Source organism: Ovis canadensis, chromosome 2 (genome assembly GCF_042477335.2).
Source record: "Ovis canadensis isolate MfBH-ARS-UI-01 breed Bighorn chromosome 2, ARS-UI_OviCan_v2, whole genome shotgun sequence".
Lineage (NCBI taxonomy): Eukaryota > Metazoa > Chordata > Mammalia > Artiodactyla > Bovidae > Ovis > Ovis canadensis.
Genome location: NC_091246.1, coordinates 240637894 through 240705272, shown reverse-complemented (window position 1 = coordinate 240705272; position 67379 = coordinate 240637894). Strand labels below are relative to the sequence as shown.

At 43.5% G+C, this 67379-nt stretch overlaps 1 protein-coding gene across 1 annotated transcript; it reads left to right on the top strand.

The window, feature by feature from the left end:
* The first annotated feature begins 27389 nt into the window (after positions 1-27389).
* ZBTB8B (zinc finger and BTB domain containing 8B) lies at positions 27390-50727 on the top strand. Its single transcript, XM_069574764.1, has 4 exons — positions 27390-27429; positions 34508-35573; positions 46260-46438; positions 49637-50727. Exons 2-4 carry the CDS (start codon positions 34595-34597, stop codon positions 49952-49954), a joined length of 1476 nt encoding a protein of 491 aa, XP_069430865.1. The 5' UTR covers positions 27390-27429; positions 34508-34594; the 3' UTR covers positions 49955-50727.
* The last annotated feature ends 16652 nt before the right edge of the window (positions 50728-67379 follow it).

The window sequence follows — 67379 nt, the reverse complement described above, 5'->3', positions numbered from 1 at the left end:
TCTTCCCCCAGATATTCGAGTGCCTAGAACGGTGCCTGGAGTGGAATATTGGTAGGGCAAGTGAAATAGAACATGTAAGGAGAGTAGGGACAAAGACAAGTCTAATTGGGAGCGAGCTGGAGTGGCTAAAAAGAAAATTGAAAAAAGAAGATGGAGATGAGGTTGTAAAGATCATTAACTCCTTTACTCCTGAGAACCTTGGATGAACAGCTAAAAATTCAAACCTAATCCATGGATAGAGGAGAGTTACCAGAGCTTTAAAGATTTAGTTTTATTAAGTGTTTTAAAACATTTTTTTGACACACCATGCAGCATGTGGGACCTTAATTCCCCAGGGATCAAATGGGCATCCTCTGCAGTGGAAGCATGGAGTATTAACTACTAGACCACCAGGGGTGTCCCCACCAGAGGTTTTAGAATAAGGAAATGACTTGTGCCGTGAAGGCAAAGTGATTTGGTGACCACACAGTAATGGTGCTATTAATTAATCATCTTACACAGTGTACCTTGTGTTATCTTCCCAATTGTCCTATGAGGTAGGAAATATTTTTGATCTCTATTTTGTAGTGGAAGAAGATGAGATTCAGAGAGATGGAGAGAGATTAATGTTTTCCCAGGTCATACAGCTGGGAAATGGCAGAACTCTGATTTGAACTCAAGGCTTTATGATAAAACCAAGTTTCTGACCATAGCATATTCCTTCACTTTGTCCAGGTTCATGTCCTGCCTCCCCACCCAGCCACGAGCTGCAGACAGACGAGGACTGTGTCCTCCACTCTCACCCTCCCACCCCCAGGCCTAGCACAGCACTCGCGCGTGAGGCCCTCAGTGTGTGTGGACCGAGTGGGACCTTCTTGGATCTCTTTGGTCTTCCCCATCTGTCCTTCCCTGCACCCTGAGCCCTGGCTCCCTTGAATGACATCAAGGAGATCTGGATTCAAATCCCAGCCCAGCCACTTCCCAGCAACATGGCCTTGGGTGAGTTAACTTTCCCTCGCTTGAGTGCCTTCATCATTAGAATGGGGATACAACTTCTGGTTGTTGTGAGAATTAAGTAAAAGAAGTAAAATACAGGGAATCCCCTGGCAGTCCAGTGATTAGGACTCTGTGCTATCAGTACTGTAGGGCTCTGTTCAACCCCTCATTGGGGAACTAAGTTCCCACAAGCCTTGGGGCTTGGCTAAAAAAACCAAACAAACCCATAAAAACAAAACAAAAAAGCCCCTAACATATCATATGAAAGCCCTTAATATGGCAATTATTATTGTCTTAGTCCTTCACCCTTGTCCTAGGCACTGTTAGAGGACTCATAAGCATCTGTTGAACTAAATGGTATGTTAAAGATCACGACATTGAGAGCTAGGAGACGTAGATTTTAATCTTGGGTTATGGGCATTGGTCGCTTTTTCTTTTTGGCATTGTTTTTTCACCAGTCTAGGGACATCTGAGTTTTCTTCTAATTCTAAGGTGAAGTATGAATGCATCATTTCACCCTGTCCCTGACCCTCAGAACCTCCTTTGACCCACATCTCCTCTCCTGCATTGCTGGATCCTTCTTAGTGGATGATTCTTGTCCCAGGAGCCTCCCAGCTTTGGTTCCCACGGAGCCCTAACACCCAGCTGCCACCAGATGGTGCTGTGGACTCATTCAAGTGAAGTTGGCTTCCCGTCTCCAGCAGGGCTAACGGGAGTGGTACTAGGATGCCCTTCTGGTTGGTTCCTCTAGACAGTCTGGGCTTCCCCAGTGGAAGGCAGCCAGGCCCAGGATGATCCTTGGAAGTGAAGTTTCCAAAGCCTGCCCTGGTTCTGCTCTGGAAATCCAGCACAGAGCTGGCTGCAGGACTAGCTGCGTAAATTGTGGGACGCAGTACAAAATGAAAATGCCTAAGCTGTTGGTGGAGTTCCTTGGTGGCTCAGACGGTAAAGCAGCTGCCTACAATGCGGGAGACCTGGATTCAATCCCTGGATTGGGAAGATCTCCTGGAGAAGGAAATGGCACCCCACTCCAGTATTCTTGCTTGGAAAATCCCATGGATGGAGGAACCTGGTAGGCTACAGTCCATGGGGTCACAAAGAGTCGGACACGACTGAGCGACTTTACTTTCACTTCACTTCCAAGCTGCTGGTGGAAGGATCACAGGGCATGTCTAAAAGCCAGCAGGAAGTTTCTGATTCAGCCTTCTAGCGCTGAGTATGCTGGTTGTTGAACACAGCCATGGTTGTTGTTTAATCACCAGGTCATGTCTGGCTGTTTGCGACCCCATGGACTGTAGCCTGCCAGGTTCCTCTGTCCATGAGATTTCCCAGGCAAGAATCCTGGAGTGGGTTGCCATTTCATTCTCCAGGGGATCTTCCCAACCCAGAGGCTGAACCTTCATCTGCATTGGTAGGAGGATTCTTTACCGCTGAGCCCAAACACAACCATTACAAAGATGTAAATTATAGAAACTTAAGATTAAATAAATGATATAGAAAATAAAATGTTATAAAAACAAAGGCAATAAATGCCCCAAACTCATATTTTTATACATTTTGCTATCATCTATGTCTTTGCTGTATATATGTGGAGAAAATGCCAAGTAATGGTGTGTGACTTACTGTGATCTCTTCCTAACTCTGCATTACGTGATGTCACACTGGTAGTTTAAAATCAACGAAGGTGGGAGCGTTTGCATCATCAAATCTACAGACATTGCAAGCTATGTGCCCTGCCCCTAAGCCAGTTGTTAAACTTTTCCTGGTACCCCTCTGGTCCTAGTTATACTCCTAACAAGTTGTGTTGTGTGATCTTGGGCAGAACCCTGTTCCTTCCAGCCTCTGGTAAGTCTAGGCACCACTTTATAATTCACAAAAGGAGACGTCCCTGGTGGTCCAGTGGTTAAGAATCTGCCTGCCAGTGCAGGAGACAAGGGTTTGATCCCTGGTCTGTGAAGATTCCACATGCCTTGGGGCAGCTATGCCCATGTGCCACAACTATTGAGCCTGTGCTCTTGAGCCCTGGAACTACAGCTACTGACCCTTGCACCACAGCTACTGGAACCTGGTTCTCTAGAGCCCACACTCTGCAACAAGAGCAGCAACCACAATGAAAAGCCTGCCTACTGCAACTAGAGATTAGCCCCCACTTGTTCACAGCTAGAGAAAGCCCCTGCTCAGCAACCAAGACCCAAGCAACCAAAAATAAATCCATAAAATTAATTTTTAGAAAGTAAATTAAGAGAAAAAACAAAACAGGGCCAATGTTTCTGCGAAAGGGTTGATTGACGACTTTGTCTACCAGGGTGGCTGTCACCAAGGCTTCCAGAAGGTGGCGCTGTGGACTGACTCAGGGAAGCAAGCTGTATTACCTGCGCCTCTTTCTTGTGTTTAAAAACACTACAGTAATAATATATTCCAGCTGCTTTCAGCACTGTTCTTGGGACTTGGTACATCATAAACTTGCTCCATGGCTGTATCTGAGAGTGGGCAGACGAAAGAGCTAGCCCACTCTACTTCTGTAGAAGGACACAGCAGTGGGAGGTGAGAACTAGTGTTTTCTCCCTACTGTGACTGTAACAGACATTGAGGGTTTTTCCCCAAATGGAGACCGGGGTTGGACGCTGAAGGAGTTCAGGAAATGTCAGCCTCAAATATGTTGCCTTGGAATATTGATTATTTTGCACTGAAGGCACTTGAAAAATGACAGATTCAGGAAACAGCTTTTTCTCTGAACTTCATTTGCTTAAGGACAAATCCTCCTAAAGGAACTCAGTTATCATAAATCCCAGGGAAGAGACTAGAAGTCGACCCCACTCCCAGACAAACTGTCCCAAAGTGTCATATCTATTGTATCATATATTCTTCTGAGGGCCCATTCATCTTTTCCCCCAAATCATTTACTCTCTCCCCTAAGTGTCTCCTTATTAAGTGAGCGTATAATATTTTAAAGTTTTGGTTTTTTTGTTTTTGGCTGTGCTGGGTCATCGTTGCTGCCAGGCTTTTCTCTAGTTGCGGCGACTGGGGGCTACTCTCCAGGTGTGGCGCACGGGCTTCTCGTTGCAGGGGCTTCTTCTGCGGAGCACTGGCTCTAGGGTGTGTGCGCTTCCGAAGTTGAGGCGCGTGGGCTCAGCAGTTGCAGCTGCCAGGCTCTAGAGCACGGGTTCAGTAGTTGTGGCACACAGGTTTACTTGCTCCACGGCATGTGGGATCTTCCCTGATCAGCAATTGAACCAGTGTCTCTCCTGCATTGACAGGTGGATTCTTTACCACTGAGCCACTGGGAAAACCCTAAGTCAGTGTATAATCTTTTAACTCCCACCCCTCCTCTTTTTTTGGTATTTACTGTTTTTTTTTTCCTACTATGTCCCATGTACCCAATATTAAAAATGAATAAATTTGTATACCTTTTCTCCTGTTAATCCACCTGTTATCAGTTTATTTCATAGACCTAGCTATGGAACCTGGGAGGTAGAGGGAGTCTTTTCCTCTCTACAGTGTGGATGGCCCAAACATTAACAGTCTATGAACCCCATTTGCTGCCAAACATATATCCCTGTGTCCCAAACTGGGACTTGCTCCCCAAGGAGTAGAAAGCAGTTGTTATTCCTGTAATTAAAAACACTCTTAACCCTGCAGGAAAGGCACCCCAATGCCTTGATGTCCCCCCTCTAGCTTTTTCTCAATCCCTTCTTGAAAATCTGTGATCTGTGACTGGATGGTGAAGGTAATCTCCATATTCAATTACAAAGAGACAGAAGTGGGGAAAAGAGAGAAGACGAAAATGTATGTTAAAATGTTAACTATGTACACTGAGGAAGGAAGATCAAGTAGAGGCTATAATCTTCACCTCCTTGATTAATTTATTAATATTATTATTTTTGGCTATGCCGTGCTGTACGTGGAATCTTAGTTCTCTGGCCAGGAACGGAACACGCGGCCCCTGCCTTGGAAGCGCAGAGTCTTAACCACTGAGCCACCAGGGAAGTCCCTCTTTGACTTATTCAAAAGTTGATCTTTATGATTTTCCTTCTTTATTCCAGGTCCCTTCTGCCTTCGGTCAGTAGGATAGTCAAGTTCTGTGCCCACAGAACAGACAGATTCTCTTGTATAGAATTGCAGCGGTCTTGCAGTAACTTTGATCACAGGGTTTGCAGTAGGAATAGGATTCTTAGGGAATACAGGTGAGTCTGTCCCTAGGCCTCTGGCCCCTGTCGTGTGGTAACAACTTATTTCCCCTTGAGAGCCAGAGTTCTGAACCCTGCACAATACCTTGATTTCTTTTTCTGCTTGTCCGTTCAGCAGCATGAGGTACTCAAAATGGCTGAGTCAGGACTTCCCTGGTGGTCTAGTGGTTAAGAAATCCACCTTTCAATGCGGGGAGCGTGGGTTCGATCCCTGGTGGAGATCACACCCCACATGGTGCAGGGCAACGAGCCCACACGCCACTACTGAGCATATGCGCCTCAACTAGAGAGAAGCCCAGAAGCTGCAACTAAGACCTGACGCAGCCAAAAATTAAATAAATAAATATTTAAAAAATTATTTAAAAATGGCTGAGTGGCAGTTTCAACTTCCAGTTTGGTGGAAAAAATTGTCTCACTTGGTGGAGGATTCCCCTCCTTGGACTCTAGAAGCTTTTAACATACCTTGCTTCCCTGCAGTCAAGAAACAGATCATTTTTTAAAAAATAATTATATTTATTTACTGTTGACTGTGCTGGGTCTTCGTTGCTGCTTGGGCTCTTCTCTAGTTGTGGTGAGAGGGGACTGCTCGCTGGTTGCGGTGGGAAGACGTCTCACTACGGTGCCTTCTCTTGCTGCAGAACACGGGCTCTGGGGGGGTGTGAGCTTGCGTAGTTGCAGCACGTGGGCTCAGTAGTTGCATCTCCCCGGCTCCGGAGCGCAGGCTCAGTAGTTGTGGCACATAAGCTCAGTTGCTCCTCAGTGTATGGGATCTTCCTGGATCAGGTATTGAACTCGTGTCCCCTGCGTTGGCAGGGGGGATTCTTTACCACTGAGCCACCAGGGAAGCCCAAGAAACAGATACTTTTTGAGTGAGTAACAGATTTCATTGTTAGAAGAAGCCACTCCTGCATCCAGCCCCTTGGTTCTCGAACTCTGTGACTGGCTACAGGAGAGACAGTACCCTGGTTCGGAGGATTACTCTATCTTGCAGATGGTACCCTACCTCCCAAAGTGTTATCTAACAGTTGGTACTTTATCTGGGCCTTTAATAGGCCTTTCTACCATTCTAGACTGGCTAATGGTGCACATAGCAAGGCCAGTGAATCCTGTCTCATTTCTTTTCTTGTGAAGTGAGTTCCATGGTCAGAAACAATACTGTATGGGATATCAAGACTGTGCATTTAGTCCACAGGTGGAGGTTCTGGCAGAGGCGTTGGAGGCAAGGAAAGCAGATCCATATCCAGAATAAGTGCCTCTTCTAGTGAGACAAAGTCCTGCCTCCATCACAGAGTCCTCTGTAATCAATCCGCCCAAGTAGTTGGCTGCTCCCCTTAAGGTGTGATACCAGTTCAAGGGTCCAGGTGGCGCTAGTGGTAAAGAACCCGCCTGCCAATGCTGGAGATAGAAGAGATGCGGTTTTGATCCCTGGGTCGGGAAGATGCCCTGGAGAAGGAAATGGCAACCCACTCCAGTATTCTTGCCTGGAGAATCCCATGGACAGAGGAGCCTGGCGGGCTACAGTCCATGGGGTGGCAAAGAGTCGGACATGACTGAAGCGACTTACCATGCATGCATGCAAGGGTCCAGTGCTGTTAGCTGCTTTGCACAAGTGAAATGAAGTTGCTCAGTCATGTCCGACTCTTTGTGGCCCCATGGACTGTAGCCTACCAGACTTCTCCATCCATGGGATTTTCCAGGCAAGAATACTGGAGCGGGTTGCCATTTCCTTCTCCAGGGGATCTTCCCGACCCAGGGATTGAACCTGGGTCTCCCGCATTGCAAGCAGACACTTTACCCTCTGAGCCACCAGGGAAGCCCTTAACTGGGTATCAATCCTGTTGGTTGTCTGACCCCCCTTGGTGAGGAATATTCCTATTCTTGAGCCCATGGCTAATCTCCACCCCTGTCATCATGGTCCTTTGTGTGTGAACCCACTGAACAAGAGCTGGACTGGCTGGGGGAAAAGGTCATCGGTTAACATCCAGTTAACACCCACAGAGCATCCTATTTTCTGGCTAATAAAAACTTCCCCTCAGTGGGGGCCCATGGTGAGCATTCATATGGCATACTCCTGTCTTATGATGTTGGATATTTGTAGAAATCTATCTTTTGCAAACTTCTTTCTCATGAACTTCTAATTTTTAAAACTTAGAGCTCCTCATATCATTAGTCCATGAGCTGGTACAGATCCTGAGCTCAGGTCTTCTCTGCCTACAGGCAAAGTGGACGGTGAGACATACTTCTTATAGTTCTACCTGGGGAGAGATTTTCTTCTCCACTAGACTTTGGGGCCACATAACCATTTCTATAAAACCATTTCTTGCTCTTTCACAATCTGCCAACCTCTAATAGTTTTTCCCATATAGGGAGCCTTGTTGCAATCACACCCACAGCTGTGAACATATGGTCTGGGCCTATTTCAGCAGGTCTATCCTTGTTCCTCTGTCGCCAGCTTTTGTTCCCAAGACTCTCATTTTGTTCTCTTCAGTAGCCATCGCCTGGGATTCAGTATCGATCCTGATTTCAGGCCATCTCTCCTTCAAGTTGTGGTTGTTGTTCAGCTGCTAAGTTGTGTCTGACTCTTTGAGACCCCATGAGCTGCAGCACGCCAGGCTTCCCTGTCCTTCACTATCTCCCAGAGTTTGCTCAAATTCATGTGCCTTGTCAATGATGCTATCTAACCATCTCATCCTGTGCAGCCATCCTCTCCTTTTGCCTTCAATCTTTCCCAGCATCAGGGTCTTTTCCAGTGAGTCGACTCTTTGCATCAGGTGGCCAAAGTATTGGAGCTTCAGCTGCAGCATCAGTCCTTCTAATGAACATTCAGGGTTGATTTCCTTTAGGATTGATTGGTTTGATCTCCTTGCTGTCTAAGGGACTTTCAAGGGTATTGTCCAGTACCACGATTCAAAAGCATCAGTTCTTTGGTGCTCAGCCTTCTTTATGGTCCAATGTCTCCTTCGAGACAAAGTAGAAGCAACCACATGCTCTACGCCATGTTCTGCCACCAGGACATTTCCTTCCTCTGCCCTCCAGGGTCATCTTGAATGGTGTGCTCCAGCCGCAGCAGCCCGCATTTCTGGCTGACACCTGCATGTTTTACAGAGCCGCACATACAGCAGTTCTACATTTTTCCTTCTCAGTCTCCTGGGTTGAAGCTATCGTAACAATGTGGCAGGGATGGGTACGCTTGGAGGAGGACAACCTACACACTGCCCCTTCAGGTCTGTTTGGGCCAGGTGTTACATGGACCATTTCCCCTGAAGAATTGCAGGCATAAGAATTAATCAGAGAACATCCAGTTCACCATGGGCAGCTCAGGTCACAAGGTCATCTGGAGCCCTGTGGTCAGGTGTGCAGTCTATCAGAGCCCATTAAAACTCCAGGAGCTAGCTCACAAAAGAGAAATACTCTTTTATGAATAAAGCATGTTGTTTAGTCGCTCAGCTGATGGCAGTGTCCAGGCAAGAATACTAGAGTGGGTTACCATTTCCTTCTCCAGGGGATCTTCCTGACCCAGGGATTGAACCCGCGTCTCCTGAATTGCCAGTGGGTTTTTCTTTATTTTACTGCTGAACCACTAGGGTAGCCCAAAGGAAACATGGCTTTACCCCCTAAACCCCAAGGATCTGGCTACAGAGTTTCCTCTATCATTGTTTGCAATAGGCTCCATAGAGCATCCTAATTTACCTGGCACTTTGAGCTGTGGATCTGTTTGGTCATCAGGATGCAAAGGCTGATCTACTTACACTGCAGCCTGGATCAGCTGGAGAGGCCTCTCTTACTTGGCTTTCTCTGTACCTTCCTCAAAGCTGGAAACTGATAGACGGGTAGGAATAGTTTACCAGTCACGTTGTGTGTTGCTGTTCAGTTGCCTGGTCGTGTCTGACTCTTTGCTACCCCGTGGACTGCAGCACGCCAGGCTTTCCTGTCTCACCATCTCCCGGAGTTTGCCCGAGTTCGTATCCATTGCATCAGTAATGCCATCCAGCCATTTCATCCTCTGATGCCCTCTTCTCCTTCTACCTTCCATTTTTCCTAGCATGAGGGACTTTTCCAATGAGTCAGCTGTTTGCATCAGGTGATCAAAATACTGGAGTTTCAGTTTCAGCATCAGTCCTTCCAGTGAATGAATATTCGGGGTTGATTTCCTTTAAGATTGACTGATCTGATCTCGCTGTCCAAGGGACTCTCAAGAGTCTTCTCCAACACCACAGTTGGAAGGCATCAATTCATTGGTGCTCTGTCCTCTTTACGGTCCAGTTCTCACAGCCATACATGACCACTGGGAAGACCATAACCCTGACTATTAAGACCTTTGTCGGCACGAATCATGATGTATGTTTCCTCCCAAATCCAAAGAGACCTGTCAGGTGCTGGGCTCCTTCTGTGAGGAAGGAAGTCTAAAGTGCAGCAACCTTGCCCTTTGCTTTGGAGTAAGTGTCCTGATGTGTTCAGGCATATGCTCTAGGATTTTAACGTAGTGTCAGGCTATTATATTTTCACTGGATTCTTCTCACCCTTTGGCACCTGCTGTTTTCCATGTTTTGTGTTCTGCCCATATAGGGCCTCCAGCGTGACTGCCTGTGGGATGAAGTGACAGATACGTGGATCGACTCTTGGAAGTCTTAACCACTGGACTGCCAGGAAAGTCCGTCTGGTTACATTTGAAGGTAGAAGGGAGAAAGTCTTCGGCTTCAGGAGGTGCCTTATCTTTGGCAGCAGCGGGTTCTCTGGCATTGTCAATAGTGAGTGTGGGGTTGTAGGCATCAGCCTAAGAGTGAAAGCAGCTTCCTGGGTTCCAGAGACTTCCATCTTTTGCCACTAACTTCCAGCATTTCCAATATCTTTGTGACCAATCCATGCATTAAATTCCTCTCTGCTTGAAATATGTAGGGTAGTTTCTGTTTTCCAACTGGTACTGATTCACACATTTCCATAAGCCCACACTCTTGTGCAGCACAGGGGACTTATAGGTGTCTAGAAATAAGTGTGGCCAGTGTCTGGGCACAAGTTCTTTGGATCAGGCAGGAAAAAGACTCGCAGTATGCTCTTATGGTGTTTTTGTTGTATCTTTCCTTAAGGATCCTAGATTTTCTTTTTTCTTAGTGGTCAGAACATTTGTAAATTGATTTGGATATGGGGATTGGATGAAAGATTAAATTTGTTTATTATGTCAATAGAAGCCTTTGTTCATTGGACACAGAAGTATTTTTTCTTGTTATTGTTATAAAAACTAAATGGGGGAAAAGCCTAAATGGGAACTGTTTATGATTAGTAAATTACTTTCAAAGACTTCTGTGGGTCAAACCACTGTGATTTCATGCCTGTTCTGCTCCTTATTGGTAATCCTTCCCATTTGGTATTTGATGGATAACTGCTACCACCTGACTCCACCACCCCAGAATCCTCCCATCTTCCCTGAGATGAGAGTCTATTTCAATTTAGACCAAACTCCACCATTCCTGACTTACAGAGGATGGTCAGAAGAGTACTTTTTAATGATTTGGGCACTTCCCTCATCAATTGTCCTTCAGCTTTGTTAAAGGAGGTAAAATGTGGATCTTTTCAAAGAAGATAATATAGGCTTGGTCAGCAAGATGCATATGTATAGATTCAACAAATCATCCTGCCTCTTGAAATCTTTGAATTTCTTCCTCTGGTTTATGCCAAGAGATTTCGACTGTCATACAAATTAATGATGGGGCAGTATTGTATCCACATTTGCATAAACCAACACTTCAAGTTGCTAGAATAACAGCTGCCAGCTGTCAGAGGGAGCATACTGAATGCAGACTCTCCAGTAAGCACACTGAGATCGATACATTCATTTTGATCTGAGATTATATTCAGGCTTTCCTTAAGGACCCTCCAAATCCACCTCCACAAATAGTCTCCTGCTTTTTCATTATATAAAGTAGCAAATTGCTGCACCTTTTTCTTTCAGCAGACCTCCTCTTGCCTATTTTATTTTATTTTTTTTTGGTCTGCTTTTTATCCTGTAAGATACGCTAGTTTTGGGCTTCAGTTCTGGCCAGCGGGCAACAAGGGCCTTAAGTTTTCTACAGCAATGAGGGTTCAGTCTTACCGATTAAGAGAGGATCAGAATCTTCAGACAAGGGAGGAGAGAACACTTCCTTGTGGCTTGGTAGGCGACCCTCTACATTCTTGCTAAGAAATTTAGTGCAGTCTTACTACTTAGATTAAATGTATTAGAAGAACCTCTCTTAATTGACCTACACTTAACTGATTTGCTTGATTAACTATACTGTCCATGACCACTTTTTCCTCCACGCTTTTAAACAAAGTTGAGGTGCCAGCATTGCTCATCATTAGAGAAATGCAAATCAAAACCACAATGAGGTATCATCTCACACCAGTCAGAATGGCCATCATCAAAAAGTCTACAAAAAATAAATGCTGGAGAGGGTATAGGTAAAAGGGAACCCTCTTACACTGTTGGTGGGAATGCAAACTGATGCAACAACTATGGAGAATAGTACGGAGATTCTTTAAAAAGCTAGGAATAGAACTACCATATGATCCAGCTATCCCACTGGTACATCCCATGGGCATGTACCCTGAGGAAACCATAATTGAAAAAGACATGTATAATCCAATGTTCATTGCAGCACTATTTACAATAGCTAGGACATGGAAGTAACCTATGTGTCCATCGGCAGATGAATGGTTAAGGAAGTTGTGGTACATATACACAATGGAATATTGCTCAGCTATAGAAAGGAATGCATTTGAGTCAGTTCTAATGAGGTGGATGAACCTAGAGCCTATTATACAGAGTGAAGTAAGTCAGAAAGAGAAAGACAAATACCATATATTAAGGCATATGTATGGAATCTAGAAAGATGGTACTGGCGATCCAATGTGCATGGGAGCAAAGGAGACAGAGACGTAAAGAACAGACTTCTGGACTCTGAGGCTGTACCGTAATGAAATGTCTCTCATGATATAACAATGAAGACCTGATGCAGCCAAAACAAATTTTTTAAAGTTTTTTTAAGAAGTTTTTAATTTAGTGTTTGTACAATGTTGTACAACTGCCATCTCTCTAGTTTCAACGTTTTTTTAATCACTCCAGAAAATTACCTCATATTCTTATTTTCCCCTCCCCCATTCCCTGGTAACTGCTAACCTACTTTCTGTATCTACAGGTTTGTCTATTCCGGGTATGTTATATAAAAGGAATCAAACAAAATATGGCCTTTTGTGTCTGGCTTTTTCACTTGGCATGTTTTTGAGGTTCATGCAACTTGTGGAGAAGGCAACGGCAACCCACTCCAGTACTCTTGCCTGGAAAATCCCATGGACAGAGGAGCCTGGTAGGCTGCGGTCCACAGGGCTGCGAAGAGTCAGACACGACTGAGCGACTTCACTCTCACTTTTCACTTTCCTGCATTGGAGAAGGAAATGGCAATCCACTCCAGTGTTCTTGCCTGGAGAATCCCAGGGACGGGGGAGCCTGGTGGGCTGCCGTCTGTGGGGTCGCACAGAGTTGGACATGACTGAAGTGATTTAGTAGCAGCAGCAGCAGCAGCATGCAACTGTGTCAATACTTTGTTCTTTCTTATGCTTGAATAGTATTCCATTGAGTGTTTATACCACATTTTGCTTATCCATGTATCTGTTGCTGGGCTTTGTGTTTTTTTCTAACTTTTGTCCATTACGAATAGGGCTGATAAATATATTTGTGGTTAAGTTTCTCTGTGAATATATGTTTTCATTTTCTTGGGTATATACCTAAGAATAAATGTATTACTATATTTCTGGGTCATACTGTAATCCTATCCAACTTTTTGAGGAACTTATCAAAACTTTCTTTAGTAGATGTACCATTTTACATCCTTGTCAACAATGTACAGGAGTTTCTGTCTCTCCATAGCCTTATGATCTTTGTTATTATATTATCTGTCCTTTTGTTTAAAGCCATATTAGTGGATGTAAAGTGGTATCTCATTGTGGTTTTGATTTGCATTTCCTTAATTGCCAATGATGTTGACATCATTGTATGTACTGGACATACATGTATGTACTGGACATGTGTATATCTTCTTTGAAGAAACATCTATTCAAGTCCTTTGCTCATTTTAAATGGGGTTGTTTGTCTATTTATTGTTCAGTCGTAAGAGTTCTTTATATATTCTGAAACCTTATCAGATATATAATTTGGACATATTTTCTCTCATTCTGTAAGTTGCTTTCACATCTTTGAGAAAACAAAATTTTTAATTTTTTGAAGTCCAAATTATCTATTTTCTCTTTTGTTTGGGCTTTTGTTGTGAAATCCAAGAATCCATTGCCAAATATGAGGTTGTGAAGATTTACCTCTATGTTCTCTTTCCTAAGGGTTTTATAGTTTTAGAGCTTATACTCAGGTCAATGATTCATTTTCATTAATTTTTGTATGTGGGGTGAGGTAGGGATCCAACTTCCTTCTTTTGTATATGGTTATCCAGTTGTTCCAGCACCATTTATTGAAAAGACTATTCTTCCCTTATTGGTCTTGGCTCACTTACTGAAAGTCAATAGACGTTTGGGTTTATTTCTGGACTCTCAATTCTATTCCTTGGTCTATATATTTATTCTTATATAAGTACCACACTGTATTGATGATTGTAGCTTTGTAGTAAGTTTTGAAATCAGAAAGTCTGAGCTTTCCAGCCCTATTTTTCTTTTTCAATATTGCTTTGGCTATTCAGAGTCCCTTGCAATTCCCCATGAATTTGAGAATCAGTTTTTCTATTTCTGAAAGAAAAAAAAAAGGCTGTTGGAGTTTTACTAGGGATGGTGTTGAATCTGTAGATTGCCGAGTGGAGTATTGTTCTCTTAATAATATTGTCTTCTAATCTGTAAACATGAAATGTCTTCCTCTTTATTTAAACCTTTTTAAATTTCAACAATGTTTTCTAGTTTTCAGTACACAAGTTTTTTACCTCCTTGATTACATTCATTCCTAGGTATTTTATTCTCTTGGATGCTATTGTAAATGGAATTGTTTTCTTGATTTCCTTTTCAGATTATTCACTGCTGGAGTATAGAATCAAAATTGATTTTTGTGTGTTGCCCATGCTCTCTTTAAATATACTGACTGATGCCCATGGCATGTGGGATGCTCATGGCTAATGGGTTACACTCTAACCCATGCTGATCCAAACAGCTAAGATGTACTTATTAAGATTTATTTCCCACTTTCTTATAAACATAATCCTGAGACAGCAATATTCCCAGCTAAGAAATTACATTCTCTCACAGGCAGGAGTGGTCATGTGACTACATTCTGGCTAACAAAATGTAAGTAGGAATTATTGGGTAGGGCTTCCAGGAAAGCTCTTTAAAAAGATGAGCTAGTTCAGTTGGTATATATCTTTTGCCCTTTTATGTTCCCTTTCTTCCTTCCTGGAGCTTGACTTTAATGACTGGAGCTCCAGTAGTTATCCCATGACCCAGAAGGAATCTTAAATATGAAAGCTGTGTGCTAGATGACAGACAGGATAACAAAAGGACCTAAGTCCCTGATGATTTTATGTAATGACACAGCCCTGGCTGCCTACCTCTGGACTTCTCATTTCATTAGAAAAATTAAATCCAGAATTTAAGTTGTAGATTTTTCAGGTCTCTATCACTTAAAATTCCTACTTGAATCAGAATTTCTGTTTCTGCAGAAAACAAAATCCACCCTAAAGTGGGTAGATTCAGGGAGGAGGTAGGGTCTGGGGCAATGAAGAACAGATTTTTGCAGGCTGGAAAACAGGTGAGCCTTTTATTACAGAAGTGAAATACACACACACACACACGCACACACACATGCACACACACACACGCTGCTCAGTCGCTTCAGTCATGTCTGACTCTTTGCGACTCCATGGACTGTAGCCCGCCAGGCTCCTCTGTCCATGGGATTTCTCAGGCAAGAATACTGATGTGGGCTGCCATGCCTTCCTCCAGAGCATCTTCCTTGACTCAGGGATTGAACTCACATTTCCTGTGTCTCCTGAACATTGCGGGCTGATTCTTTACCACTGAGCCATGGGGGAAGTCCCATAGGTACATGTGACCGAGTCTTTTTGTTGTATAGAAGACATTAATACAACATAACATTGTAAATGAACTATACTTCAATAAAATAAAAAATAAAGTAACAGAAGTGAAATATGTATTCCCATTGTTGTCTGTCTAATCTTGGAAAGCAGGTCATAGGAACTTCCCTGGTGGTCCAGTGGTTAAGAATTCATCTTGCATTGCAGGGGACAGGGGTTCAATCCTTGGTAAGGGAACTAAGATACCACATGTCCCAGGGCAACTAGGCCCTCTTGCTGAAACTATTGAGTTCGCATGCTGCAACTAGAGGGTCTATGCGCCACAGGGAAAGATCCCGCCTGACTCAATGAAAATCCCGCATGCTGCAACTAAGACCCAACACAGCCAAATAAACTATTTTTTTTTTAAAGAAGAAAGAAGGTCATAAACCAACTGAGGCAGTAGCTTTAGGAGCCGGGGTAGGAAAATTTGGATTGTTGGTACATGCTGGCTCCTTCTTGCTACATTTAGTAAAGTCCTTTGATGGAAAGATGCCTTACTCACAGTAGGGCAAGCCAGGTTGCAAGAAGAGATGATTGGAGCATAGCTTTACTAAGGAAGGAACTCTGCTTAAAGCCTGAGATCTAAATTGACTAGAACCTCATCATTTGGTCCCTTGCACAACTGAAAAAGCCACCTGCCTCTGTTTCCCAAACTGGACAGGCCATTCCTGGTGCCAGCAAAGTGGTTGCCTTGAAAGAAGATAAGACTGGCTGCAGGACCTTTTAAAAATATCTTTCACCTGCCAGTGCTTGTGTGTAGGCTTAGTCCTTCAGTTGTGTCCAACTCTTTGCAACCCCATGGACTGTAGTCCGCCAGGCTCCTCTGTCCATGGGATTCTCCAGGCAAGAATCCTGGAGTGGGTTCCCATTTCCTTCTCCAGGAGATCTTCCTGACCCAGGGATCAAACCCGCCTTTTGCGCCTCCTGCATTTTGGGAGGATTCTTTACCTTCTGAACCCCTGGGGAAGTTCTTGGGGGATTGTATTTGAGGCCATTTCTGGGTTTTGGAATCCATATCACCGAGAAATGGGCTGTGGTGCTCTATCAGTCAGGATTCAGTCAAGAAACAGAAAATGTATCAGTTGTTTTAAGAGAGCATTTAATACAAATAATTGGTAAGCAGATGTTGGAGAATGAAAAAGGCCAAGAGAGAAAGTATCATAAAGAGAGTAACTGCAGGAAGCAGTTACCACTCCTACCTCTGGGGCATCATAGGGAAGAGGGTGGAATCATTTCGATTTAGATATTAATTTCTTTGGCTGTGCCGGCTCTTAGTTGCAGCGTGTGGTATCTTAGATCTTTACTGTGGCATGGGAACTCTTAGTTGTAGCATGTGGGAGCTAGTTCCCTGACCAGAGATCAAACCCAGGCCCCCTGCATTGGGGGTGAGTAGACTTAGCCATGGACCACCAGGGAAGTCCTGGAATCATTTCAGTTTAGAAGCTCTAAATAGATTTACAAAGAAAAAAATTGGACACCAGTTAAATCTGAATTTCAAATAAATGATGAGCTATTTTATATGTAAATAGATCCCAAATATCACAGCGGACATACGTATACTAAAAAAAATTATTCATAGTTTATCTGAAATTTAAATTTAACTGGTGGTGTTGTTTTTCTTTGCGAAATCTGGCAAATGAAGCTGGAACCCAGACCTCTGAGAAGAGGAGGCAGCTTGGAATCCCAGGTATCTCTCAGGGGACACAGTGAAATAGATTCTACGAATGTTAGAAAATTACAAACCAAAGTCAACCGCCACTACTGGAACAAACTGAAGTTGCCAGAGTCAAAATCATCGCCAAAATGTTGCTGAGGGAATAGGAGTAGACAGGAAGAAGGATACATCTTCACCTTCTTCCAGAAATGCAGTCTCCCCTCTGGGGTCCCCTACTGGCAGCTGGCAAAAAAAGAACTGTGGTTTCCCAGAGTCTCAGCTCTGGCATTACAAAGCGGAGCCTTGAGGGTGGCTTTGAAGCTGAGAGACAATAACCAGAGCAGCTGGGCAGCTGCCTAGAAGGACATTTTCTCCAGTGCCACCTCGGATGTGGATACAGGAAACGGTGGACTAAGAAGATCCTTCCAGAGAAGAGATCCAGGGGCTGCCTGGCTCCCAAGAATTTACAGTATGGACTGGGCAGGAAATCCTCACTATTCCTGCCCCAGAGGGTTTAATAATAGTGTTGGACAATTGCCATGACTTCTGGGGGTTCCCACTCTCTACTGTAGCTTTTTTTTGAATTGCAGGTTTCTTTTTTCTTCTTTATCTTTGTGTCTTGGGAGTGTTGAATGACAGGCAGGTAGTGTTTTCCACATTTGGACTTGATAGAGAAGACTGCACATCACAGACAGACTTTCAGTGAGAGGTAGTAACTGGATGGGACTTTACATGGCCTGTAAGGGAGGAGATAAGCATGTTTGATGTTTAAGAATAAATGCATGTGGACGTGGTTGTCCAAAGAAGCGGACTGTGCAGAGAGGGAGTAAATACCATCCTACAGAAGTTCTTCCAGAGAAGAGAAAAAGTGGGAACATTCTCGAAGGCATTTTATGAATTTGACATTACCATGAAACCAAACCTGAGGATAGGACAAGCATAAAAATTAAAGACCCATCTCAATCATAAATATGAATGCAAAAACCCTAAGTAAGATATGAGCAAGTCAAGTTCAGCAATTTATGAAAAAGGTAACAATTTAATGACCAAGTTAATTTTACCTAGGAATGCAACATTCATTGGTCAATTAAAAAAAACTAACATAATTCACTGTATTTGTAACTTAAATGAGAAAAATCATGCATTCACCTCAATAAAGGCAGAAAAAGTGTTTGTAAAATTCAACATCTATTCATGATTTAAAAAAAAAACAAAAGGAATGGTAATAAGAGGAACTGAACTTTTGAATCAGACTCACACAAGTCATAGCTCTTAGCCTATACTAGACTAGTGATTTAAAGGAAAAAGACAATCACAAAACAGGTAAAGTATTTTCCGCTTGGAGAAGTCCAATACTGTCAGATGGAGCTCCCCGTTTAGAGAGCGTGTCCATCCATTCTAACAGTAAGATGTGTTCTAGGGACCTCCCTGGTCATCCAGTGGCTAAGACTCCGAGCTACCAACGCAGGGTGTGTGTGCTAAGTAGATTTAGTCGTGTTAGAGTCTTTGAGACCCTATGGGCTGTAGCCCACCAGGCTCCTCTGTCCATGGGATTCTCCAGGCAAGAATCCTGGAGTGGGTTGCCATGGCCTCCTCCAGGGATCTTGCTGACTGAGGGATTGAACCTATGTCTCTTATACCTCCTGCATTGGCAGGCAGGTTCTTTACCACGAGTGCCACCCGGGATAGATACCAACGCAGGATGCTTGGGTTCAGTCCCTGGCCCAGGAACTAGGGTCCCACACGCCAGAGGCAACTAAGCCTGCACATGGCAACGAGAGAAGCCTGCACACCACAGAGAGAAGCCACTGCACAGAGAAACTAGAAGAAGCCAGTGTGCCACAACGAAGACCGAGTGCAGCTGAAATAAAAATCGATAAATGGAATTAAATAAAAATAAAAGAGCCCAAATGCCACAACTAAAGACCCAGCATGCTGCAAAGAAGATGGAACATCCTGTATGCTGCAACTAAGACCCAGCGCAGCTAAATAAATAAATACATGTTACAAAAAAGAAAAGAAGGATGTGTCATAGTTTCAGATTTAACAGGTGAGGTGTGTTCTGAGCAATATGTAGGAAGCCATTGCTTCCTTTTGGCTGTGGAATATCTCCATCTTATATCTGATTAATTACACTGAAGTCAAGTGGGCCTTAGAAACAAAGCTAGAGGAGGTGATGGAATTCCAGTTGAGCTATTTCAAATCCTGAAAGATGATGCTGTGAAAGTGCTGCACTCAATATGCCAGCAAGTTTGGAAAACTCAGCAGTGGCCACAGGACTGGAAAAGGTCAGTTTTCATTCCAATTCCAAAGAAAGGCAATGCAAAAGTATGCTCAAACTACCACACAATTGCACTCATCTCACATGCTAGTAAAGTAATGCTTAAAATTCTCCAAGCCAGGCTTCGGCAATACGTGAACCATGAACTCCCTGATGTTCAAGCTGGTTTTCGAAAAGGCAGAGGAACCAGAGATGAAATTGCCAACATCTGCTGCATCATGGAAAAAGCAAGAGAGTTCCAGAAAAACATCTATTTCTGCTGTATTGACTATGCCAAAGCCTTTGACTGTGTGGATCACAATAAACTGTGGACAATTCTGAAAGAGATGGGAATACCAGACCACCTGACCTGCCTCTTGAGAAATCTGTATGCAGGTCAGGAAGCAACAGTTCGAACTGAACATGGAACAATAGACTGATTCCAAATGGGAAAAGGAGTACGTCAAGGCTGTATATTGTCACCCTGCTTATTTAACTTCTATGCAGAGTACATCATGAGAAACGCTGGACTGGAAGAAACACAAGCTGGAATCAAGATTGCCGGGAGAAAATATCAATAACCTCAGATATGCAGATGACACCACCCTTATGGCAGAAAGTGAAGAGGAACTCAAAAGCCTCTTGATGAAGGTGAAAGAGGAGAGTGAAAAAATTGGCTTAAAGCTCAACATTCAGAAAACGAAAATCATGGCATCTGGTCCCATCACTTCATGGGAAATAGATGGGGAAACAGTAGAAACAGTGTCAGACTTTATTGTTTTGGGCTCCAAAATCACTGGAGATGGTGACTGCAGCCATGAAATTAAAAGACGCTGACTCCTTGAAAGAAAAGTTATGACCAACCTAGATAGTATATTCAAAAGCAGAGACATGACTTTGCCGACTAAGGTCCGTCTAGTCAAGGCTATGGTTTTTCCTGTGGTCATGTATGGATGTGAGAGTTGGACTGTGAAGAAGGCTGAGTGCCGAAGAATTGATGCTTTTGAACTGTGGTGCTGGAGAAGACTCTTGAGAGTCCCTTGGACTGCAAGGAGATCCAACCAGTCCATTCTGAAGGAGATCAACCCTGGGATTTCTTTGAAAGGAATGATGCTAAAGCTGAAGCTCCAGTACTTTGGCCACCTCATGCGAAGAGCTGACTCATTGGAAAAGACTCTGATGCTGGGAGGGATTGGGGGCAGGAGGAGAAGGGGACGACAGAGGATGAGATGGGTGGATGGCATCACGGACTCAATGGACGTGAGTCTGAGTGAATTCCGGGAGATGGTGATGGACAGGGAGGCCTGGCGTGCTGCGATTCATGGGGTAGCAAAGAGTCGGACATGACTGAGCGACTGAACTGAACTGAACTGAACTGATATTCCCCATTCTCTGCTTAGCCACGCTCTCCATAAATCCATAAAATCCAGGATTATTTACAGTAAGCAGTTTAAACAGGGCAGCTGTATCCTATTAAAAACATTTCATAGATAAGGATTTTCTGTTACTTTTCTGCTAGTAAATATATATTCTTATTGTGTTTATCAAGAGCATGGGTTATTAGTGTGCATACAAGATTTGACCAGGTATATGTTTTTCCCCTTTCATCTCAGGAGAAAGAGGGAGTGGGTTGCAGCCCTGCTATTAACTCTTTTCTTCCCATTAGGGAACTTCCTTAATCCCCTATGGCATATTTACAATAAATGTACTTTGTATATTAAAATTCTCCAGAGAATTCCCTGGAGGTTAGGACCCTGCACGTTCACTGCCGAGGGCCCAGGTTCAATTCCTGATTAAGGAACTAGGATTCCACAAGCCTTGCAGTGTGGAAAACACATTCTCCGAAATAAAAAGTAAAATCAAAACAAAACAGCAACAAAGTTGAGCTGCTCGTAGCAGAGGATCATTCGTGTGCCTCCCAGGGTGCCAAAAAGTCCACCTAACCATTCTCGATGAGGTCAGGGTTTCAACTGGGAGTAAAATGGACTGAGGGGCCATTTGGGATGTGACCCAGGAGTTAGCACTCAACCCTGGTAAAAATTCACAGTGTTTCACCCAAGGGAAAATGTGTTCACTTAAGAATAACGCTGGCTGCTCACATTGGCAGGTCCACCCAGAGTTGCTGTTGGGTTAAAATGATATGTATTAAAAAATATGCTGACTTCCTTTGAGGAGTAGCATATTTGGTGGTGACCACTTCCCAATTCCCCCGAGATGAAGAGAAATGATGATCTAGCACCTGGAGATGCAGAGCAGGTGGCATGCCAGGGGGTGACTTTGCCCTGGGTATCAACTGCTGGGGAGAGGGCAGATGGGACACGCCTTAGTGCAGTGCACAATATTCATAGTCTATTTTCCAGGACAGATCAGATGTCTCCTGACAGGTGTGCAACTTCTGTCCTTGCATACTGTTGGAAATTGCCCAGCTGCTCCTGGCTCTGCTGTTCAATTACTTTACACAGGCACTCTCAGCGAAAACCTTGGGAAACCCTCGAGAAGAGATGAATTATCTGTTGTTCCTCAAGTGGTTCTCTTTGGAGAGAAACGATCTCATTATTCCAGGTGCTCCTCATTAGAACAGATGTTGACTGTGGCGGGTCACAGTATGTGCAGAGATTATACTGGAAAGAATATGATTGTCAGTGTTTTTAGTTTCAGCACTGTAGCAGCTGCCATGACCTCTGTCTCGTAAATGGCCCTGTCACAGGCCACATGGGGCTTCCCAGTTGGCTCAGCGGTCAAGAATCTGCCTGCTAATGCAGGAGACGCAGGAGATGTGGATTTGGTCCCTGGGTCAGGAGGAGCCCCTGGAGCAGGAAAAGGACAGCCCACTCCAGTGTTCTTGCCTGGAGAATCCCCTGGACAGAGGAGCCTGGTTGACTGCAGTCCATAGGGTCACAAAGAGTTGAACACGACTGAGGGACTGAGCATGCGTGCCCCCAGCTGGTCACGCACATGTCAAATCCTGGGGCGCCAGTACTGTGGTTGCCCAATGAGAGACTGAGTATCATAAGTCCTTGCCCTTTGCCCAAGCTGCCTAAATGATGACTTGCAGAGGCTTTAAAAAATATTGATACCTATTTATTTATATGGTTGCACCAGGTTTTAGTCGCAGCATGAAGGATCCTCGATCTTCATTGCGACATGCGGGATCTTTTCATTTTGGGGTGAGAACTCTTGGATGTAGCATGAATACAGTTCCATGTACTATACAGTGTAATGTGTACCTGGCTTTTCAAATTTATTTTTTTAAAGTATAGTTGATTTTACAATATTTTAACTTCTGCTGTACAGCAAAGTGATTCAGTTATACATAGATATACTTTCTTTTTCACATTCTTTCCCATTATGGTTTATCCCAGAATATTGAATATAGCTCCCCGTGCTATACAGGAGGACCTTGTTGTTTATCCATTCTCTATATAAAAGTTTGCCTCTGCTAATCCCGAACTCCCGATCCATCCCTTCCCCACCCTCCACTCCCCCTGGCACACACAAGTCTGTTCTCTATTATCTGTGAGTCTTTTTTTTTTTCTGTAGATAAATTCATTTGTGTCATATTTTAGATTCTGCATATAAGTGATACCATATGGTATTTGTCTTTCTCTTCCTGACTTACTTCATTTAGCATGATAATCTCTAGGACTATCCATGTTACTGCAAATGGCATTATTTTGTTCTCTTTATATATGTACCACAACTTCTTTATCCATTCATCTGTCAAAGGACATTTCCGTTGTTCTCATGTATTGGCTATTGTGAATAGTGCTGCTATGAACGCAGGGATGCATGCATCTTTTTGAATTATAGTTTTGTCTGGATATATGCTCAGGAGTGGGGTTGCTAGATCAAATGGCAACTCTATTTTTGGTTTTTTGAAGAACCTCCAGACTGTTTTCCATAGTATCTGCACCAATTTACAGTCCCACCAAGAACACAGGAATGTTTCCTTTTCTCTACATCCTCTCCAGCATTTGTTATTTGTACATTTTTTAATGCTGGCCATTCTGACCAGTGTGAGGTGGTAGTTCTGGTTTGCATTTCTCTGATAGTTAGTAACGCTGAGCTCTTTTTCATGTGTCTGTTGGGCATCTGAATGTCTTCTTTGGAGAAATGTCTATTTAGATCTTCTGTCCGTTTTTTGATTGGGTTGGGTTTTTCAGTTGTTTTTGAGTTGTATGTGCTGTTTGTATATTTTGGATTAAGTCCTTGTCAGTCATATCATTTTCAAATATTTTCTCCCAATCTGTAGGTTGTCTTTTCATTTTGTTTATTGTTTCCTTTGCTGTACAAATGCTTATAAGTTTGATTAGGTTCCTTTTGTTTATTTTTGCTTTTATTTCTATTAGTACGTATCTGTTAATTCCAAATTCCTAATTTATCCCTCCCTGCCTTTCCCCTTTGGTAACCATAAGTTTGTTTTCTATGTCTGTGAGTCTACTCCTGTTTTGTAAATAAGTTCATTTGTAGGGTATTTTTTAGATTCCACATGTAAGTGATATCCTATGATATTTGTCTCTGTCTGACTTACTTTCCCTTGGACTGCAAGGAGATCTAACCAGTCCATTCTGAAGGAGATCAACCCTGGGATTTCTTTGGAAGGAATGATGCTAAAGCTGAAGCTCCAGTACTTTGGCCACCTCATGCGAAGAGTTGACTCATTGGAAAAGACTCTGATGCTGGGAGAGATTGGGGGCAGGAGGAGAAGGGGACGACCTAGGATGAGATGGCTGGATGGCATCATGGACTTGATGGATGTGAGTCTGGGTGAACTCCGGGAGACGGTGATGGACAGGGAGGCCTGGCGTGCTGTGATTCATGGGGTCGTGGAGAGTCGGACACGACTGAGTAACTGAACTGAACTGACTTACTTTCACTTAGTATAATAATATCTAGGTCCATCCATGTTGCTGCGAATGGCATTATTTTATATTTTTTTAGTGGCTGAGTAGTATTCTATTATATATATACCGGATCTTCTTTATCCATTCATCTCTAGAGGGACATTTAGTTTGCTTCCATGTCTTAAAAGCCCCTATGTTTTAGCAGTTTGGAATATTTCTATCATCTGGCACAGCAATAAAATTTGATACCTTAAATTCAGATCCTGGATCGAGGAATTGCAGAATTAATAACACAGGGTGAGTGCCATATATGGCTGTAATTAAGGTTAAGGCACCAATGACATGACTTCTCGGGTTAGACGATATGAGAGGCTGAGCTTGGAGATGCCTCCCTTCCATGACTATTGCACTGCCATGGGATCAAATGTCCTTGGATCCTGAGCTGGTCATTGGGAACTGTGTGACAAGGAGAGCCACCCGTAGAGTAAAGATGTGCTGCTATTCTTCTCTTGGTGTCTAGCTTTGCAAGAGATAAATAAACTGCTTTTCTCTGATGAATTGTACAATGGTGCTTGACTGACATTTCACCTTTTACTTTTATTTAAATTATCTAAGTTGTCTTTAGAGTGAGCTGCAGTTTAACTGTTGACAAACTCTACAATATATTGTGAACCAGCCCTCTCCATCTCTTGCACATCTATCCTAACCCCAGCTATCAGCATCTTTTACTGGGACCACTTACTATCACATCATCTCTCTCCACTGCTTAAGTTCTTTCAAAGGTATCTCATCCCATGTAAAACATACCACAAAAAATCCAACCTACAATTCTCTACATGATCTGACTTCTGCTCCTTTATCCATTCACATTTCCTGTCACCTAGACTGGGTATCTACTTTGTGGGACCCAGTAAAAAAATGAAAGTATGGGGCTCCTTGTTAAAAAATTATTAAGAATTGCAAGAGAGCAATTAGACCAGCAGAGCCTTAAAGCAAGCATGGAGCCTTTCTGAGAGTGGGGCTCCATGGGATCACACAGGTTGCATGCCCATTAACCTGGTCTGCCTGTCATCCACTTTTCATTCAGAGGTCATCCTCTTGCTTCTGTTTCAGAGCTTTTGTGCTAACTCTTCCTTGGCCTGGAATGCTCTTCTGTTTGATGTTAGCATGGTTCACTTCTCCTAAGTAGGTCTCAGTGGCAACATCACCAACTGAGAGAGGCCGTCCAGGACCCTCAGCTTAACCTAGCCACTGACTCATTCTTTGTCGCTCCACCACTCTTTTCAGCTCATTGCCATGCACTTCACCTAGTTACTTTTTTAAAACCATCTATCTATTTACTGGCCATCTCTCCCTGTTATGGGTTGAATTGAACCCCCCATCTCACCACCACAATTCTTATGTTGAAATCCTAACCCCCAGTATCTCAGAATGTGATCTTATTTGGAAATAGGGTTGTTGCAGACGCAATTAGTTAAGAATGAAGTTGTACTTGTGTAGGATGAACTCCTAACCTAATACGACGTGCATGCTTAGTCACTCAGCCATGTCCAACTCTTTGTGACCCTATGGACTGTAGTCTGCCAGGCTCCTCAATCCATGGGATTCTCCAGGTAAGAATACTGGAGTGGGTTGCCATTTCCTCCTCCAGGGAATCTTCCCAACCCAGGGATTGAGCCCGCATAGCCTCCTGCTTTGCGGGTGGATTCTTTACCCACAGAGCCATCGGGGAAGTCTAATTCAATACAACTGTCTTATAAAAAGGGGGAATCTGAACATAGAAATGTATTCAGGGAGAGCACCATGTGAACATGAAGATGGCCATTTACAAGTCAAGAAAAGAGCCCTGGAACAGATTCTTCCTTTACAAGGAAATAACCCTGCCTACACATGGATTTTGGGCTTCAATAGTCTCCAGATCTGTGAGACAGTCAGTTTCTGTTGTTTAAGCCAGTCTAATTATGGCAGAAAGTGAAGAAGAACTAAAGAGCCTCTTGATGAAATTGAGAGGAGAGTGAAAAAGTTGGCTTAAAGCTCAACATTCAGAAAACTAAGATCATGGCATCTGGTCCCATCACTTCTGGAAACAGTGGCTGACTTTATTTTTCTGGGCTCCAAAGTCACTGCAGATGGTGACTGTAGCCATGAAATGGAAGGAAAGTTATGACCAACCTAGATAGCATATTGAAAAGCAGAGACATAACTCTGTCAACAAAGGTCCCTTTAGTCAAGGCTATGGTTTTTCCAGTGGTCACGAATGGATGTGAGAGTTGGACTGTGAAGAAAGCTGAGTGCCGAAGAATTGATGCTTTTGAACTGTGGTGTTGGAGGACTCTTGAGGGTCCCTTGGACTGCAAGGAGATCCAACCAGTCCATCCTAAAGGAGATCAGTCCTGGGTGTTCATTGGTAGGACTGATGTTGAAGCTGAAACTCCAATACTTTGGTCACCTGATGCGAAGAGCTGACTCATTTGAAAAGACCCTAATACTGGGAAAGATTGAGGGCAGGAGAAGGGGACGACAGAGGATGAGATGGTTGGATGGCATCACCGACTCAGTGGACATGGTTTGGGTGGACTCCGGGAGTTGGTGATGGACAGGGAGGCCTGGCGTGCTGTGGTTCATGGGGTCGCAAAGAGTCGGACACGACTGAGCGACTGAACTGAACTGAATAGTACTTTGTTACAGCAGCTCTAGCCGACGAATGTACCCTCCGTTAGAACGAAGCTGAGAGCATTAAACCTGGTTTGTTTATTTCACAGCCGTCTCAGAACGTGCCTGTACTGTTACTTAGACCACATCAGTACTGCTGTTTAACGATTCCACTTGTATATATAAACCTGAAAGCCTTTCAAGGGAAGAGAGTGTTGCAGGTATTCAAGAAAAACCTGTTGAGTAGATTAAACCATTTCACTCATTTCCAGATTTTTTTGTGGAGAGCGCCGGCAGTTGTGTGCGGACTGACCGATCATAGCTCTTATTCCGAAGGCTGTTTTAATATGCACGACGTGCTTTTAGCTCTCGGGACAAAGAGACATACTTCGCAGGTCTGTCAAGTGAGACTCAGAAGACCGATCGGAGCTCTAACCTTTTACAAGCGCTGGTCCTTGCTCCTTTTGGCATCTCGGTAGTTGTAGTTTTGTCCACTGTAGCTTTGCTCGAAAAATGAACTGTGAGACCACAACTCCCATCACTCCGCAAGCACTGGAGCCTTCAGAGCGCATCCTCTGGAAGGGGGCACCGAAGCCATTGAGCAACCTTCTAGTCCAAGGGCCCGCCTTCCTGAACCCAGAAGCACCCGTGATTGGTCGACTGCCCCGCCTCTCAGCGGAGGGGGCGACAGGTGAATGAAAGGGGGGCGTGTCAGTGCGCGTAGCTCGGCGGCGGCGCGGCTGGAAGAACTAGCTGGAAGGTGAGAGCAGAGAAGCGGGTTCACGCTGCCGCTTTCATTGGCTTGGGGAGGATTCGGGGCGCCGTGGGGGCGGGATGGGCAACCGACAGGGATGTTCCGCGTCGGTCGGCCTCTCACGGACCGCCTGGCCTTGGCTAATCCCCGGACTCCAGCCGGGAGAACCCGTACTCATTGACGGACCCTCTCCCTCCCCTCCAGCGTGGGGAGGCCCATGCGGCGGCCGTTTCCCACCTCCTCCCAGACACTGGGTTACCCCCTATGCCCTGATTCGTCCAGCGGGTGGTATGGGCGCACGCTGATTCTGGTGGTCCCAGGGCGCAAGGGCTCGGCCAGACTGGGGCAGTTGGCAGCGACGGCCACTTTGTCCGGGAGAGGCCGTGAGAGGGGCAAGGCCTCGGTTCTCACCATCGGGACCCAAAGACTGTATCCAGTAACGGATTCTGGTGATTTCTGCAGGGTTGTCTACCTGCGGGCGGGGGAGCATCCTCTTGACTTGCGATCAATTTAGCAGTTGAATCAAAGATTCAGTTGACCCAGAAATACTTTCTGTGAAAATGGAAACTCTTCTTCTGAGTCGTTTCCCTCCACTCCGTGCGTTTGGGAAAGGAATGAATGACTTCCCCAGCCCTTCTCACGGTTTCCTGGAGGGTTAAGGAAGTCAGGTTGGCATAAGTAGACAAAGATGTCAGTTCTGGACTCAAACCAATCTCGGTGCCAGTCCTAGCCTGAGCGTGTTATATGAAAATTGGAACCTCAGTTTCCTCCTCTGAAAAAGAGGAAGTAATGATTTTATCTACTGTACTGGGTTCTTGGGAGGTTAACATTAGTTTATGCTTGTAAAGTGTTAATACTTTTTACAGTGCTTCATGAGAAGTAGTTCTCAGTAAATGCTAACAACTGAGGAGCAGATTTTCATTATTCTCTGGTTGGTGAAACTGCAGGAGTGTTGTCAGAAAGAGTGGGTGGATTTCAAAGTCGCTTTTGGCACAGGAATAAAGACATTCTCTCAGGGGCATGTGGGAGTTTGTTATAACACTAGTGTTGGCATCTGCCCTCTCCTGGAAGACATGCGATGTTCTTGGTTCACTTTTCAATTCTTGGCCTCTTCCTTGTGTCAGGCATTGCTTGTAGCCAATAACTGTTGAATTGAATTGGAACCATGGGAAGGTTGGGAGGGTCCCTGCCAGAGTGTGGATAAATGTGCTTCTGGAAGCAGTGTACCCTATGAGCTTCTTTTCCAGGAGAAGTGGTGATCCTTGGTTTGTGCCCGGGATGCAGAGCACCGAAGCAAGTGGAATTGATGAATACAACATGCAATGGCATACAGCATTCCCACGTTGTATGCCAAATGCAGTTGGAGAAACGTTTGAAGAAAATATGTGGATAGATTTTGTAAAGTCAAGGGAGTATTTCCATGATCCAGTAGAATCTAGAATATTTGCAGATAGAAAGCCAAAGGAAATAGGTTTTGAGTGTTATTGCTAGAAAGACGCATCTTCTAGTGAAAAATACAAGTGCCTGGGGGGAGGCTCTGTAGATAAGACTGTTCTACAAGTTAAGAAGTATTGGGCCTGGGACTTCCCTGGTGGTCCAGGGGCTAAGACTCCGTACTCCCAATATAGGGGACTCGGGTTCTATCCCTAGTTAAGGAACTAGATCTCACATGCTGCAATGAACACGTGGCTCAGCCAAATAAATAAATGAATACTTCTTAAAAAAGAATTGGGCCTATTTAATAATCTTCCTTATTTACCAATTCCTTATCCCTCTGCCCCTCCTCCTTTTTCTTCTTTGCTAAAAAGGAAGTTCAGTTCAGTTCAGTTGCTCAGTTGTGTCTGACTCTTTGCTACCCCATGAATCGCAGCACGCCAGGCCTCCCTGTCCATCACCATCTCCCGGAGTTCACCCAGACCCACATCCATCGAGTCTGTGATGCCATCCAGCCATCTCATCCTCTGTCATCCCCTTCTACTCCTGCCCCCAATCCCTCCCAGCATCAGAGTCTTTTCCAATGAGTCAGCTCTTCGCATGAGGTGGCCAAAGTACTGGAGCTTCAGCTTTAGCATCATTCCTTCCAAAGAAATCCCAGGGTTGATCTCCTTCAGAATGGACTGGTTGGATCTCCTTGCAGTCCAAGGGACTCTCAAGAGTCTTCTCCAACACCACAGTTCAAAAGCATCAATTCTTTGGCACTCAGCCTTCTTCACAGTCCAACTCTCACATCCATACATGACCACAGGAAAAACCATAGCCTTGACTAGACGGACCTTAGTCGGCAAAGTCATGTCTCTGCTTTTGAATATGCTATCTAGGTTGGTCATAACTTTTCTCCCAAGGAGTAAGCGTCTTTTAATTTCATGCCTGCAGTCACCATCTGCAGTGATTTTGGAGCCCCCAAAAATAAAGTCTGACACTGTTTCCACTGTTTCCCCATCTATTTCCCATGAAGTGATGGGACCGGATGCCATGATCTTCGTTTTGAAAGAGGGGGGAAAAAGGCAATATATGCACATAGTAAAAGATCCTAACAGTATGGAAAGGTTATGAATGAAAAATGAAATCATTCCCCAAACCTCCTACCTCTAGTCCCTCTTCTCAAGGTTCAGTTCAGTTCAGTTCAGTTGCTCAGTTGTGTCTGACTCTTTGCAACCCCATGGACTGCTGCACGCCAGGCCTCCCTGTCCATCACCAACTTCCAGGGTTTGCTCAAACTCATGTCCATCGAGTTGGTGATGCCATCCAACCATCTCATCCTCTGTCGTCCGCTTTTCCTCCTGCCCTCAATCTTTCCCAGCATCAGGATCTTTTCCAATGAGTCAGTTCTTTGCATCAGGTGTCCAAAGTATTGGAGCTTCAGCTTCAACATCAGTCCTTCTAATGAATATTCAGAACTGATTTCCTTTAGGATGGACTGGTTGGATCTCCTTGCAGTCCAGGGGACTCTCAAGAGTCTTCTCCAACACCACAGTTTAAAAGCATCAATTCTTTGGTGTTCAACCTTCTTTACCGTCGTACTCTCACATCTATACATGACTACTGGAAAAACCATAACTTTGACTATATATGAACCTTTGTTGGTTCATATGTCTCTGCTTTTTGATATGCTGTCTAGGTTTGTCATAGTCTTTTAATTTCATGGCTGCAGTCAACATCTGCAGTGATTCTGGAGCCCAAGAAAATAAGTCTGTCACTGTTTCGTTTCCCCATTTATTTGCCATGAAGTGATGGGACTGGATGCCATGATCTTTGTTTTTGAATGTTGAGTTTTAAGCCAGCTTTTTCACTCTCCTCTTTCACTTTCATCAAGAGGCTCTTTAGTTCCTCTTCTCTTTCTGCCATAAGGGTGATGTCATCTGCATATCTGAGGTTATTGATATTTCTCTTGGCAATCTTGATTTCAGCTTGTGCTTCATCCAGCCCGGCATTTCTCATGATGTACTCTGCATATAAGTTAAATAAGCAGGGTGACAATATACAGCCTTGACGTACTCCTTTTCCTATTTGGAACCTTTCCTATTTGGAACCAGTCCGTGGTTCCATGTCCAGTTCTAACAGTTGCTTCCTGGCCTGCATACAGATTTCTCAGGAGGCAGGTAAGGTGGTCTGGTATTCCCATCTCTTTAATAATTTTCCACAGTTTGTTATGATGCACACAGTCAAAGGCTTTGATGTAGTCAGTGAAGCAGAAGTAGATGTTTTTCTGGAACTCTGTTGCTTTTTCTGTGATCCAACAGATGCTGGCAATTTGATCTCTGGTTCCTCTGTCTTTTCTAAATCCAGCTTGAACGTCTGAAATTTTCAGTTCACGTACTGTTGCGGTTATCTGCTATTAACTCTTGGTTATCTGCTTTTAACTTTTGCTCATATAACCTTCCAGAAAAAAATTCTTACATATGCCAATAAAAACATATGTATATCCCATCTATGTGATGGGATAATACTGTACATTTTGTTTTGCATCTTATATTTTTCCTTACTATATCTTGGTGAGTGTTTTATATGAACACACAGAATTCTCGCTCTTTAAAGCACGGTTGCATAGTATTCCACTGTGTAAATATACCTCATTGATTTAACTTGCCCCCTACTGGTGAATGTTCTGATTGTTTCTACTTTTTTGCTTGTACAAAAACCTGGTGTGATGGGCATCTCTCAGCTTATGATTTGATGTACTTTTGGGAATACATTCAAAAGGGTAAGTTTTTAGCCATGAAATTTTGGGAGCAAAAGATGTGTAATTTTTGTAGGGGGGGCCACATCATACCTCATTCGGGGATCTTAGTTTACTGACCAGGGATTGAACCTGTGCTCCCTGCAGTGGAAGGACCACCAGGGAAATCCCAAAAGATGTGTACATTTAAATTTTGATAAATATTGGCAAATTCCCCCTCTAAAATGGTATTCCCCATGATATTTCTATCAACAGTAGATATTATTACTTTGAAAATTTTTTACCAGTCAGATTGGTTTTCTTTCAGTTCTGAGGAAGAACTGAATTTGATATTTAAATGTAGCATTCTCCTGTGTCCTGTTTTCCCCTTGATATGATTGCCAAAAGGAGGAAGGTTTGGCTGGAACATTTAGAAGAGGTGAGAATGACCAGGAACTCTTAATCCTGTGAAAACTTTCAGGGTTGATTTATTCAGGAGAAGAGTTTTTCAGATATCAGACAGTTCTCTTCCTTTCTGAATCAAAATGTTAATTTTAACTACTTTGGATGAAAAAACATTCCCCAAATTATAAACTCCTGGAGTTTAAAATGAATACAAAAAGAATCGTCTTGATGACTTAGACCCATCCATCATAGCCCTGGGGTAAAATTTAATGATGTCCTGAGGCTATTTTGAATATGTTCAGAGCATTTAATACTCTTAGCTAAGTGGCCTCAGGCTGATATTTTGAAAAAATGTCTGGGTCTGTTTTTGATAGCTTTTTTTTAGCCTTTTCCTGGCTATCAAGTCTCACTTTTAAGTTTGTCGGTTTACTTACAGAGACTCCTTTACTTCTTTGTTCTCTAGCTTCTAAACTGAATGTGTCACTTATAAATGTGTAAAAGTAGGTGTAAACTGCCATTTAATGAGGTTGTTGTTGGTCTTCATTGAGTAAAGTCTGTTAGGTTAACACACAGGCCTTGAAGGATCTCTTAGCAGTGGAAAGACTGTCTGCTGGTAGAGATGCCTCATTTCTCTTGGGTAGGGTAATTGTTGTGTTCCACTTGTAGAAAAGAAGAGTGCTGAAGAGTTGTTAGCTGTAGTTGGCAGCTTTCACTAGGCCTTTTGGGATCTCAATAGAAGAAGAAGATATAGGAACTTCTTTGAGCTCAATGGGTCAGTAAATAAAAGGGGTAAGTTGATCGATGGCTATGTGGTTTGTGTGATGGGGGAAGATAGAGAGGAGAGCTCAGGGGAGGTCAGCTTCTGTCTTCCTCACTTGCAGAAGGATTTTAAACTTGATTTATGCTTTATATTTGTTCTGGGGATTTCCCTGGTGGCTCAGATGGTAAAGAATCTGCCTGCAATGTAGGAGACCTGGGTTCAATCCCTAAGTCAGGAAGATCGCTGGAGAAGGGAATGGCTACCCACTTCAGTATTCTTGCCTGGAGGGCTCCTCTGTCGTTGGAGTCAGAAGAGTCAGACACGAGTGAGCAGCTAACAAGTATATTTGTTGCATCCTTGTTCTACTTAGCGGGTAAGAGAGGAGTATTCTTTTGTGTTCAGCTAACCTACTTTGTCCAAAGCACTGCCAAATGCTGTGAAAGTGTTAGTTTCTCTGTAGTGTCCAACTCTTTGTGATCCCATGGACTGTCGCCTGCCAGGCTCCTCTGTCCATAAAATCCTCTAAGAATACTGGCAAGAATACTAGAGTGGGTAGCCATCCCTTCTCCAGGGGATCTTCCTGACCCAGGGATGGAACCTGGTTCTTCCGCATCATAGGCAGATTCTTTACCATCTGAGCCACCAGGAGAGCCCTGCCAGGTGCTTTATGGGAAATCAAATGAAATAAGACATGGCTCATGCCTTCTGAGGGCTTATAGTCCACTGACAGAGAAGGACTGAGACATAAAAAATACAGAGAAGAGAAGGAAGGGTTGTGGAGTCAGTCAATTAGAAATATCTCAGTTGCACTGAGAAAATTCAACCAAAGCAAAAAGGGACTTAATGGCTTCTGGCAGAGCATGAGCTGGGGCTCAGATGGTGTCCCTGGCCTCCATCTGTTGCTCCTGTTTGAACTGGGCTATCATCTGTATTAGGCTGGTTCCCCTTGTGGTGTGGCAGCCGCATCCCTCATATCCCACATGCCCACAGAGCAGAGAGCCATTCTTTTTTTGGATCCCCCAGAAAATGCTTCATTGCTTTTCATTGGCTCTGGCCTAGTCACATGGCCGTTTCTGAGCCAATCAGTGTGGTCAGAGGGTAAGTTATGTTGATAGGTTTAGCCTCTGTTACAGCTTACTCATCTGGAGCTTGGGCATGGTGCTAGTTTTATGCAAAGCACATTGGCTGTGGATGGGGCAAGGATGATTCCATCAAAGCCAAAAAGGGCAATAAAATCATAAGAATGGAGAATGCATTCTGGCTAGCCCAAGCATCCACCAAGTGTTCCCACAAACTTATGGTAATCAGTGTGAGCTGAGACTAGACATGCCAGTCCCTGAGTTCTGTATTGGGACAGTGGAGACTGAACCGGAGACCGTAATTCTTAGATTCAGGTATTATTTATATTTCGAGCCTTGAGAAAGTCAAATGTCATTTATAAGAGCATGAACTCTGAAGGTTTTGAGTCCTGGCTCTGTTGCAGCTGGATCATCACCATCCTCTGAGTCTTAAAAGTACAATATTGTAAGTATAATATTAGTCCTTACTCATAGGGTTGTTATAAAAGCTCACAGAAAGAATCTATGTAAAATACTAAGTACTCACCCATATACAGTTAGCTATAGTTACTTTTACTGTTTCTCATTAGTTAACCCAGTTAGACAATCTTTAATTTTTGTTAGCCCGTATTATAAAGATTTACTTAACTGAGTTTTGGGGAAGAATTAAAAAAATAAAAATAAAAAGAACATCTTCTTTGTAAGGTTGGCATGTGTGAACTGAAGAAAACAACAACAAAAAATCTTGGCAGAGATCCAGGCTCCTTTTGAGCAGCACCAGCTGGTGGAGAAATGGAGATGCAATCCTATTATGCCAAGCTCTTGGGGGAGCTGAACGAACAGCGGCAGAGGGACTTCTTCTGCGACTGCAGCATTATCGTGGAAGGGCGGATCTTCAAGGCCCACAGGAACATCTTGTTTGCCAACAGCGGCTACTTCCGCGCCCTGCTCATTCACTACATCCAGGACAGCGGGCGGCACAGCACCGCCTCCCTGGACATCGTCACCTCCGACGCCTTCTCCACCATCTTAGACTTCCTTTATTCTGGAAAGTTGGATTTGTGTGGGGAGAACGTGATTGAAGTTATGTCGGCTGCCAGCTACCTGCAGATGAACGACGTGGTAAACTTCTGCAAGACATACATCAGATCCTCCCTCGACATCTGCCGAAAGATGGAGAAGGAGGCTGCAGTGGCGGCCGCGGTGGCCGCAGCAGCAGCCGCCGCGGCAGCGGCCGCAGCGGCTGCCACAGCTCATCAGGTGGACAGCGGAAGCCCCAAGAAAGGGACCGCCGGTGAGACCAAGAGCTTGGTCTCTCCAGCCGAGGGGGAGGAGAGTGTGGACCGACCAAGAGAGCCCCCCAGTGGTGATCACAGAGGCTGCTTCCCTCTGGAACTGGTGGGGAAAGACAGCCAGGGCAGTGGCTGGGCTGACAGTGACCGCTCCACTCGGCCAGAACAGATGGAGCCCAAGATGGAGTTGGGTGCTGCGGAGGTGGAGATGGATGGACAGCTGCAGCCACCTGCCACCCCACTGAGCCTGGCCCCCCGGGAGGAGGGTTTGCCCAGTAGCCAGGCTATCGACTTGGCTTACAGTAACTACCATGTTAAACAGTTCCTGGAGGCACTCCTGCGCAACAGTGCCGTCCAGAGCAAAGAGGATGTGGACCATCACTTTTCTCAGAGTTTGGAGGGAAGACCAGATGGTGCAGGAGTGGCAGCCATGAGTTCCATGATGAATGTGCAGACTGACTGGTATGGAGAGGACTCAGGTGAGCCCCATCAGCCTCCATCGTCTCTGCTGCTCATTTAGCACATGCTTGTGTGCCTTCTGGCCCCCACCATCACCTGCATCATTGTCGTGGGCACTACCATCATCATCACCACCATCAGCATCCCCATCATCACTATCGCCACCATTATCTCCACATTATCACTGCCACCACTGCCAATAGCATTAATTGAGCACCTGCTGTGTCCAGGGCATTGCCTCTTCACATTTTTTTTTTTTTTAACCTCTACAACTAGAGTATAAGTGTGTTGAATGCAGTTTGGAGACATGGAAAGAACCCATTCTCTTCTGTTAACCACAAGGGAGACTTTGGTGAATTCATGAAATTTCTTTGAACCCTTTTTTTTTTTCAGGAGATAATCACTCCTACCTTGCCTTCTTACAGAGTTGAGGACCAAATGAAAAGGTTTTCAGAACTTTTTTTCTCACATATGAAAACATGTTCTGTACAGGTAGGAAATGTATCCTTCTTTGTGTCAACCGTGGTGCCTGGCCCATGTACTCAGTTAACATGTCGTGGCTGATAGTGTGATGTCCTGGAGAATATTTGAGAGTTGAATTGGGCTTCATGTAAGTAAATTTCTTGTATCCTTTGGTAGGATTTTGTGTTTTAAGAGAACTTAGTTTTTTGTCTGAGCAATTCTGAGAGATGGGATAATATGGTTAACTCTTCTTACAGATGAGGTAATTGTGTTGTAAACTGTCTTGTAGGAGATGGAAATAGATGTGGCTGTCTCCTTACTGATGAAAGTAACCTTGGCTTCTTTTCAAGCCTAGAAATTAATGAGTCACATTTCTAATTCATCCTTTAGTACTGTGCAGTGAAAGTCGACTAAGTAAGGGGGGGTGATCTGCTCTTATTCATTACTAAAAGACTATTTTGAGACTTAAGAAAAAAATAACAGGTACACATGGGGTCGTGAAAGAGTTGGACATGACTTAGTGGCTAAACAACACCACACAGGAGAAACCCAGGAAAACTGAATCTGGTCTGGAGACTTTTAAATTTCTTTTTTTTTTTTTAATTTTAACATTTTTTTAATGAAAAATTACTTCATCCCTGCATCAAAATTTCATTTTTTAAAAAAATCAAGAATGCTCTGTATGTCTGACCTAATCTAGACTTGCAAAACTTGCAAATATGCTTTCTGGCCTTCAGAGACACTGGCTTAGCTAGCATGCAGAAGGTAGTGGTTGTTTTCAGTGGTTACTCTATGGGAACTTGTTGAAATCGAACTTCTTTTTTAAAACTTAATTAATTTTGGGCTGCACTAGGTCTTCATTGCTGCACCTGGGGTTTCTCAGCGGGAGCAGGGGCTACTGTTCACTGCGGTGCACGGGCTCCTCATTGCGGTGGCTTCTCTTGTTGCGGAGCACAGGTTCAAGGCATGACGGCTTCGGTAGTTGCAGCTTGCGGGCTCAGTAGTTTCAGCATGCGGTAGTTGCCCTGCAGCATGTGGAATCTTCCCAGGCCAGGGATGGGCCCTGTGTCCCCTGCATTGGCGGGCAGATTCTCAACTATTGGAGCACCAGGGACTTCCAAAATCTAATTTCTGTGTAAGAGTAGCACTTCACAGTCTGTGTTCCCCTTTTCCATCCATCAGCCCCTCATGCTGCTGCTAAGTTGCTTCAGTCGTGTCTGACTCTCGGCAACTCCATAGATGGCAGCCCACCAGGCTCCCCCGTCCCTGGGATTCTCCAGGCAAGAACACTGGAGTGGGCTGCCGTTTCCTTCTCCAATGCATGCAAGTGAAAAGTGAAAGTGAAGTCGCTCAGTCGTGTCTGACTCTTCGCGACCCCAAGGACTGCAGCCCACCAGGCTCCTCTGTCCATGGGATTTTCCAGGCAAGAGTACTGGAGTGGGGTGCCATTGCCTTCTCCGTCAGCCCCTCATAGTGCCATGTAAGTTAGGTGGAGGAAGTATGGAGAAACCGAGACCCAGAGGGTTTGGTGAGTTCCTTAAGAATATAGAACTGGCACGTGTCACCACTAATGCTCTTTGATAGCAACCCAGGCTGGCTTCATTTCACTCGTGAAACAAACTGTGAAGGCAGCACAGGTGGTCAGAGGATTTCAGTGCACTGATTTTGTCTCTCAACCCCTCTGCCTGTATCACAAGTATCAAGAAATAGAAATTCAGATCTACACCACCTTCATTCAGATCCATCTGTCCATCTATAAAGTCAGCTTTCCAGCTCATCCTGTGGCAAGACAGTCTCCTGGCTTCTTGCCGTGCCTGTTGTCTGCCAGGTTTTGATTCCATTTGCATGGCTCCAGGACACATTTACTCCAAGTGCCAAGGGACAGAGTAGGACTGATTTGTTTGGTTTTTCATATATTTGCTCAAATGCTTGAGCACTTTCCTTGTGAAGATACAAAGATAAGTCAGATATGGCTCCAGCTCTCAAAAAACGGATGGTTTCTTATAGGAGCTAAGCTGTGTGAAAGTGGCACCATGTGGTACAAAGGTACTAGGGCTGGAAGACAGATGGAGGTGTGAATTTCACAGCAGTCCAGAAGCAGAACTGGCTTCCACATGTTAGGTTAGGGAGGCTTAATGAAAGTGGCATCTGAGTACTTACTACTGTATAAAAATCAGTAAGTAGTGACTTATTGTATAGCACAGGGAACTATATTCAACATCTTGCTGTAACATATTAATATAATGCAAAAGAATCTGAAAAAGGATATGTATAACAGTCACCTTGCTATACACCTGAAACTAATACAATATGGCAACTCAACTATATTTCAATTTTTTAAAAAAGTGGCATTTGAGGGTAAGAAGAGAAAACATAGGGAGAAATTGGAGTCAGTCATGGAAAGCCTTAAATGGTAAGAGGTAAGTTAGGCACAGGGGAATTTTTGGTAGTTTTTGAGCTTGGGAGTGGACAGGAAAGATTAATTTGGCCTCAGCATAAGGTAGTGAAGAAATGGGAGACCAGGGCAGGGAGATGGTGAGGAGGCAGTTATAGTACTTGTGTGTTCACTCATCTCTGACACCAGCAGGCACTGTCAAAGCACGTGGTTCTCCTATAATCTCTTCTCCCCTGGACCTCCCAACGCCAGCCTCACTTTCTCCCGTTGCTTCCTGAAAAGTTCATCTCTCAATACACTTCTGCTGTTTTACCTCCCATTCTATTCTCAGCCCACTGTGAGGAAAGACCCCCACCCAACACCCCACCTGCTTCATGAGGTCAGCCGTACATTTCCAGGGCTGGTCCAGTGAGTAGTTTTCAGATGTTATCTTTCTGACCACTCTCAGTAGTTAACTCTGATCTTTCCTTCTTGAAATTCTCTCTTCCCCTGGCTTCTGACACCTTGAGTACCCATTGCTGTTACCTTTGTCGATTTCTTTTCAGCCTCATCATGGGATCGTTTAATGTCAGTGTGTCCAGCATTCCATCAAGGCCTTGCTTCTTTAACATCTTATCATTCCTGCTCATTTATTCATTTAACAGATATTTATTGAGCACTTCCTGTATGCCAGGCACTGTTTATAACAGTGAACAAAAGACAGTGCTTGTCCTCGTGGAGCTGACATTCTAGAGTTGTGAGCCAGACAGTAAACACATAAGTACCTGTATAATATGAAGAAGAACTAAAGCAGGGACAGAGTTGACTAAGAGTGAGGGGATGCTATTTTATTTACTGTTGACCAGGACTTGCTAACAGGTTGTCTTTAAGCAAAGACCCTAAGTGAGTAAGAGAGCAAACTGCAGAGATATCAGGGGGAACATTCCAGGCAGAGCGAAGAACAAGGTGCAAAGGCCCAGGCGTAGGATCACACTTGGCTAGTGAACAAAAGGAACAGCCAGGATGCTAGTGTGGCGGGAGTGGAGTGAGCAAGGCAGAAAGTGTGGGGGGATAAGGTCAGAGAGGCTGAGTAAGGGTGGACCAGGTAGGCCCTTGAAGGCGATGAGAAGGTCTTTGAGTATTGCTCCGCAGAGAGTGACTTGAGATGACATGTATTAAAAGGATCCTTCTGAGTACTGTGTGCAGTTACCTTCTAAGTGGGCCTCTTGCTTCTCCTCTTGCTTTCCTGTAGACTACAGGGGAACATAGGCTACGGGGAGCATAGACTCTCGGGGAGCGAGGTGGGAGCAGGAGGACTGCTTAGGAGGTGACTGCAATAACCCAGGTGAGAGAGGTGTGCGCCTTCTTCTTTCTCTTTTTTTAAAAACAGATTTTGTTTATTTTGTCTTATTTATTTATGTATTTGGCTGCACCAGGTCTTAGTTATGGCTTGTAAACTCTCAGTTACAGCACATAAACTCTCCGCTATGGCATGCGGCTTCTAGTGCCCTGACCAGGGATTGAACCTGGACCCCTGCATTGGGAGCACCGTCTTCATCTCTGGACCACCCGGGAAGTCCCCGTTTTCTTTTTTTTTTAATTTTATTGTATTGTTTGGATATAATTGCTTTACAAGGTTGTGTTTCTGCTGTACAACAAAGTGAATCAGCTATTCGTATATATATATAGCCCCTCCCTCTTGCACCTCTCTCCCACCCCACTCTCCTTGAATCAGTGTGGTAGTAGTAGACAGGTGGGATGTGATTGGGTTAGGACTGTACTGACTCTGAAAGATAGAGCTGACCAGAGTTTCTAATGGCTGTGTGAGTGTTATGAGAAAAAGGAACATTAAAGATGGCCTTAAAGTTTTTACCTTGAGCGACTGATTTAAATGTTATGTTTGTGGTGCCTGTTGGATACCCCAGTGAAGATGTGCAGTCTATAAGTGATTACATCTATAAGTCAGAGCTGAGATATAAATCTAGGGGTCACTGTTGGATCTGAGCAATTTAAATCCTGTGTATTCCATAGATCTAGAAGGCGAAGATAAGAGAGCTAAGAACTGAGCCCTGGGAAGCTCCAACATTGAGATGTCAGGAAAATAAGGGAGCCAGTGAAGGAAGCTGAGAAGGGGCAGTCCGTGAGGCAGCAGAGAATCAAGAAAGAGTATTGTACTTCCCTGGTGGTCCAGGGGGTAAGACTCTGTGCTTCCAATGCAGAGGGTGCAGGTTTGATCCCTGGTGGGGAAAGTAAGATCCCACATGCTGCATGGCACAACCAAGGAAGGAACGAAGAAAGAGTGATGGATGTCAGGAGGAGAAAACATTTCAAGATAAAGGAGAAATCAACGTCCAGTACTGTGTGTAGGCAGATTGAGAACTGATCATTGGGTTTTTAATAATGGAGAGGTCATGGGTGAGCAGTATGAATGAAGTGGTGGGCAAACGACGAAATGGAGTAGGCTTAAACGAGGACACAGAGACTCCCCTGGCAGTCCAGTGGTTAAGATTTCCCCTTCCTATGCAAGGGGTGCAGGTTTGATCCCTGGTCAGGGAGCTAAGATCCTACGTGCCTTAGGACCAAAAATAATCAAAACATGAAACAGGAGCAATATTGTAACAAATTCAGTAAAGACTTAAAAAATGGGAGGGGCGACATCAAATAGGATGCCTAAAACTTAAAGAAAAATTAAAATAGATAAGCAACAGAGATATATTGTATAGCACAGTGAATTGTAGTCATTTTCTTGTAAGTGAGCATAAATTGTAAAAATACTGAATCACTATGCTGAAACCTACATAATATTGTAAATTATACTTCAATAAAAACAATTAAATAAAATGGTGATTATGGTGATTATTGGCATATTAGAATAAAGCACTAAGCCCAGAGACCTCAAAAAAATAAAAATAAAAAAACCTCAAATGTAGATGTAAAGATGGTATAATACTTCTTTCAAGAAATTTACTGTGAAGGGAACAAAGAAATGCTTCCATGGCTGCAAAGAGATATGAGGTTAAGGTCTCCTGCATTGCAGGTGGATTCTTTACTGTCTGAGCCACCAGGGAAACCCAAGTTTCAGCTTAGGTAGGAGGAAAATTCGGGAGGTGGATGATGGTGAGAGTTGTGGAACCATGTGAATGTACTTAGTGCTACTGAGCAGTACAGTTAAATATGATTGAAATAGTCTGTATTATATTATGTGACCTTCACCACATAAAAAAACATTTAAAAAATGTGATGCTTGGGTCCCACCCCACCCATTAGCTTGGGATGGAGATTGGGCATTAGTATTGTTTTTCATTTTAAGCTGCATTTTAATATGCAGGCAAAGTTGAGAGCTCTTCGTCTAGGATTGGGTGGCTGAGGTGGATTGGAGGACAGGGTCTATGGAAGAAAGGAGATGCAGGAACAGAGAGGGCAGGGCATTGGAAAGGTCATCTTTGGTATTCACACCAAGAATTTTTCCAGGAGTAGAGTCTGAAGGCAGTGTGATCGAATCTCCAAGGAGTGAGATGACCCGGGGACTCCTAGATGACTGTAACAAGGATGAGCATTGGTATCATCTGATGGGATGACCTTCAGAACATCTTAGGGTTTTGCTCTGGAGATGACAGTGAAGCCCGAGGAAGACCCACCCTCCCCTGATCCAGGGAGTCAAGGCCATGGGTTAACGGGATCAGGGTGCTTAGGGGAGAGCCAGGCCTCAGTTAAAGCAACCACTCAATCTACTGAGGACTCACAACTGCATTCTTCGCTTCTTTCCCCAAGCTCCACCTCGATCTGTCTAATCCAAGTATTCCCCGATGGATGCACTGAGCCTGCCTCAAACATGATAAAATCGCGACTGACCTCATTCATCCTGCACCTGCTTTTCCTCCTGTGTTCCCTGCCTTGGTGTATTCCACATCACATCAGCTAACCTAGAATCAGTGTCATTTAGAATCTTCTCTTTCCTCTGCTCTGTCCTCCCCATTGAGTCATCATGTGCTGTGAATTTTATTTCTCAATCCTGTCAATCCTCTCTCCTCTCCACCTCCACAGTCACAGGCTTTAGTTCTGTGTCTTCTCTCATCCCCTCCCACCTGGACTTCTTGCCTTTAATCTTGCCTCTCTTAAATCCTTCCCCTGCATTATCCCCAGAGGAATCCTTTAAAAGCCATATCACCTTGTACCTTCCTTGCTTAAAACCCTACCTGCTTAAAGGATAAAGTCTGAGTTCATTAACATGTTAGTGTCGCAGAGGCAGGGATTTTTTTTCTTTTCTGACGACTACTGTATCCCCAAGGCCTATAACCCAGTCTGGCACATTGTAGGTGCTCAGGATAAATTTGCTTAGTGAATTCATAAATGTGACCTTAGGACCTTCCCCAGAAGTTCTTGCCCCTTTCCTTGGCTTCGTTCCTCATTCTTCTCCACCCTGCTTTGTATTCCCTATTCTCATTTACCTCTGCCTGAACTTGTGCTGTTTCCCTGCCTAAGATACCCTTTCTCTTTCTCAAACTCCCAGTGAACTCCTATTCATCCTTCAAAACCTTGCTCAAAGGTCACCTTTCCTGTGAGATCATTTCTGAACTCCAGGAGAGAATTCATTACTTTTCACTATCTTTTTTTCTTCTTTTAAAAAATTATTTATTAGAGTACAGTTGTTTTCCAGTGCTGTGTTAGTTTCTGCTGTACAGCAAGATGAATCACTTATATGTATACATATGTGCTGTGTTGTGTGTACTCAGTTGTGTCCTACTCTTTGCAACCCCATGGACTGCAGCCTATCAGGCTCCTCTGTCCTTGGGGATTCTTCAGACAAGAATACTGGAGTGGGTTGCCATGCCCTCCTCCTGGGGATCTTCCCAACCCAGGGATTGAACTCGGGTCTCCCGCATTGCAGGCAGATTCTTTACCAACTGAGCCATCAGGGAAACCCAGGTATACATATATCCCCTCTTTTTTCGATTTCCTTCCCATTTAGGTCACCATAGAGCTATGCTGGTGGCTCAGATGGTAAAGAATCCCCCTGCAAAGCAGGAGACCCAGGTTCGATCTCTGGGTCAGGAAGATCCCTTGGAAAAGGGCATGGCAACCCACTCCAGTATCCTTATCTGGAGAATCCCATGGACAGAGGAGCCTGGTGGGCTGCAGTCCATGGGGTCACAAGGAGTCAGACACGACTGAGTGACTAAGCACAGCAGCACAGGGCATTGAGTAGAATTCTCTGTGTTATACAATAGAGTCTTATTAGTTATCTATTTTATACACACTAGTGTATATATGCCAATCCAAATCTCCCAATTCATCCCACCGCCACCCTTGTCTACATTTCTTCATCACTTTGAACTTTGCATTTGTTACGTTATATTGTATGAATTTGTTTACATGTCTTTCTCTCCTGCTAGACGTATCTTCTTGAGTGAAGAAACAAGTATCTTGATGAAAATGCACCTTGACACAGTGCCTCACATGTAATAGGCATGCAAGTGAACTGCTCTTCTGGGGGAATCAGATCATGAGAGAGAAGGGAAATGTTGCAATAATTCATACTTTTCTGATGGAGGTGTAGTTAATGGTTTTTTTTTTCCCCCGAGGCCTAACAGTGGACCCATTTTACTTAATGTTTTTGTAGATAATCAGGAAGAAGGTGGTAGCACAATGCCAGGCTGATGGGGATAAATGATGGGAAGAGTCCACAGTGCCAGGGGAGTGAGCAGGAAACTGGTCTCTCAGCACCAGTGTAAGCAGTGAGACGTAAATAATCCAACATGTATCTGCAGTGCTGAGCCATGAGCTGCTGCTTTTATTCCGGGAGATAGATTTTGGAGTCATTATTTTTGTTCAGTCACTCAGTCATGTCCGACTCTTTGCAGCCCCATGGACTGCAGCACACCAGGCTTCGCTGTCCTTCACCATCTCCCAGAGTTTGCTCAAACCCATGTCCATTGAATCGGTGATGCCATCCAACCATCTCATCCTCTGTCGTCCCCTTCTCCTCCTGCCCTCAATCTTTCCCAGCATCAGGGTCTTCTCCAATGTGTCAGTTCTTCTCATCAGGTGGCCAAAGTATTGGAGCTTCAGCTTCAGCATCAGTCCTTCCAATGAATATTCAGGGTTGATTTCCTTTAGGATTGACTGGTTTGATCTCCTTCATTATAGATTATGCAAAATGTTAGACATTGTCAGCATGGGAACTAGAAGCTAAAGAAGATAATCTCCACCCTTACATAGAATGATGTTGGGTACTCACTTGACATTCAGCTTGCACTTGACATTTGGCAGCACCTCAGGAAAGGTATAAAGCCCAGGTAAGTGTCCCAAGAAGGTCTCAGAAAAAAGGAGTTACTCCTGTGTTGAGAGAGACCGCAGGAGCCTGGCCAGATTAATCAGGAAAGAAACACTGAGGTGATGATGATATGACAAAAATGGCTGACGTTTATGAGAGCTTATTATGTGCCAGGTGCTGTGTTTTAGGTATTACCTCATTTCGTTCTTACCACAATCCAGTGAGGTGGGAATTATTATTATCCCTGTTTTACAGATGAGTGAATTAAAGCACAGAGAAGTCAAGCGAGATGTCCAAGGTCACACAGCTTGTAAGTGGCAGAGCTAGAACGTGACTCCTAATTTCTGTGCCTGGAAAACTTGAGTTATTAGTGCCTCCACATATATGATATGATCAAATTCTGTAAAATCCTGAAGGGGATGGATATAGGAAATGAATCTCAGAATACTGCCAGTAGGGTAACTCAGGAAACTTGAAAGGGTCGGTCTCTATACATGCGGGTGATAATCATGTTGTCACCCTAACAGCTGTATGAACAAGGTGGAAAAAAAAAAAGGGAAAAAGATTTAAATGAATTTTTGGGTATTTAATGATCTCATATATACAGAGTTAATATAAATTCCAAACAGTGTGGGGACTGCTTTATAGCAAACCTCTTCTACACATGCCTGAAAGCTATTCCAGGAGCTCTTGTCAAAGAAAGCATGAATCCTTGTCTGGAGGTCTGATCGATCATAATAGTTTTTCTTTTTTTCCACAAATTTTTGAGGGTCATTATATCAGTTCAGGAGGCTTGCATTAGTCAACTCAGGCAGCCATAACAGAATATCACAGGCTGAGTAGTTTTATCAACAGAAATTTATTCTCTCACAGTTTTGGAGGCTCAGAGTCCAAGATCGAGCTGCCAGCATGGTTGGTTTCTAGTGAGAGCTCTCTTCCTGGCTTGCAGACAACTACCTTTTTGCTTATCCTCATGTGACCTGTCCTCTGTGCAAGAATAGAGAGAAAGCCATCATTCCTGGCACCTCTGGCATTGTTCCTCTTCTTATAAGGACCCCAGTCCTATCAGATAAGAGCTCTACCCTTACAACCTCATTTAACCTTAATTACCTACTTAAAGGCCCTATCTTCACGTACAAGTGGCACTGGAGGTTATGACTTTAAGATAGGAATTTGTGGGGAGGGATGCAATTCATTCTATAACAGGGTCTTGATCATTATTTTCCTAAAATGAAATCAAGGAGAATAGGCATTATCAGAGTGAATATTATTTTGGGAGGTGTTTCAAGCTATCCACAGGAGGATACGTGTGTTCTCAGGCTGTAACATAAGCGCTGTTTCTAATTCTGAGCCACAGAGAAGTTTCAAAGTTGATGCCTCACAGCATTCCTTGCAGTCTTGTATCAGAAGCCCGTTTCCCTCTCTGGCTGACCCGGAGCCCAGCAGAGTCAGGGTCTGCAGACACCGTCTTGCTGTTAGCTGCTGGTGGAGTTGGGATTCTCCCTCTTGAAGTGGGCTGGTGGAGTTCTGCTCTGGATCCCATCCACTGGAGGGCAGCCAGTCTTGTTGCTGCTTACAGTACCATTTGTTCCCCAGGTGATGTGCTGGTGGTGCCCATCAAGCTGCACAAGTGTCCTTTCTGCCCCTACACTGCCAAACAGAAGGGCATCCTTAAGCGGCATATCCGCTCGCACACGGGGGAGCGGCCCTATCCTTGTGAGACCTGTGGCAAGAGGTTCACTCGACAGGAGCATCTGCGGAGTCATGCGCTCAGTGTAAGTGCCGCAGCTGGTGGGTCTCTCAGGGTGGCGGAGAGTGGCGGGGCGTGGAAGGTGGTTCATGAAATGTCTTTCACTTCTCTGTCCACTGGGGCATTGTCAGAGAATTTTAAACATGTATTTCTGCTACTAAATTATAGCTGGGTTAGTGGCACTTAGAAAAAGTGAAAACTTATATGGTTACAGACTAGTTTTCCTAGAAGGAAAGTTAAGAAAGTTCAGATCCTAGTCTGAGGATGGTTGTCAAAAGGCAGAGAACACTGGGGCTTAGACAGGGATTGGGGGTCTATTCCCCCAAGGGTAAGCTGCAGCCTCAGTTTCCCAGTCAACCTCAGCACCCCGGGGTGGGGAAGAGGTATAACACCATTTATGGGGCTGCCTGTGAGCAGCAAAGAGGACCCCTGGCCAAGAGGCCCTCCCTGCCCACTGGCTGCTGCCTAGGATTCTGTCTTCCATGTAAGTGGGTGAGTCCCAGCTGCTAAAAAGCATTCAGACCATTTAGAAAGGCATTGTATTTAAGATTATCCTTGAGCAAGGCAGCCATCAGGGACTTCCCTGGTGGCTCAGATAGTAAAGAGTCCACCTACAATACAGGACACCCGAGTTCGATCCCTGGTTTGGGAAGATCCCCTGGAGAAGGGAATGGCTACCCACTCCAGTATTCTTGCCTGCAGAATTCCACAGACGGAGGAGCCTGGCGGGCTATATTCCACCAGGTTGCAGAGTCAGACATGACTGGGAGACTAACACTTGAACAAGTCAGTGAGTCTTTGAAAACTGCAACATAAAAATGATTTGGATTTCAAAAGACACTCTCAAGAATGTGAAAAGACAACCCACAGAACAGGAGTGGTGCCACTTCATACAAACTTGGATTGCTAGAATCAGAAATTTATAATAACATGGTGCTGGTGAAGATGTGGAGAACCTGGAATCCTCATATACTGCTAGCGGGAACCCAAAATGGTACAGCCACTGCGCAAGACAGTTTAGTGTCTCCTCCAAAGGTTTAGGCATAAAGTTACCATTGTCGCTCAGTCGTGTCTGACTCTTTGCAACCCCATGGACTGTGGCCCCCCAGGCTCCCCTGTCCATGGGATTCTCCAGGCCAGAATACTGGACTGGGTAGCCATGCCCTTCTCCAGGGGATCTTCCCAACCCAGGGATCGAACCTGGGTCTTCTGCATTGCAAGCAGATTCTTTACTGTCTGACCCACCTGGGAAGCTCAAAGTTACCATTAGGACCCAGCAATCCTATGTCTAGGTATATACCCAAGAGAACTGAAAACATGCATTCACACAAAAACTTGCACACAGATGTTCATGTCAGCATTATTATTATTTATTACAAATAATAGCCAAATTATTTATTACAAATAATAATAATAATAGCCCCCAACATAGAAACAATCCAAATATTTATCAACTGATGAATGAATAAACAAAATGTGGTATATCCCTATAACGGACTATTGTTTAGCCATAAAATGAGATGAAGTCCTGATACATGCTACAACATGGAATAACCTTGAAAGCATTAGGCTCCGTGAAAGCAGCAAGTCACCAAAGGCCATCTATTATGTGATTCCATTTATATGAAATATACAAAGTGGGCAGACCCATGGGGATAGAGAGTAGATTAGTGGTTGAGGCCTGTGGGGATGGGAGAGACAAGACCATTAATGGGCACAGGTTTTCTTTATGGAGTGATGAAAATGTCCTAAAATTAGATGGTGGTGATAGTTGTACAACCTTATGAGTGTACTAAAAACCACTGAATTGTACACTTTAAAAGGGTGAATTTTATGATATGTGAATTACAGTTTTGATAGAATCTAGACTTAGATACATTCAAGGTGACTGACTGCCTTTCCTCTCAGTGTTGGGCCCAGCACACTTGTCTGAGAATGGCTTTATCCCAAGATGTTAAGTTTTTGTTTGGCCTTTTTTTTTTTTTTTTCCAAATTAATCTCCAATCCATCTTGGCAAAAATCGGTCCCTGGGTGCCTCTAAGATGTTTCATTGGTTGTAATCCCCATTCCACTCTGTACTAGATCCCATCTACTATTCAAAGGCTCCATCAGGCTGCAAGGGTCACAAACACACTCAGGTTGACTCAGGAAACCCAAGAACCCTCATGGGGAGCCAGGACACGTAAGGGCAGCTCCAGCAACCTAGGTATTGTTATTGGCCCTTCTCCTGCATCAGCCTCTCTGTCTCTCTCGCCTCTTGTGTGTATCCTGCATCCAGAGCTCTCCGCAAGGGAGGCTGTCATTCATTCACAGATCCCCAGTTGGCTGGAGTTCCTGAAGAGTGCACACTTCAGATAGATAGTTCCTTATACAAAGAGGATACCTGGGGCCACTGTCCTCGTGAGGAGTTGCATGGGGTTAGGAGATCAAGAGTATGCAAAGCTCTTTTCATATGTAAGGAACACATTTATCAACAAAAAAGTCAAGGCTGAAGCATCCACTGGCATGTTTGGGAAATACACTGGCGAATCTGCCTTCTTAATAACTAAACATTCCAAAGTACTTAAGAAGCCATGCCTAAAATCCTACTTGGCTCACCGATTGCCCTTTCCATGCCAGGCACTAGGAATACAGTAACAGATGTGACACCGAGGACAGAGAACATGGGTGAAGCTAGTCCGTGACCTAGTGGAGCTTATAATCTGTCAATTTCTATAGATCTATAATCTAGTAAATAATAAATCTATAACCTAGTAAATTTTACCAATGATTTGTTAGACGTGAAGGGAGAAGTATAGGTGAGACTATATAGCTGGGAGATCTAGTCTGGCCTGGAGCATCAGAAAAGACTTCCTTGAAAGGCATTAGTGGGAATTCCTTGACAATCCAGTGGTAAGGACTCCACGCTTTCACTGCCAAGGTGCAGGTTTCATCATTGGTCAGGGATCTAAGATCCTATAAGCCTGTGGCACAGCCAAAAAAAACACAAAAGGACTTTAGTAAGAGGGGAGTGTGGGCAGTGGGGAGGAGGGCTCGCTCCATGCACAACCGATGGCCCTGGGCTGGAAAGAATCTTGGTGAGGCTGAGATGGTGGCAGAAAAAGCAAAAGGGAGAGTGGTGAGAAATGCAGCTGGAAGGTCTTCCAGGGGCCATATCACATGGGGCCCCGAAGGCCATGGCTCGTCCTCTGTTCTCTGACATTCACTGTGCTGGTGATTTTAGGTTCATAGATCCAACCGTCCAATCATCTGCAAGGGCTGCAGAAGAACCTTCACGAGTCACCTGTCGCCGGGGCTGCGGCGCTTTGGGCTGTGTGACAGCTGCACCTGCATTACAGACGCGCACGATGACGATGACGAATTGATGCCCATCAACCTCAGCCTGGTGGAGGCGTCGTTCGAGAGCCAAGAAAAGAGTGACGCAGACAGTGACTGGCCGATCTATGTGGAGTCTGGGGAGGAAAACGACCCCGCCAGAGAGGATTCTGATGACAGACCCCAAATTCAGCCCAACTTAGCTGGTGGAGAGACGCTTACGTAGCAGTAACTTGGTGGAGGAGAGGGTTTAGAATTTGTTCTTGCTGATTCTGTGAGTGAAAGCCACCCTTTGTCCCATGTCGTGGAACCCTGAGAGGAACATTTTTTCACTGCCCATTATTTGCATTTCTGTTAGGCTGCACAGTGGAGGTTGGATTCAGTGACTCAGAGGACTAACGACTTTTTAGTGGTACCCCCGGTTTCCGAAGGCTTTCTGAGTGAATCAAGGTTGGCCCTGAGGCTTGCTGTTTTTTCCAGAGCTCTGCATCCAAACTCTGGTTTGGAGACAGATAAGAAAACCTCTGTACTTGTTTTTGTAGTTTCTCAGTCTTCTGCATTCCTGCGTCATCATCCTCTTTCTCTGAAAAGGTGGGCAAGGATATATTAAATTTCGAGATCAGTCTTACCTCTGCCAAGCCTCTCCTGATCAATTCCGTACTTTAACTTTCTGGTAAAGTATTAAGGAGAAAGCTTGCGTGATTTAAGGTAGGCAGGGCTGTCTGGCTTTAAGATTGTAAAAGGTACTTTCTAAATCTAAGATTGCAGTCTTAGAGGCTGAGGGTATTTATGTGCAGACAAGCATGGAAATGAGCTGAAAGGCTCCTTATGGCACTGTGACTTGCCCCCATCGAATTACATTTTAAGTTAGCCCCAGGAAGGGAGCCTGAGAGCCCAGGTCTGGGTGGTTTCCCTGTCTGGCTTGGTGTTTGACGATTGTGCGCACACAAATAACCCGTTTTACGATTATAAAGCAAGACATTTGGGCAAAACTCAAAATGCTCCTCTGTGTTTTCCAGCCATTTCTGAGAGCCACCACTGTGTAACCTGGCAATGCAGGCATCACTGACATTCTTTTACCTTATGAATAGAACTTTAATTGGAGGGAAAGGGTAAGCCTACATAAGCAAGTTATATTTCCAAATTGTTTACCTTTAAAAGATCATCTGGAGGGAAAGGGAAGGTTAGTAGAAGAACGGGTTTTTAAAACCAGTCTGTTCTTTATTCATTTTGCAGCCATACAATTATTCTAACAAAAGAGACTGTATTTCTTTAAAAGGCTAAAGAACAAGAAGTATTATGGAGTAAAGATATTTCAGGCACTTCCATAATTTTGTCTTATGTTTAAGTATCCAAAATGGATTTTAAAGGAAATTCCTTTTCTTCCATTAATTTTTTGGGACCCCATGGACTGTAGCCTTCCAGGCTCCTCTGTCCATGGGATTCTCCAGGCCAGAATATTGGAGTGGGTTGTCATTCCCTTCTTCAGGAGATCTTCCCAACCCAGGGATTGAACCTGGCTCTCCCACATTATAGGCAGATTCTTTACTGTCTGTGCCACCAGGGAAGCCCTCCTTTAATTTTACTATAATTATATTTCAAAAGGTAGTAAAAAATATCATTTTCTACCTCTTTAACAAAAAGAAATAACCAAAAAAATATAAATTTGCTTGTAAATAAATGTTATCATTGAAAGGTTCAGAAAGTGTTTAGACCATGCTTCTCAACAGAAGCTGGAACCCCAGGACGGTGCTGCTCAAACTGCGGCCTGAAACAGCTGCAGCTCCATGAATTCTTGGATCCCATACAGTCCATACAGTAGGGCCATACCTTGGCCTGCAGTTGATTGGAAATTTTAAAATGGGTCTTTTGGGAATTCCCTGAAGTCCAGTGGTTAGGACTCCATGCTTCTGCTGCAGGGGTCCTGGGTTCCATCCCTGGTCGGGGGACTGAACTCCCTGGAAGACACACAGTGTACAGCAAACAAAAAAACCAACAACAAAAAAATGGTCTTTTATCAGAGGTAGTTGGAAAATTATTGTTCTAGGTCAAGAGTTACACACAGAAAATTATCAAGGACCAGAAATACTTTTCTTACCAGAAATGAGACTATCAGTGTTGTTTTAGAAGAGGGACCTTAGCAAGAGGGAACCTAAATGGAGTTGTAAAATATATACTTTGCAAAGAGTTTTGTTCTTTTGCTTCCTTTGTCTAAAGTATTTCTGATGTTTTAATTTGACCTTTTTACCTCACAGCTCAACTCTCAGCCTGCTTTCTCCAGCAGAGCAATGATCCTCTCTGGTGACCCCATGATCTATTCATATCCCTGGGTGCAAGATAAAACATTTTATATTAGAGATTTCACTCTAAGACAGTGATTTTCAACTGGGGGTGATTTTGTTCCCCAGAGGACCTGTACCTGGCAGTGTCTGGAGACCCTCTCAGGTGTCATAGCTTGGGGTGGGGTGCTGCTGGCATCCAGTGGGTGGAGTCAGGGATGCTGCTAAATGCCCTACAAGGTATAGGATGGTCCCTATAGCAAAGATGAACGGAGTCCACAATGTCAAGAGTACCAAGGTTGAGAAACCAGCTGTAAGATAAAGCAGGATTTTAAAAAATTATATCTTTAATGAACTTATTTTTGTTGTACATTTTAGGCTACCTTTTACCTTCATAATGTTTATTAGGTCCTTATGCTTCTCTGGTGGCTCAGATGGTAAAGAATCTGCCTGCAGTGCAGGAGAGCCAGGTTCAGTTCCTGGGTCAGGAAGATCCCCTGGAGAAGGGTATGGCAACCTACTCTATTATTCTTGCCTGAAAAATCTCAGAGACAGAGGAGCCTGGCAGTCTATAGTTTATGGGGTCGCAAAAAGTTGGACACAACTGAGCGACTTAACACTTTCACTTACACTCCCACAAGTTTTGAAAAATAGTGGATTCATAAAATGAAGACATGAGGCCAGATGATAGATGGTCCATGACTTGCCTGATATCTGATTATACTTGTGATGTGGAAACTTAGAAATTCTGATCTGATTCGTACTGCTAGAACTATTACTGGGCTCTGATTTTAAAGTAGCAAAATCATTGAGAAGAAAATGGAATGTGAAGCTGAGTATTTAAACAATTCTATTTCTCTGTAATGTCTCAGATTGTTACATTCCTGGTTGGCTGTTTGGAGTTTGTGTGTTGGCATTGGAAATAACTAGATTTGGTAGTTGAATTCTATTACATTTAAGGGAGATAATTCCTCTGTGTGGACTATCAGATCATAAACTGCCCTCAGTTTTAAATTTATGTTCACATTTGGTGGTCAGTATTTTTAACCTACACAGTGTCTCTGAGGTTTAATTTGTGGAGTTGGTGATATTTTTATAGGTAGATTCATAGTTGGTCCAATGCAGACCATTCGTGATCTAGTTTATATTTGGCATCTTTCTGGCACATTCAATCCAGATCTTTTTGTCTTCTATTACATATATTGAATGGATGGGAACAAGATTCTTACTTGTAATGGAATTTTAAGATGGCATCCTTGGAAAGTTGTTTCTCTTGGGAAAAGGGAACAGGCTTTCAAGGCAAGGGTTAGAAAGGAGTGAAAATAAGGCACATTATCTGCAATACATTTAGAAATCCTCATCATGGCTTCTGGTCATTTGGTGGAAAGATGCCATTCTGATATAAATATTTTGGTGGTCGCTAGACTTTGTATATTCTTTAAGAAAGCTATTGACTTAGTGGTCTGCAAAATATTGTGAAATTGAGTATTCTGGAGGATATACAGGTCAGAATACAACAAAGGTTTTTTGTTGTTGTTAATTGATGTTGTGATAAACCTCATGGAGAGTAAAGGCAACTGGTGGGACTACAGGTGCTGGTTCTGAGGGCGGAGGGAAGATAGGAGTGGCCTTCGGTCACCTGAATTACTACTGCTTTATTTGGACTTCTGAGTTGTCCTTGTGTGTCCTCTGTGCATTGATAATCTCTTATCTCCGTGAAGTCTAGCATAGTGGGGTAGGGAGGTGCAGGGGGTTGGGGTGGGTGAGAAGTTCCCATCACACTGTTTTGAGCATCACCACTGTACTTCCTGCTGTTGTTTGTCCCTTGTAGCCTGCTTTGTGCTTTCACATGGTCACACTATCTTGTCACTCAAAGAGGAGGCTGCTTGATTCAGCTGCTTATGATAGGCAGTGTTTTCATTGATTTTTGTTCAATATTTCCACCGAATATTGCCGTGTTCCTCACACCTCTCATTAAAGTTCTGACAATTTGAATTCTTTTCTTCAAATAATGCCTCTGTAGCGATAAATGGAAAGTTGTTTGTTTGGCAGGGGTGGCTTGGTTAGTTTCTAATATGTTCCTAGTTTTCAGAGGTGACACTAACTCACACCATTGTGATCAGATGATATGGAGTCTTCATAACTTGAGGAGGACATTTAGCATCTGTTCTGATCCTCCAGATGGATAATATTACTACTGCCAATTCTTCATGGGCAGTTGTGGTTTGGGGGAGCAATTTTTATATCCATCATTTGATTTTTTTTTTTTGGTCCTCTCTCAGTAGCATCTTAAAAATCAGTGGGGGTTAGGATTGGGGTTATGTGCTTATATGAAGAAGGTTTAGCAATAACTAGCTTGGGGATTTTAAAGGCAAGTATCAATTTGAGATAAATGTCTTGGTGGCATATAATGGATATGGATTATATGTCATGCAGACTGTGAAGGGCATAATTAGGATTTTTTTAGAAGCAGAACATGCTAGAACATGCCAAACAGTTTCACATCTTTCTACTACCCATGGTCTCTGTGGAGCTTCTATCACCAGAAACAGCAAACAGATGGTAATAAGGTGTCTTCCAGGAGGCTACTTGGGCTCAACTAGATGTTCAGAAACAGTCAAACTCATAAACCATCACATCAGATTCACCAAGAAGGAGATAGGATGGTGGACTTTCCCTGGTGGTCCAGTGGTTAAGGATCTGCCTTCTAATGAAGAGGATGCCGATTTGGTCCCTGGTTGGGGAACTAAGATCCCACATGCCACAGAGTCCCTGAATGCCACAACTAGAAAGTCTGTGTGCTATAATTAAGACCCGACACAGCCAAATAAATAAATATTTTTTAAGAAAGAAGGTTATAGGATGGGAAGCACAGCTCACCAACAGGGCAGAGCCAGATATTGCTCTTTCATCAGAGTCCCTGCATCTGTCTGTGTGACTCAGGTGCAAGGAGATAGACATACATCCCGCAAATATGGAAGCTATTCTGGCTTAAAAGCTTCTTGTTCCATGGGAGCGAGTATCTCTTATAGCAACTCCACTGAAATATCTTTCCCACAAGAGACATGTCTCTTCCAAGAGTCACTACAGTTAGGGAAGCCCAGAGCTGTGGCTTCCTATCAGGCATTTAATAGTTCTCCCAGTCTACAGTTTACCAACTCGGGGTCATTTCTACCATATGGAATGTTGCCTAGCAACGTGGTTGATATACTACTCTTCATTAGGTTGCTGGGGGAACAGAGCTAGAAAATTAAACCAAGGTTAAATTCTCACACAGAAGGGGAAAATGTTTTGTTAATCCTTTGCCAAATGGTATGCTGAGCAATTATACAACAGATAATGCACCTATTTCCTATAAAATATAGCCAGAGAAAATTCCTATAAAGAGATGGCCTACACCAACTTATTTTTCCTTCCTTGAAGAGTATTCATTCTTTGTACTTAGTTACTTGTGATTAATACACTCTGCAAATTTTGCTGAGGTGTGTTTAAGAGTTGGATAAATGGTCCCGTCAAAATGTCTTGTATTCTTTTGCGCTACTCAGCATAGGCAGGTATAGTATGACATCCTGTAGGGTCATCATTAAATGGAAGTTTCTGGGGATTCCATCATTCACACTTTGATAGGAACCTACGTCCACCTGGCAACCACCAAACACCAGGTTTTTTATAATGGTGCCTCTTATCATTGGATCATGTGGTACTACCCTTGCCTGCTTCTGTTGCTCCTGGCCGATCAATAAATGAGGACAGCCGGTTATTTATTCAACAGGTATCCAGTAATTATTTATGGAGTCCTTGTTGTTTGTCAGACACTAGGGGTACCTGTGAGATACATCAGTGAACAAGCATAATCCCTGTCCTCAAGGAACTTGCAGTGTGTAATTGGGGAGGCTAACAATTCAACCATACAGTTTGGGGTGTGACGGGAGGGGCAGGAAACAGGGTGTTCTGAGAGGGCTTGGGCAGAGTGTCCAGCCCAATCTTAGAGCCTTGGAGAAGACTTTCTTGTCTTTTGTCCAATAAACTCCTACCTTTGGGATACTATTTATAAACAACTCAGTTTCTGATATTTCTTGCCTTTTTCAAACATGGTAGCTTTGGACATTGACAGTGTTTAAATTACATGTTTTATTCAGTTATATATAAATACTACAAACATTTCAGAACATCCTAGTCTTTAGCAAATATGCATCAGGTGCTATGGTTTTCTTATTTAAGAAACAACAACAAACAAGTTCCCATCATCTCCACCCCCTGTAATAAGTTAGAAGAAAGGTATTGTTATTGTGACAGATGGAGGAGCCCCATTGCATATGGGTTGAGTCTTGGTTGGCCATGTAAACTAGTTAATTCCCCAACCAGACAGATACAGAACAGAACCATTAAATCAAAGGACTAAAGATAGTCTCCTCCAAAGAGATTTTATAGAGAGATGAAACAACTAGTATTTAGTTCCCACACAACTAGTTAGGATCAGAAGCCAGATCCTGCCAGGCCAATGCTGATAAAAAACAAACATGTCTGGGCAGGCAGCAAAGACCATCTGTAGACAGCATTTGTTTCCTTGGGTACCTATCAGACTAAAATTACAGCAAAGGAAAATGCTATTTTAGCCTCACGTGGCTTTGTGTGATCCTGGCCTGAATTCTTGTAATGCTTACACAGGGAAGGGGAAGTCACATGTTGAACATAAGGGAGTTAATTTAATTTCTTTTCCTATAATACCCACACATATTTGAAACAACATAAACTACCATCAACACACAGCAGATCAAAATTTTATTGTCCACTTATTTAATATGTATCAGGTATTTGATATTAATGTATTCACTTTTTTAAAACTTTGAAATAAAAAAATTACAAATTAAAAAATTTACAGCATTATCTTGAAATTACTTTTGCCAACCTCTCTAGCTGATTTTTGTAATATAAATTGGGTATGATTCAGAGAAGGTGACAATAATAATCATATTTGAAACAAAAACCCACATATTTTAAAGACAGCGACCCACATAATATGATATTGAGTGAAAATGTATTTTAGGTATTTCTTGACTCAGTGGATTTTAATAAATCTATTATAAGAGCTAATTTTATTTAAAGCTGTGTGATAATATATGAAACTTCAAAGTAAAACAGATTAGCCACTTGACAATCTGAAAATACCTAGAAGCATTGATCCTGGTTGTTAATGAAATAACAAGTTTGGGATTAAAATAAATGCAAATCATCTTTAATTTGGTTACATCAACCTGGGAGTAAACAGGAAATAGTCTCAAACTAAATTTTTGTTTTGATTTCCAAAAAGTCAGATTAAGACACCCTAATGACAAATTTGGAGTAGAAACAGTATTACCCAAGTTCAAGGAAAAGTCTTTTGTTTCTTTATTGCTCATTTTGACTTCAGAAACAAGTGTAATTTAACTGACTTTTCAGGGCATTTATTTTACATGAAATTTTATGAATATAATATTAGTTAAGAAAGAAAACTCACAAAATAAAGAAAATAGAGCTCCAAATTAAAACTAATTTAGAAAATAATTAAGACTTATTAAGAAAATAATTAAGAAAATAAATAGAGCTCTAAACACAAGAAGCTTCCATCAACATCTGTTCCCACCTCTCCGTCCCCTGATGTTAGGACCAATTACTTCCTTATATTAGAGAGTTTCTGAGCAGAGTATTCCAAGCCAGGACATTTTAGATTCTGTGACAGAAGACTGGCCGCCCCTTGATGAGTGGGTGATGCAAAATAAGCAGAAACTATGGCAGAGAACACAAAAATCAAGAGGCACAGCCATTCTAAGTGCTTAGCTCTACAGGCATACACTTTCCAACACCTCTTAAAAGAAAAATAGAAACTGACTTATTTTTAATCCACAAGTTTCCAAGTGGATTAGTTCCTCTAACAAAGGCACTTGTCAATACTGCTATCAAAAAAAGAAAAAAAAGACAAAGTTGGAAATGATCCTCGTCATTAAAACAATAGCAACTGATTCCTTTTTTTAAAGGAGTGGGAAACTTTCTGCTCTTTGGAATGGATTTGGTCTTTATGTTATAGTGGTTATGTACCAGATATTTTATACGATTCAGTGTTGTCCACATTGTGTGTTGTTTTGCTATTTTTACTTTTTATTTATAAAGAACCAAAAATAAGACAGAATGAAGTAATAAATTGGTGGATATAATCTATATAATCTAGATCTGACCTCATTTCTATTGTTTTGACATTCCATTTTTAAGATAAATCTCTAAGTCGTGTGCATATTTTAGTTTTAAAAATTACTTCTGCTTCAATAGTTTCAAATATTTATCTTCTAAAGACAGGAAGTTGATTCAGTGTTAGCAACGTATTGATATAATTTTACATTGTAAAAAATGTTGAGGCAGGTTTATTTAAGATTGGCTGGGCTCACTGCCAGCTCTTGAGAAAAACATTTATAGCTTATAGACTTTAAAACAATTTCTACATAATAATATAGAACTACTAACACTAAATACACCTTACATCTGTTTGAAGACTCAATTTCATTTAGTAATAGGCAAAAAAAGTTACTGTCTAGAGCACAGGTTGGGTCAAAGCTGCTAGCTGCCTGGTTTTGGCAAATAAAATTTTATTAGAACACAAGTTCACCCATTCTTTTCCATATTGTATATGCCAGCTTTTGCACTACGGTGGCAAAGTTGAGTGGTTGCAACAGACTTTTCACCCACGAAGCCCAAAATATTTGCTATCTGGCTCTATATAGAGAGTTGGCCCACCTGTGATCTAGAATGTTGGACAGGATGTGAAATCTGTTATTCCTTATGTAGAAATGATGAAGGGGAGGTAAGTTCTATTGATCTGATGTGCATAACCAGAATTTAAACCAATCTGTGAACATCACTAAGATCTAAACAAGTCTGGTATGTATGAGAATCAGTGGAGGTTCGCAGCTGATGGATATGAAGCATTGGCGGGAAGTCGCTGGAAGGATCTGACCAGGAGAAAACAAGTCATTTATCTCAGCTCCAACGAAGTATGCCTGACCCTTCAATGTGAGAGCTACAGGCAGAAACTAAATGAGCATGATGCAAGATACTAGGAGCTCAAACTCCTAGCAAGATGCTAGGAATGAGATGCTAGGAGCTCAAACTTCACTACTTTGTGAACATCTGATGCCCAAAGCTTGATACCAAGTGGGAGGGCAGGAACACTGACTGCTCTGCACTTCTGTAACTCTGCACTTCCTTGATGTATTCTCAGTGGGCTTCTCTCATAGCTCAGTTGGTAAAGAATCCACCTGCAAAGCAGGAGACCCCGGTTCGATTCCTGGGTTGGGACGATCCCCTGGGGAAGGGATAGGCTACCCACTCCAGTATTCTCAGCACAGCTGTGGCTCGCAGGCAGTAGCAAGACAGGTTAAATCCAGCTGGATAGGGAATTCCCTGGTGATCTAGGGAACTGGTTAGGACGCTCTGCTTCCACTGCAGGGGGCATGGGTTTGATCCCTGGTTGGGGAACTAAGATCCTGCAAGCTGCGTGGTGCAGCCAAATCAATCAATCATCCAGCTGGACTGCCTGTAATGGTGAGCACTGGAGGCAGGTGGGATGTCAGCTTTCCCAGGCACGCATGAATTCAGCAGCAGCAGACAAGCAAGTGCTCTTCCTGGTCAGGGCACTTTTGGTTTCAAGGAACAGGCACTCAAGCAAGCTTAAGACAATGGTTCTCAAAGTATGGTTCTAGTTCTAGCAACATCAGCCGCATTCCTAGAGGCATTTGGATGCAAACTAAAGCTTGAGAACAGTTTTAAGAGCATTTATTTCAAGAGAAAAATGAGTGACATTATGAGTGTCCTAGGAGAGCAAGTCAGCAGATCACCCAAAATTTGAGTCAGGAGTGAGGCTTATTAGGGTTCTGGTTCATGGTCTTTGTCTGCCTCTCTATGCCTGTGTCAGGCTCCCCAGCCATTCTCAGACTAGTTTCCTTCTGCCACCATTCATCAGTTCTAAATGACTGCTCCAGCCCCTATCTGTCCTTTAGTTAAAATCCTCCAAAGGTGGGGCCTCCCCAGTGGCTCAGTGGTGAAGAATCTGCCTGCCAACGCAGGAGACACAGGTTCGATTCCCGATCTGGGCAGATCCTACATGCCACAGAGCACCTAAGCCTGTGCCCCACAACTATTAAGCCTGTGTTCTAGAGCCTGGGAAACAACTACTGAGCCCATCCGCCCACAACTACTAAAGCCTGCATGCCCTAGAACCTGTACTCCACAACAAGAGAAACTACTGGAATGTGAAGCCTGCAGAGTGACCCAACTACAGAGTGGCCCCTGCTCGCTGCAACTAGTGAAAGCCTGAATGCAGCAATGAAGACCCAGCACAGCCAAAAATAAATAAAATTATAAAAAAAAAAAAACTATTTAAAAAGTCCTCCAAAGGAAAACACCTCGGTTTCTGCCCAGCAAAGGATAGGTTCCCTCAGGTCAGTAGTAGCTGGGGCAGAAGATGGCTCAGTCTGGAGATGAGGGTTGGAGGGCTGGAGGGGTTAGGGGATGTTATTTAGAAGTTTGGCAAATCCCCTGAGAAGCAGCACTGGGGAGGACAGGTACAACGATATATATGTCTCCCATACCGTGAATATCAAGGAAGACAGGAAAATTTGGGGGAGCATGCCTTATACAGCTCCAGGAACTCTGAGAATCAATGGCAGAACTGTACATGGCTGTAGCTGTTTCCTTTAAATGAGCAAAATAGTTATATACCACAAAGAATTGAATTTGAAAACAGGTGTTCCAACAAAAACTTGAATGCAAACATTCTTAGCAGATCTATTCATAATAGCCAAAAGGTGGAAACACCCAAGTATCCATGACCAGATGGAAGGATAAACAAACTCTGGTGTCTGCATACTACAGAATATTATTCATCCATTAAAAGGAATGAAGTTCTGATGCATGCCACAACTTGGATAAACCTTGAGAACCTTAAGTTCAGCTAGAGAAGCTGGTCACAAGGGACACTGGTATTGCACAATTCCATTTATAGAAAATACTCAAAACAGGCAAATCCATACAGACAAAAAAGCAGAGTGGTGGTTGCTAGCAGCTGGGTGGGGAGGAGGGAATGGCTGCTAATGGGTGGTTTCCTTTTGAGGTGATGAAAAAGTTCTGGCACTAAACAGCGGTGATGATTGTACAACCCTGTGAACTGTACTTGATGTACTTGATGTCACTGAATTGTACTTCAAAATAACAAATTTTATACTATATGCATTTTACAATTATATATATACAATACATATATTGTACAATATACTCTCTCTATATACAATTATATATATAGCCCCACTATATATATATATATATATATATATATATATATATATATATATATATATATATATATATATATGGGACTCCCCTAGGTATCCGCCGGAGGGCAGGCTGGCGTCGTGGCAGCTGAGGACCGGCCCGCGAGCCTCGATGAGGGCGTAGGCGCCCCGGGCGGGGTACCCGAGAGGTCCCCGGACCGGGAGCGCGGCGGCGGGAGGCGCAGAGGCGAGCGGGCGCCATTTGCAGCCCCGGGCTCAGCGGCGGTGGCGCGCCGGCTCTGAGGGGCTGGAGACGGTCACAAAGGAGGCGCGGCCGGCCGGCCGGCCGGCGCCAAAGACCTGGCCTTGGGCGGCGGCGGGGCGCACCGGTTCCTGGCCTGCGCGCTCGCCTCGCCCTGCTGGCCGCGCCCGTCTGGCCGCAGGGCCCGGCCGCTCCGGCCGCGGCGCAGGGAAAGGCGGGAAGGCGCGCGGAGCCTCCTGGCGGCGGCGGGAAGGCGGCACGGCGCCGGTGCCCAGCGTGTCTGGAGTCGTCGGGCACCGCAAACTCCCAGAGGGTCGGCGGCCTCCTGCGCCCGGGCTGCGCAGCGAGGATGGGGCAGCCTGGTGGGGGCAGGCCAGCTAATTCGTAAACTCTCCATTTGGTTTTGTGTGCCTCATCTCACAAAGATTGTGTCTCCTCTCACTAGATTGAGGCTATGCGTTCCGACAGGACTATCACAGAAGAGATGCTGCGTTCCTCTCAAAGCATCACATCAGTGACCCCTTGTCAGTCTGTCAGTTTGCCTCCTTACTGACGATGTTCATGTTGATCCTTGTTTAAAATGACGCCTGACAAGCTTTTCCACTGTGAAGTTCAGTTCAGTTCAGTTTAGTTCAGTCGCTCAGTCGTGTCCGACTCTTTGCGACCCCATGAATCGCAGCACGCCAGGCCTCCCTGTCCATCACCCACTCCCGGAGTTCACTCAGACTCACGTCCATCGAATCGATGATGCCATCCAGCCATCTCGTCCTCTGTCGTCCCCTTCTCCTCCTGCCCCCAATCCCTCCCAGCATCAGAGTCTTTTCTTTCCAATGAGTCAGCTCTTCGCATGAGGTGGCCAAAGTACTCTGAAGTTACGCTTTTATTATTTGTAAAGTATTACATAGTGTTAGTCACTCAGTCCGACTCTTTATGACCCCGAGAACTGTAGCCCACCAGGGTCCTCTGTCCACGGAATTTTCCACGTAAGAACACTGCAGTGGGTTGGCATTCCCTTTTTCAGAGGATCTTCCCAACCCAGGGATCCAGCCCAGGTCTCCTGCATTGCAGGCAGATTCTTTTACAGTCTGAGTCACCAGGGAAGCCAGGAGGTATTAAATATTTTGAAACTCCGTAAATCGCTCATTTCTCATCAAAGTGCTAGAATTTTATTTATTATTTTTTCCTTCCAGTTGTATTCATACAATACTGTATATGTTTAGGTGTATAGCATATTGCTTTGACTAATAGACATCATGAAATGGTAAGCGCAGTAAGTTTAGTGAATATAGATCATCTCATATAGATATAAAATTAAAGAAATAGAAAAAATATTTTTCCTTGTGATGAGAACTCTTAGATTTACTCTCAACAATGTACTGTCATATATAACATACAGAAGTGTAAGTAATATTTATCATGTTATGCATTACATCTCTAGTACCTATTTATCTTGTAAACAGATGTTTGTCCATTTTGACTTTGTTGTTTAGTCACTCAATCGTGTCTGACTCTTTGTGACCCCATGGACTGCAGCATGCCAGGCTTCCCTGTCGTTCACCAACTCCTGGAGCTTGCCCAAATTTATGTCCATTAAGTCGGTGATGCGATCCAACCATCTCATCCTCTGTCGTCCCCTTTTCCTCCTGCCTTCACTCTTTCCCAGCATCAGGATCTTTTCCAATGAGTTGGCTCTTTCCATCAGGTGGCCAAAGTATTGACACTTCAGCTTCAGCATCAGTCCTTCCAATGAATATTCAGGATTGATTTCCTTGAGGATTGACTGGTTTGATTGCCTTGTAGTCCAAGGGACTCTCAAGAGTCTTCTCCAACACCACAGTTCAAAAGCATCAATTCTTCGGCATTCAGCCTTCTTTATGGTCCAACTCTTACATCCATACATGACTTTCTGGAAAAACCGTAGCTTTGACTAGATGGACGTTTGTTGGCAAAGTAATGTCTTTGATTTTAATATACTGTCTAGGTTTGTCATAGCTTTTCTTTACACAAATAGCTGACTAGACATTTCTAAACATTTCCAAATGAAAACCGTGATTAGTCTGGTTATGATGTGTCACTATACAAATGCATTACATAATTATTGGCTATATTTCCCCACTCTGTGCCTTTCATACACATGACTCATTTAATTTTGCAACTGGAAGTTTATACCTCTTAATCTCCCAAACCTACTTACTTATTAAGTCATATAGGATCATGGTTTTCTGTTTTATTTTTTGGGCTGTAATCTACTGCTGTCATTTATTTTAATATTCAAACTGTCCCAGATTTGGCCAGTGAAAGCCCATTCAGATGAACTTTTGTGTCCATTGGATTTCATATGGTTATTTGAGCACTTTATTCATTTCTTACACAAGATGTTCCAGGCTCTTTGTTGTTGTTGTTTAGTCGCTGAGTCGTGTCCTCTTTTGCAACTCCATGGACCGTAGCCTACCAGGCTCCTCTGTCCATGGGATTTTCCAGGCAATAATACTGGAGTAGGTTGCCATTTCCTTCTCCAGGGGATCTTGCCGACCCAGGGATCTAACTGTCATCTCTTATGTTGGCATCCAAGTTCACTGTGTCTTTTTTCCCTGCCCCAGCCCCCAAATCACATACTTCTCCAAAAAGCTTTGGTTCTTTTTAGTGAAGAGCCATTATTTAGAAACCAAGATCTGGGGACTTACCTGGTGGTCCAGTGGTTAAGAATCTGCCTTCCAGTGAATTTGAGTCAGTTCTAATAAGGTGGATGAACCTAGAGCCTGTTATACAGAGTGAAGTCAGAAAGAGAGAAACGAATACTGTATATTAACCCATATGTATGAAATCTAGAAAAATGGCACTGATGATCCTATTTGCAGGACAGGAGTAGAGACACAGACATAGAGACCAGACGTGTGGACACAGCAGAAGAAGGAGAGGGTGGGACAAATTGGGAGAGTAGCATTGAAACATATGCATTACCATACGTAAACAAAGTAGATAGCCAGTGGACTTTGCTGTGTAACACAGGGAGCTCAAACTGTTGCTCTGTAACAACCTAGAGGCGTGTGATGGGGTTGGGAGTGGGACAGAGGTTCAAGAGGGAGGGGATATACTTATAGCTGAATCACATTGTTGTATGGCAGACACCACACAACATTGTAAAGCACTTATCCTCCAAAAAAAAAAAAAAAAAGACCAACTTCCTTCCAATGCAGGGGTCTTGGGTTCAATCCCTGTTGTGGAGGAACTAAGATCCCACATGCTGTGGGGCAAATAAGTCTGCATTGAAACTACTGAGCCCTTGCATTGCAAGGAAGGTCCTGGGTGCTGCAACTGAGACCCAGGACAGTAAAATAAAAAGTATTAAAAAAAAAAAAAAGAAAGAAAGAAAGAAAGAAACCAAGACCTGGATGCCAGGTGTGCGCGTTGCTTATGAAGAGTTGTTTTCAGGACCTCTCAGTGGACATTTCCTTGGATAGACTGATAGATGGATCGACGTAGATAGGTAACTCTAATTCCAGTCCAACACCGCAGAATTCATTTTGATTTTCTCCTTGTTCTTGATTTTTGGCATATGTGCTGTTAAGAGGAAGTATGACTACATTTATTCTTTCAAAAACTTCTATTTCCATCCTTAAGGTAAAATATTCCAATCTATAAAATCTGAAACTACCAAAAACCACATGAGGAAAATCAACCATAATCTCCACATTAAAAACAAAAAACGTGTTTTGTAAGTGTACTTTCAGCCTTTTCTTTATATGTGGGTCTCCTCCTTTAAGTTATAGGAAATCATACCACGAATACAATTCTGTACCCTCCTTTTTTCATTTGACTTTGCAGGAGTAGGCAAATTACAGCTCACAGGCCAAACCTGGCCCACTGCCTGTTTTTTCCCAAGAATTCAGATTGGTTTTTAAATTTGAAGTGATTGAAACAAAATCAAAAGAGAAATACTGTTCTGTGACATGTGAAAATTGGATAAAATTCAACTGTAAGTGTCCGTAAGTTGTTTCATTGGAACACAGTCATCCATATCTATTTATAAATTGTCCATGGCTGCTTTTCCCTAGGACAGCAGAGTTGAATGATTGTCGAAGAGCTGTATCACCCACCCAGTATAAATTAAAATACTAGTTGGCCCTTTACAGAAAAGTTTGCCAACCCCTGAAATATTAGATATTAATCATGTTCTTAAATTAGCTGCTAAATCTGTGCTTTGAAACATTATGGGAATGACAACAATAATACTTAGCATATTTTAGGTGCTTATTAAGGGAATTTCTTCCCAATAATTCAGGAAGAGAAGGAAATAGGAGGAGGACAAGGAAGAGGAATGATGGTTGTTAGATTTGTCTCTTTTCAGGTGTTTGCTGAACTTATTATTTCCAACTACTAGAAAAGATGTCTTTGCCCTGGTCATTAAAAAAGATGTCTGTTATCAGTCTTTCATGACTAAAATAATAATGTTTTAAATCCTTTGGAACAATTATTTGGGGCCCAAATAATCTTATTGTTACCAATTTGATAATGTGTCTACTTTTAGCTAGGCTTTCCCCTTTATGGAAGCTTTGGTGAGTTGTAAAAATGGCTCTATAAGACTCACAGGTGTAGAGGACAAGCTAGCGGTTACCAGTGGGGAGAGGGAAGGGAAGAGGGGCAGCACAGGGCTAGGGAAAAGGGGTTATTATGGGATTATATGAAATTATATGTGTGAAGCTTTTGAAATTGTAAAGCACTGTAGAAATGAAAGAATGTTTCATTCAATGAAAAAAATTCAAGGGAATTTCCTGGCAGTTCAGTGGTTAGGACTCTGCACTTCCACTGCAGGGGGCATGGAGTTCCATCCCTGGCTGGAGAGCTGAGATCATACAAGTTGCTGGGCAGGTAGCCAAGAACAACTACAAACAACAATAGTAATAAAACCCTGGCTCTGTAACAAACATGGGAAGATGGTGAGGGCTGAAGAGGCCTCTCCTACCTTTCTTCTCCCACCTCTAGCCACATGGTCTGAACAGGATAAATACTGAGAAACCTTTTGTTTAGATATCTTTGACTCAAGAAGAGCCATGAGTTTATTATTTTTATTATTTATGTCTGTAGTTTTCAAAGTAGCAATTAATGATTTCAATACTTACTGAGAGGTGAGGTTTTTATACTCTCCTCTCAAATCTAGGTGGGTTTGTGACTGCTCTACGATGTAGCATATAGCAGAAGTGATGTTTGGAGGCTAGGAAAGGCCATATTCTTTCCACCTAGCTCTCTTTGAATGCTGACTCTTGGGACACTCCCTCTGGGTTTGCAGTCCCAGAGAACCCAGACACCGTGCAGTGAAAAGCCAAGCCATATGGAGAGGCCATGTGCATAAGCACTCTGCTTAATAGTTCCAGCGGAGCCCAGCCTTCAGCCTTTCCAGACCAGGCTCAGCCAAGTGAATGAAGAAGCCGTTTGAAGAACTCCTAGCTGTTAAGTCACCAGTTGAAGCCTGGAACAGGATGCAGCAGAAAAGGGCAGCCCCCACTGTGCCCTCTGAGAATTCATAAGCCACAAAGTCAATATGCCCAATAAAATGGTGATTGTTTTTTTTTTTTTTTTAATGGTGATTGCTTTATAGCACCAAGTTTGGGATGGATGTTGTATAGCAAAAGTAACTGAAACAACACTGTCTCAATATGGACCTCACATTAAACTGTACAGTAAGTATAAGCAATGAAAAGCCATGGAGAGTGGAAGGATAATTAAAGCTAAAGATTGTTAGTAGAACTGGATATTAAATATAGTTCTGAGTTTTCTTACAGCTAAAATTATAAACAGAGAGATTGCTAAGTGCAA

Excerpts from the sequence above, each read along its gene's own strand:
- ZBTB8B (XM_069574764.1), top strand. The coding sequence starts at position 34,595 with ATGGAGATGCAATCCTATTATGCCAAGCTCTTGGGGGAGCTGAACGAA. Across the intron at positions 35,574-46,259 it reads CTGGTATGGAGAGGACTCAG|GTGATGTGCTGGTGGTGCCC; the intron begins GTGAGCCCCATC and ends TTTGTTCCCCAG. Across the intron at positions 46,439-49,636 it reads TGCGGAGTCATGCGCTCAGT|GTTCATAGATCCAACCGTCC; the intron begins GTAAGTGCCGCA and ends TGGTGATTTTAG.